The sequence below is a fragment of the Miscanthus floridulus genome, chromosome 4 (assembly GCF_019320115.1).
Source record: "Miscanthus floridulus cultivar M001 chromosome 4, ASM1932011v1, whole genome shotgun sequence".
Lineage (NCBI taxonomy): Eukaryota > Viridiplantae > Streptophyta > Magnoliopsida > Poales > Poaceae > Miscanthus > Miscanthus floridulus.
In genome coordinates this window covers 63,647,483-63,719,235 of record NC_089583.1, presented here as the reverse complement: position 1 = coordinate 63,719,235, position 71,753 = coordinate 63,647,483, and the positions used below count along the sequence as shown (strand labels likewise).

General features: G+C 46.5%; 3 protein-coding genes across 4 annotated transcripts; 1 reads left to right on the top strand and 2 right to left on the bottom strand.

Annotated features, from left to right (window-relative positions):
* Window positions 1–10,288: 10,288 nt before the first annotated feature.
* LOC136548566 (uncharacterized) lies at window positions 10,289–11,993 on the bottom strand. The gene is made up of 2 exons (XM_066540047.1): window positions 11,345–11,993; window positions 10,289–11,011 (listed from the first exon to the last, which is right to left on the bottom strand). Exons 1-2 carry the CDS (start codon window positions 11,903–11,905, stop codon window positions 10,289–10,291), a joined length of 1,284 nt encoding a protein of 427 aa, XP_066396144.1. The 5' UTR covers window positions 11,906–11,993.
* Window positions 11,994–38,985: 26,992 nt separating this feature from the next.
* LOC136551579 (uncharacterized) lies at window positions 38,986–60,058 on the top strand. Its single transcript, XM_066543127.1, has 7 exons — window positions 38,986–39,680; window positions 39,767–39,886; window positions 39,992–40,156; window positions 40,596–40,674; window positions 43,895–43,974; window positions 44,313–44,381; window positions 59,945–60,058. Exons 1-7 carry the CDS (start codon window positions 39,081–39,083, stop codon window positions 59,951–59,953), a joined length of 1,122 nt encoding a protein of 373 aa, XP_066399224.1. The 5' UTR covers window positions 38,986–39,080; the 3' UTR covers window positions 59,954–60,058.
* LOC136551580 (uncharacterized) lies at window positions 41,132–43,674 on the bottom strand. Of its 2 annotated transcripts, none has more exons than XM_066543128.1 (4): window positions 43,438–43,674; window positions 43,159–43,289; window positions 42,139–42,194; window positions 41,132–41,249 (listed from the first exon to the last, which is right to left on the bottom strand). In XM_066543128.1, exons 1-4 carry the CDS (start codon window positions 43,574–43,576, stop codon window positions 41,144–41,146), a joined length of 432 nt encoding a protein of 143 aa, XP_066399225.1. In that variant the 5' UTR covers window positions 43,577–43,674; the 3' UTR covers window positions 41,132–41,143. The 2 variants fall into 2 exon arrangements, with proteins under 2 accessions (XP_066399225.1, XP_066399226.1); XM_066543129.1 differs by having other exon boundaries at window positions 41,192–41,540.
* Window positions 60,059–71,753: the final 11,695 nt, after the last annotated feature.

Sequence of the window (71,753 nt, the reverse complement as noted above, 5' to 3'; positions counted from 1 at the left end):
CCATCTTGATTATCTCTTGTTGTGGAAGCTTCACCATGTTCATTGGATGAAACATGATGAATGGTTGGATCAAGATCATCATGCACAACATGGTCTTCATCTTTGTCTTCAACAGGCTTTACTTCACCAATAGCAAGCTTCTTGATTGCTTCGTGTGGAGCTTCTTCATTACCTACATTCTTAACATTGACTTGCTCTTTTTGAGAGCCGTCGGTTTCATCAAAAGTCATGTCTACCGTGATTTCAATCAAACCGGTGGTTTTATTGAAAACACGATATCCATGTTCGTTAGTACCATAACCAAGCATGAAACCTTCATGAACCTTTGGTGCAAACTTAGAGCTTTTGGATTTCTTGTTAAGTATGAAACACTTGGATCCAAAAACTCTAAAGTAGTGCACCTTAGGCTTTTTACTGGTTAGAAGTTCATAGGTGGTCTTTTCTCTTTTCTTGTGAAGATATAAGCGGTTGATAGCATGGCATGCCGTGTTGACCACTTCCGCCCAATAGTTGGTTGGAGTCTTGTACTCATCCAACATTGCTCTTGTGGCTTCTATGAGCGTTTGGTTCTTTCTTTCCACAGCACCATTTTGTTGTGGAGTGTATGGAACCAAAAACTCATGCTTGATTCCTTCTTCATCAAGAAACTCTTTAATGTTGGTGTTCTTGAACTCCATCCCATTGTCACTTCTAACTCTCTTGATTTTGACATCAAACTCATTTTGGGCTCTTCTTGTAAACTTCTTGAAGATACCTTGGACTTCACTCTTTTCATGCAAAAAGAATACCCAAGTGAAACGAGAATAATCATCAACAATTACAAAACCATATTTGTTACCACCAATGCTTATATAAGCGACGAGTCCAAATATGTCCATGTGAAGTAACTCCAATGGCCTTTCGGTTGTCACAACATTCTTGACGGAATGTTTAGCTCTAACTTGTTTTCCCGCTTGGCATGCGCTACAAATCCAATCTTTCTCAAAGGAAACATTTGTTAGTCCAAGGATGTGTTCGCCTTTTTGATGTTTGGCCAAGTTCCTCATCCCAACATGGGCAAGTCAGCAATGCCATAACCAACCCATGCTAGATTTTGCCATTAAACAAGTCTCAAGATTGACTCTATTTGATGTGAAATCAACTAGATAGAGTTTCCCCTTTAAATGACCCGTAAATGCAATAGAGGAATCCTTCCTTCTATCGACTTCCACACCCTTATCCATAAAGAGACAATTGTAACCCATTTCACAAAGTTGTGAGACGGACAACAAATTGTATCTCAACGAATTCACAAGTAAAACATTTGAAATGGAATTATCATTTAATATAGCAATTTTACCCAAACCGAGGACTTCTCCTTTTCCATTGTCACCAAACACAATATTTCCACTATGATCATGATTTGGTTGGAATGACGTGAACATGTCCTTCTCTCCGATCATATGATTTGTGCATCCACTATCCAAACCCAACTTGTTCCACCAGAGGAATATTCCTACAAAGACAAATTAAGCTTTTGTTTTAGGTACCCAAAAATATTTGGGTCCTAGGGGGTTAGTCACATAAAACTTGGGCACCCAAACACTCCTCATAATTTTCTTTCTCTTTTGGGCACCAACATACTTAACCACAATTTTGCCATCCTTGCCCCAACAACACATATAATCACTCGCATAGCACCATGGAAGTGGTGCTTGTGGCTTTGGGACATCGGATTACTTCTTCTTGATTGTCTTGTTACTCGCAGGTTGGATCTTTAGAATGTAGACCTTGTTGTTGGCCTTGCATATTAGCTCATCAAGAGCAACGCCCTTGTTGAACTTCACACAAGGCACACCATTGATCATGTTCCTTCCATTGGCTTTACCATCATACCTATTGTAGCCAATGCCTTCCTTGATTGATGGGTGCCTTGATGACTTGTATATAGTCTTGTTAGATTGCTCTTGACACTTGCACCCATTCTTCAAAATCATCTCCAACCTATGAATCTCCTTGTCTTTCTTCTCTAGCTCAACAAGATTAGTTGTATATGCATTCACATCAATTTTATAACATCTTTTACAACCATCACTAGTGGAGACATTAGAGTCTTCGGTTGCCTTAGGAGAAGTTGAAGTGCTAGCCCAAAGAGTACTATAGTTTAGCTCAAGATTTTGATATTTTTCTTCCAAGCTTGTGAGGCTTTCTTGAGCTATACTCTTTTCATTCTTAAGGCTAGCTATTTGATCATTAACCGAGGAATGTTCCTTAGTCAATTTCCCAATTGAGTCATTGGCTAAAGATAATTCAACAGTTAACTTCTCAACCTTCATCTTTTCCTCGGCAATAGATGCTTCAAGTGCAAGGTTTCTCTCTCTCTCTTGAGTAATTATATCTCCTTGCAACTCTAAGCATCTATCCCTCTTCTCTAATTTCTTCATTAGCATTTTTATTTTAGTGAAGGCCTTTTTACCAAATTTCTTTATCATGGTTGCTTCAATTTCTTCTATGTTATCATCACAACTATCATACTCATCACTAGAGGAAACAGGTGCAGTATGTACCTTCTCCCCTTTTGCCATGAGACAAGTTGGGATGTAGTAGTCGTTGTCAATGAGGTTGGAGAAGAGCCTCGGTGGTGAAGATAGGTTGGAGAAGAGTTTTGGTGGTGAAGTTGAGTCAGGGAAGATCATGGTCGGTGAAGAAGAGTGGTGGATGGCGATGTTTGCGGCTCCCTTCTTCTTCTTCTCATCATCACTTGAGTTACTATCACTTGACTCCCATTCTTCCCCAAGATGAGCTTCACCTCTCTTCTTGCCTTTGTTCTTCTTGTCATCATCCTTGTCATGCTTGTGCTTCTTTTTCTCATTAGGACAATTGGCTATGAAGTGACCAATTTGACCACATCCATAGCAAAATCTCTTATTGAACCTTCTCTTACCATCACCATAGGTCTTGCGGTTGCTTTTCTTCTTCATAAACTTTCTAAGATTTCTAATCACAAATGCAACCTCCGCATCAGAATCTTCTTCTCCACTTGAGGAATCATTCTTCACTTTCTTCTTCTTTTCTTAACTTGACCCTTCATGTTGTTGAGTTGCTTTAAGGACGGCACTCTTGTTGAATCCCATTGCATTAGGATTTTGATTGTGAGCATTGATTTCATCTTCATCTAGACACTCATGATGCTTGAGCTTTGAAAGAACTTCTTGAGGTGTCATCTCATCATAACCGGGCCTTTCCATGATCACGGACGCTAGCATGTTGTTCTTGGCTCTATAGGTTCTCAACATCTTTCTAGCAACTTTGTTGTCATCCTATTTGTTGCTACCAAGAGCCCTTATGCGGTTGACCAATGCCTATCAAACATGTATTGTGTTGTTTCATTTTGTAAGAATACAAATCTTTCCAATTCACCGTGAAGTAACTCTATGTTGCCTTTTCTCACACTTTTATCTCCTTCAAATGATACTTTCAAAGTATCCCAAATTTGCTTTGCACTTTCCATTCCATTCACTTTTCTAAACTCATCCAGAGCTAGGCTTGACACAAGCAATGCTATGGCTTGTGCATTTTGATGGAGGTTGTGCACTTCTTCCGGAGTTATCTCTCTATCTTCATCGGTAGGAATTATCACACCAACATCCACAACTTCCCAAAGTCTTGCGGCTATGAGATGCATCTTCATCTTCTAAGACCAATCAGTGTATCTTGTTCCATCAAAGTGAGGTGGCTTGCCAATATTGACGGATGGAGTATGTAGTGTTGAACCTTTCATGATTTGTCCATAGTCAAAACTCATGTGTGAATATATTCCTTTTCCATGAGCATGCTCACCGGCTCTAATATCACTAGCGGCATCTTTGTTTGCTTCATTCTTGTCACTAGTATCATTCTTGCCACTTATTGCATCATCAACCTTCTTGCTCAATTCTTCCTTCAACTTGCTCATCTCATCTTGCATCTTCTTCATTTCATCTTGAAAGAGCTTGGCTTGAGCACTCATCAACTCTTTAGCTATTTTCTTGGCCATTTTGACGGCAACAACTTGCATCTTGTTGGACTCCGACATTGTTTCTTCTCATGCGATGAAGCGCAAAGAGAAGACCTTGCTCTGATACCAATTGAAATAATCTAACAATGCCTAGAGGGGGGTGAATAGGCGTATCTAAAAATTTACTGCAAATGCTAAGTTCAAATCTGTCAGTCACTGTCAGAAATCCTAACGTTTGGGTCGGAACTCCCGACGTCGTCAGAAGTTCCAGCGCAAACGTCAGCAGTTCCGACGCCTACGTGAACTACAAAAGTAGTGCCAAATTTAACTTTGTGAATAAATAATCTTACAACCTCACTTTCTAGTGGTTTGGTGAAGATATTGAGTCACTCCCTTGACACCGTAATGCCTCCAAACCGTAGATCGAGACCAAACCCTAAAATAGAGATTTGGGAGACAAAGAGACAAACACATACAAGTAATCTCAAGCAATCACAACAACAACAACAACAAGCACGCTTGACACAAGAATTTATCTCAAGGTTTGGCAACCCCATAAAGGAGCTCCTACGTCCTCGTTGTTGAGGTGACCACCAAGGTCGGAGTCTATTCCACCTCCTTGCCTCTCTCAAAGCGACCACAAAGGTCACTTGAGCTTCCTACTAAGAAATCAAATGGTGATACAAACTTCTCAAGGCTCTTCCACAAGATGGAAGCTCTTGAGCAATGCCTAGCCGGCTAGGGGCAAAGCCCCAAGAGTAATAGACGCAAAAATCAACTGGCTTGACAAAGAAATCTAGTGCTCAAGCTTTCCAAAGTGATGCTCTCACTTAATCCACTCTCCTTTCACTCAAAACTCTAAGGGAATCGAAGATTGGAGCAAAGGGGGAAGGAGAGGGGAGCTTCAGTTGCTTGGGAGTTGTTGAGCATGAAGTGGGTCAGTAGTGAATGAGTGCGTGACGGTTAGAAGTGAAGAGAGGAGTATTTATACTCCAAGTGAAAATCCAACCGTTCAGATCTACGTCGGGAGTCCCAATGCAGATCTCGGGACTTCTGACATTAACAGAAAACACTGTTCACAATGGGTCAGAAGTCTGCCAGTGCAAGTCAGTGTCGGAACTCCTGGCAAACGTTAGGACTTTCGATGGTCAGAACTTTCGACGTTCGTCGGGACTTCCGACATGCACAGATAAACAAATAGCCAGCACCTCTGATGCTGGGACTCCTGGCTTGGGTCAAGTCAGTGTCGGAACTCCCAACAAACGTCGGGACTTTCGATGGTCGAAACTCCCGATGATCGTCGGGACTTCCGACGAGCGTAGACAGCCAGCCTGTTAGAAGCATAGGTGCCGGGACTCCCGGCTTAGGTCGGGACTTCCAACCATTGGGAGTTCTGACTTACATCAGGACTTTCGACGTCCATAGTCACCACGCAGGCTAAATAACTGGGAGTCAGAACTACCGGCAAAGGTCATGACTTCGACTATCGGGAGTTCCGGCTTACGTTGGGACTTCCAACACCGACAGTCATAGAAAATTATTCTATGTGTTCATGAAGTGCTAGAGTGTCTCCCTTTTGATTTTATTTTAATGCTTGAGCACTCTATCTTCCTCAGACCAACTAAATTTGCATCTTTCTTTATAGTGCGGCGGATCCTAAACTCAAAATCAAAATTAAAACCTTTGGAGATCGTTTTGAGTTCTTCCGCCCTTACAACTTCAAGAATTGAGGGATACCATTTCATCTTTATCAACTCTTTGATTCTTTCACGGGACTAATAGTTGCGACATATCTCATTTAGATCACATTAGTCCCTAATTTGGATGTCATCAATACACCAAAACCCACATAGGGGGCAAATGCACTTTCAGCGCGCCGCCCTCCCCCACGCCCATGCTGCAACCTGGGCCTAGGCCAGGAATTCGACCCACAGTGCACGCCCCGTGCCGCTCCACTTGGGCCAGCTGCCGGTCTAGCGAGCGCTGGCCATTGATCTCGAATCCGACGGTGGGGTGTTGATCATGGCCAAACAAACCCCCACGACACTGGCGTCTCCCAAAACCCTAATCATATTTCTTCCTCTCCCTTCTCTCTCGCGCACCGTGTCCTCTCTCTTGCACCGCACAAGCGTCAGCGGCGGCGGCCATGGTGGTCATCGGTGTCGATGAGGAAAGCAGCCACCGGAGCAAGTTCGGCTCCCCTTCCTCCTCTTCCTTTCTCTTCCTTTCCCCTTCTCTTCCTTAGCGCCACAGTCAGAAACGACCACGATGCGACGGCAGCCCATGGCGGTCAGAGAAAAGGAAGGTGGTGGCGCCACTACGGGGCCCCTCGCTGGCACGCGCGCTCGCCCAATGCTGAGCGCGTCGCCGTCGAGCGGCCTTGTGGCTACGCCCTAGATTCCGAGCCCGCACGTCGGCGTCTCGGTGGCAAGCGGTGGCTCGGCTACCCGCGCGGTGTTGGGTTTTCTTCCCGCGCAGCCGTGGTGCGATGATGGTGGAGAAGCCTTGGTAGGTCCTCCCCTTTCTGTCCTTGGTTTTCTAGGGTTAGGGTTTCGTATTCATGGATTCTTAGGGTTCATCCGAATCACCTCATTCTAAAAGCTTCTTGCTTTCTACCCTAAAGACTAGATCTATACTTAAACCTAGCTCTGGTACCATTGTTAGATTTATAGGATCATTAAAAGCATAGATCTAGCTAGCAGTATGGTTCGGGCATCAGAGGTAAAAGATGTAGTGCATCTTAGTACATATAGAACTATAGAGAAACAGAAAGGGAAGGGTGAGAGGTGAGACGTCACCGGGCATCGAAGGGTTTGGTGGTGGAGCTAGAGCCATCCATGGCAATGTCGGTGATGCTGTGAGGGCGGTGAAGTCTAGCGCAGCAGTGGCGATGGTGAAGTCGGTGGTGGCTTTCCATCGCTGGCAGCACGTTCTCTTTAGATCGGGTTATGGTTTCTCTGTAGGTGGGTTGCGGTGGCTCAGATCAACCTCGTAGCTCGTGCCCTGACCCCAACTACCATTTTATGGTGCTGTGCGACGTGAGCCCACCAACAATAGAGTGGTTGGACGCCCCCGATTAGGACATTGATCCAAGGGCCCAATTGGCCCTAATTAGTGGAGATCAAACTAAGATTTGCTACTACAAGTCTGAATGTCTGACAGGCAGCTGATGTAGAGCAATGGAAAATGTAGTACAGCACTTGACCTTTGATTTGGTTTGTCCAATGCAAGAAGCAACAAAAAAGTATAATAATACTTCTTGGAAGAGAGAAGAAAGATCAATTAACAAATATAGAAATTATTGTTGTAAAGTGATACGAACCTATACCTTCCCCTTGGTCGATCGGAGATTGTACGTGTGCGGGGAGGCCGGATGCAGGGCACAACGGCGGGGCGCCGTGATTGCAAGAAGGAGAAGAACAGGCGGCGGCTAGGGCAACTCCCGGCTCCCAAGGGAAGCCGAGTAAGTATATTACTCTTGCTTAATTATCCAAGTGTCTCACAATTGATATTTATAGCTAATGGAAATAATATAAATAATACTATGGGCCTTTAGGCCCCCCTAACCCATCTGGCTGCTATCAGCCATTAGCCACTAATGGGCCGGCGCCTTTGATACTGGACGCCGGTCACAACATCTCTCCCCGCGTCGACAAACAGCTCGTCCTCGAGCTATACATCGGGGTAGAGGGCTTTGAAGTCATCGAGAGCTTCCCATGTCGCAGCAGTAGTCGGAAGGCCGTGCCACTTGACCAACAGCTTCCAATGGCCATGGCGCAGCTTAGCGCGCACAACTTGCTCCGGGGCCGGTAGCAGACGCCCCTCGGAAACGGGTGGCACCACCGCCGACGTCGCCGAAGGATTACCCCGCCACTGCTTGAGCAACCTGACGTGGAAGACATCATGGAGGCGTGTAGTCTCGGGCAGCTGTAGACAATAGGCCACACGCCCAATGCGTTCTAGTACGCGGAACGGGCCAGCATAGCGAGGACAAAGCTTGCCCTTGGCCGGTGTCGTGAGCGTGTGGGTGGGGCGGTGAAGAAGTCGAAGCAGCACCCAATCGCCCACAGTGAAGTCCACAACCCGGTGGTGCTCGTCGTAGCGCTCCTTGGCGTGTTGTTGCGCCTGGAGGAGGTGCTCCCAGACCTCGACCAAGAACGCGTCGCGGTCCCGGAGCATGGTGTCCGCGTCCTCTGTCTCAGCCGCCCCCTCCTGGTGGGGCAGCAGGGAAGGCGGTGGGCGGCCGTAGACAATCTCAAACAGAGTCGCACAAAGCGTCGTGTGGTACGACGTGTTGTAGCAGTACTCCGCCCATGGTAGCCAGTCGACCTAGGAGCGCGGCCTGTCACCGGTCGCACAACGCAAGTACATGACGATCACTTTGTTGACGATCTCAGACTGGCCGTCCGTCTGAGGATGAAAGGCTGTGCTAAGCCGCTGCTGCACACCTGCAAGGCGAAACAAATCCCTCCACAAGTGGCTGGTGAAGACCGGATCGCGGTCGCTGATGATGGAAGTGGGGAAGCCATGAAGCCGCACGATCCTGTCGAAGAAGGCGCGAGCCACCGATGCGGCCGTGTAAGGGTGGCTGAGGGCGATGAAGTGCGCGTACTTGGAGAAGCGATCCACCACCGTTAGAATCACAAATTTACCATGGACCTTGGGAAGGGCATCGATGAAATCCATGGAGATGTTGGCCCACACTTGGGACGGCACATCCAAGGGCTGTAGGAGACCAGCTGGTTGTGTCGTGGGCGTTTTGTTGCGCTGACACACACCACACGTGCGGACATAGTCTTGTACAAGCTTGCGGTCACCGGGGACGTAGAAGTCGCTGCACAGACGCACGAGGGTCTTCTGGATGCCCTCATGGCCCGTGGAATGCGCCAAGGTCACCACCTGATGGCGCAAGTCCTGTAGGTCAGGAACGTAGACACGTTTGCCATGAAGGAGGAAGCCATCCGCAGTGGTCTAAGGCGCCTCCAGCGTCCCCGCGTCCTGCTGCTGCAAGAGGCCACGTGCCACTGGGTCCTCCCGGGTGGCTGCCCTGATGTCGTCGTAGATGGCGAAGGACGGCCCAGACAAGGGAAATGCTGCCACTGCGTCCTCGTCGCGGCGGAACAGTGCATCCGCCACCGAGTTGAGTCGTCCGGGGCGGTATTCCACCGCGAAGTCGAATCCGAGCAGCTTGCTAACCCACTGATGTTGCGGAAGAGTGGAAAGCCGTTGGTCGAGCAGGAACTTCAAACTGTAGTGGTCGGTGCGGACGAGGAAACGGCGTCCCCACAAGTACGGCCGCCAGTGCCGAACCGCCTGCACCAGTCCGATGAGCTCGCGCTCATAGGCCACGAGCTTGACATGGCACGCGACAAAGGGTCTGCTGAAGAACGCCAGGGGGCCCGACCCTTGGTGGAGGACGACGCCGAAGCCTGCACCTGAGGCATCACAGTCGACGACAAACTCGCTAGTGAAATCCAGCATCTGCAAAACAGGGGCGGATGACAAGGCCCTCTTGAGGGCGTTGAAGGCCTCCGCCGCCTCTGGCGTCTAGGCGAACGCCTCCTTGCGCAGGAGACGAGTGAGTGGAGCAGCGATGGAGTCGAAGTCGTGGATGAACTTGCGATAGTAGCCCGCAAGCCCGAGGAAGCCTCGGACGCCCTGGGGTGAACGCGGCGTCGGCCACGAGGAGACCACAGCCACCTTGTCGCTGTCCATAGCGACGCCATCGGCGGAGATGATGTGCTCGAGGTAGTTGATGGAGAGCGTCCCAAAGGAGCACTTGGACCTCTTTAAGTAGAGGTCGTGGGCCTTCAAGGCAGAGAAGACGAGGCCAACGTGCTGGAGGTGCTCGAACCACGAAGAGCTGTAGATCAAGATGTCATCGAAGAAGACCAGCACAAACCTGCGAAGAAAGGGCCGGAGGACGTCGTTCATCAGGGCTTAGAAAGTTGCCGGGGCGTTGGACAGCCCAAACGGCATCACCAAGAACTCGAAGTGGCCGTGGTGGGTGCGAAAAGCGGTCTTCTTGATGTCTGTCGGGTGCATGCACACTTGGTGATAGCCCGAGCGGAGGTCGAGCTTGGTGAAGAAGCGTGCCCCTCATAGCTCGTCGAGGAGCTCGTCGACCACCGGGATCGGGAACTTGTCCTTGGACGTCTTGTCGTTGAGCACGCGGTAGTCGATGCAGAACCGCCACGACCCATCCGACTTCTTGATGAGCAGCACAGGGGCAGAAAATGGTGACGAGCTCGGCCAAATGATGCCCTGCTCCAACATGGCGGCGCATTGCCGCTCCAGCTCATCCTTCTGGAGCTATGGGTACCGGTAGGGCCGCACCGCCACTGGCGCGGTCCCCGGTAGGAGGTGGATGCGGTGGTCGTAGGTGCGCCTGGGCGGAAGACCACATGGCTCGTCGAAGATGGCCCCATGTTGCTGCAGGAGCTGATCCAGCAGTGGCCGCTGCTGGTCAGGCGTGGTCGTGGCCAGGTGCTGCTGGTGTGTCGACGCACCCGGGGCGCCCATGCACTGCCACATGACGCGCTGGTCACCGCGCTGGAAGGAGACAGTGAGGCCCTCGAGGTCCCACAGGAGAGGCCCCAAAGCTCCCAGGAAGTCGACGCCGAGGATGAAGTCGAAGCAGCCGAGGGTGAGCCCCACACACGTGATGGGGAAGGACTCGCCACCGATGAGGACGGGCAGATCACGGGCGATTCCCTCGCACGACAAATGCTCCCCGTTCGCGACAGTGACACGGAGGTTGTTACCGCCATGCGGAACAATCCCTAGGCGTCGCATGACCGTACTCTGGAGGAAAGTGTGTGTGGAGCCGGTGTCCAGCAGGGCGAGGAGATGTTCCCTGTTGATGGTGACGGGCAACAGCATGGTGTGGTAGGTGCGGATCCCTGCAAGAGCATACACGGAGACCACCAGAGCATTAGCAGTAGCCCCATCTGGTGGTGTCGTGGGGTCCTCAGCCACGGTGTCTGTGGCAGCCTCTGCCCCGGTAAAGGTGTCGTCGTCGATGTAGTCAGAGGACTCCAGGTTGAAGACACGCAGGTAGATGTGGCCGCGCACGTACTGCTCATCGCAGTTGTAGCAAAGCCCTTGGCGACGGCGCTCGAGCATCTCTGCCGGTGTCAAGCGACGGAAGGTGCGGGCGGGTGTAGCGGGGCCGGTCGGGTTCGGCGTAGTAGGAGCGGGCGCACCGGCTGGAGTCCCTCCCCCAGCGGGCGAGCGAGCCGAAGGAGTCTGCCATTGGGGAGGGCGAGCGCCACGCTGTGCTGGTGCTGCGAGGGCCGTGGCCTTGCGTTCGAAAGTGCGCACCAGGTACATGGCCATCTGAAGGTCACCTGGGTCGTGCATCTCCACGTCCACGCGGAGGTGGTCAGGTAGGCCGCCCACGAAGAGTTCCGCTTTCTGGCGGGTGGAGATGTCCCGGGCGTGGGCCAGGACCGCTTGAAAACGGCCTGTGAACTCGTCCACCGTGGAGTGGAAGGGCAGCCGGCCCAGCTCTGCCAGGCGAGTGCCACGAATGGGCGGTCCGAAGCGAAGGCGACACAAGTCCTTGAACCGATCCCATGGCGGCTGGCCCTCGTCCTGCTCGAGGGCATAGTACCACGTCTGGGCGTCGCCCGTGAGGTGATAGGACGCCATCCAGGTGCGCTGCGATGCCAGCGTGAGTTGGCCGTGGAAGAATTGCTCACAGTGCGTGAGCCAGTGCAGCGGATCGACGGAGCCATCATACGTCGTGAACTCGATCTTGTGGAACTTGGGCGGCCTGTTGCCCTGCGCTGATTCCAGGGCACCCCCCCTAGCCGGGTGCGTGGTAGGATGGAGGCGATGGCGCCACGCTGCTGCCAAGGAGGAGGAGGCCGGCCGTGCCGCCGTAGAGGGTTCCCGACACCGTCGGTGCGCCATGATCGGGCACATGTGACCGGGGGGGCACCGACGTGTAGACCGGCCCGGATGAGTTCAGCGCCCATGGCGGAATCTAGGACGGCGACGGCGGAAAACGGAGCTGATGGATCGGAACAGAAGACGAAGTAGGCGACGGTGCCGTCGAGAGCCCTGCGTTGGAGGGCATCCCGTAGGGGTAGGAGGCCGGCTGCGCGTGCTGAAGGGCGACCGACGGGGGCGGCGGAGGCAGGAGCGGCTGAAGCGGCGGCGCGCCATACTGCAGCTGTGGTGTGCCAAACTGCGGCGGCGAGGTGTTGAAGAGCTGGAGCATGGTGTTCATCGTCAGTCGCAGCTCGGCCAAACCATGGCTGAGGTCGACGATCGCGTCTGTCGTCTGTTCGAGCGTGAAGACGGCGCGCGGCACCCTTGGCGCGCCCTGTGCCAGCGGCTGCGAGGAGGTCGGCACCAGGGCCGACGTTGATGCGGCCGCCTGGGGCAGGACGCCGGAGGCGGAAGGCGCCGGCGTGGATGAGGGCGGAACGGCGGCGGTGGAGGGTTGGATCGACATGGCTAATACCAGGTTGATACGAACCTGTACCTTCCCCTTGGTCGATCGGAGATTGTACGTGTGCGGGGAGGCCGGATGCAGGGCACGGCGGCGGGGCGCCGTGATTGCGAGGAGAAGGAGAAGAACAGGCGGCGGCTAGGGCAACTCCCGGCTCCCAAGGGAAGCCGAGTAAGTATATTACTCTTGCTTAATTATCCAAGTGTCTCACAATTGATATTTATAGCTAATGAAAATAATAGAAATAATACTATGGGCCTTTAGCCCCCCCTAACCCATCCGGCTGCTATTAGCCATTAGCCACTAATGGGCCGGCGCCTTTGATACTGGACGCCCTGGCCGGCCGGTAATAAGAACGTACCTTCAGTTGCGTTGCGCAGTCACCAGTCAGCAGCAAATTAAATTAGTACTAAGCAGAAAGAATTAACTCGGGTGCTCACGTGGTCCCAAGTGGGGAGTCCAGACTCCAGACTCCAGACCAAGAGAGCCTGTTCGGTTCATATTAAAGCTGACTGATAAATCGGCTGAAGTTATTTTATTGTAAGAAAAATTATTATAGATAAGCTGGCTGATAAGTTTAAACGGAGCCGAGGTCCATTTCCAATTGCGGAATTGCCTGGTGCTTGTTTTGACCAGACGTTTCTCCAAGGCAGGGAGAGAGATCAACTTACCCTTGTCTTCTTTAGATGCGTGAGTAGATCGAGCTAGTCGTATATCATCGTTCCCGTCCACTCCGCCGTTGTTGGGAAAGTCACTTCACTTGGAAGGTAGGGCGTTGGGGACCTAGCTATACCTTTTACTTTCATGGGTGTCCGGGTGCAGCTTTTTTATATTTTAATACAATTTTAAATGTGTTCGCAAAAAAAAAAACAATTTTAAATGCAAATTACAATAAACATATCCGTTCCTGCTAAATTGGGAAAATCCTCTTTTTCTTCTGTGGTCAAAAGACTTTAAAAAGTCGAACCACTGAAAACTATTTTCCCTTGATTTCGTTTACCTGTCAAAATAAAGTATGATTTTTATATTCAACAGAAGCACGACTTTTAGTATCAGTTCACCGTTGAACGAATTTTCCTTGCATGCCATTTTATCTTTCTGATTTTTTTTATCAAAACCAAGGGAACTAGAGTCCTCTAAAAATCCTGCAACTTTTTAGACATACATGCTAAAAAGTAAGCATAAAACTTTTTTGAGTGACAACGGACCGATCCCGGCGGCGGAGAAGATGTCGTCTCTGGCGATCCTCCCATGGCGGTTCCATGGATCGCCCTAAAGCTCCGGTGTCACCATGGATCTTCGAGGCCTTAATTTCTGGCCGGGAGAGTGCTTGAGGTAGAAATCTCTTGGCGTTTTAGGGCCCTGGTTCGTGTACATCCCTCCTCAACATCCAAAGGCTTCTTCGTTTGGTCATTGCAAATACAAATTGACGGAGGCATCAACCGCTGTCATTCTCCAAGCGGTCATTGGAGGCACAATTGAGCTCGATCAAGGTTCTTCGACTTGGTGATCAAGTTTTCAGATTCTCTGTTTCTTCGCAACAAGATGGATTTCATATTTACAGTTCCAGTGCACCAACTCCAAAGTTTACTTCAACCTATGGCATGGGGCGGCCCTAACCATGCCTTAGAATTCAAGGGTTGGAGTGCTCAGGAACAAGCATTATGGAATATCATCACAAGGAAGTCGTGGTTATGGCGTTGCATACCATTCCCCTCACCGGGGCGAACTCTATCCTTAGGGCGTTCAAGGGCATGTCCACGGTGTCTGTCCCATAATCACTCGTGGCCCAACTGTCCCAATAAGCTAGATCCATTTTGCACACTCTTCCAATAATTGCCCTCTCCCACCTCGATCGTCGCGCCCTTCCAAGGGACGTGCCCCTTCGCCTTCCGACAATTGTTGGACTCCAGGATCTATGGCTGTTGGGCCCGTACCCCCTTGAACAACACACCTTCTTATCTATCAGGGATTACTTTACCTTTTGTATTGGTAAACCTCCACCTACACCCATAGCCATACTGTGGAGGCGTCCTTGGCGTATTGCGGCCCCTGAGTTTCTCGTCGACGACGACGAGGATGAGGCGGCACTGCCATCCCTGCCAAGAGTCTCTGCTCCTTCTCTGGTCCGCTTCTTCAGAGTTTGCAACTTTGGTTCTTGGCATCCACTCTTCTGCCTCCACGGTTCATGTTTCTTGGGTTGAGAAAACCCCAACGATCAATGGTGTTCCGTCTCATCGACCCCACACCTTTCATGCCTCCTGGGATGCAGAGAGTTGTGGTTCATGGACGGTCTGTCATGCATAGGGTGGTAGTGGGGCATGCGGCCCAGAGGAACAATGATTTGGCGAGCGTGAGGCTTCACCTGGGGAAGCAGAACATGTCAACTTTTGGGACATCCAGAATATCATAGAAGATTTTCTTCGCAATCACATGCATGTTGGCTTCCGTTCAATGCAGCCATCCCCTTTTGGTTAGGCCTACATCTGCTTCAATTACATGCATGTGCGTGATCTGTTGATCTAGACTAGCCCCCACCCCTATGGAAATGTACCTCGCAACAGGGCTTGGAACAATCGAACTGCAGTGACGACACATGAAGTTTGGCTCATGATCTTGGGCCTCAATCTAGATACGTGGACTCAAGCTCAGTGGAAAAAGGCTATGTCCTCCTTTGGCTCATGATCTTGGGCCTCAATCTAGATATGTGGACTCGAGCTGTTGTGAAGGTTCGTGTTTCTAGTTTGGAGGAAATCCCGTGGTTCTTTGCCTTCACGGAGGGGGGTTAACTACAAATCTGATAGCTAGTATGTACAGTGTGAGTACTTGTAAGCTACTATGCTCGGAGCATGTGCCCAAGATGAAGACTTCCCGCCAGGAAATGATGACTTTGACCCCCCACCATTTCCTTTATCATGGTTATGGTCAAATGGGACACCTGCAGACAATTCCCCGGTGCCTCCTAATCCTGAACACTTGGATGCCTTGGGTTGGGGAGCATAGCTAGATCAAGACAACCAAGCACATAACTCTGCAACCAATGTGGAAGTTCTCAACCTTATCCCTCTCCAGTTAGAGTTGGAAACTGCAGCTGATCAGCCGGATTTGGGTCATCCAATTGATAAGGGGGGCATGTCGTATACCAAACCGGTCCGGTATTAGCACCTTAGAGTTTTGAGCTGAGATTTGGTGAGTTGCATTGCTTCCTTAAGGTGCTGTGAGCTGGTGTCTAAAATTTTATAATTTTTTGACACTGTTTGATAGGGGTTTCACTATTTCTCCTAAAGCGACACGTGCTATTAGGTTCATACCGGACCAGTCTGATAGGCACACCACACCGGTCCGTGTGAACTGTGAAATAGGGGCCTTTCACTAATTCTTGCTCGATTTGCTTCTGCACCGTCTCCAGCGTGTTTCTGCTACTGCCTAGGGTTCATCTAGTCACTAGTTGACTTGTGTGAGCTTTTCGAGCAGTTTATAAAAATTTGGGGTTGAATCTGGGACAACGGCCAAAATTGGAAGAAATTTGTATTTGGTTCCCATTCACTCCCCACATCTGGTCTTCTTTCTCGGTCCTTCACATAAACATACATTTGATTGCTATGTATACTCTTGTCGTATATGTATTTCATCATACATAATTGTTATTGATTTAAACTAATCCTCTTATATCTAAAATCCTATTCGCCCCTGAAGCCACTCACTTACGAAAAATGTGATTGTTGATTGTTGTTTTTCTCGATCTCATGGAGTTGCTGTAAGGCTTCCGATGGAGTACACGGATTATACATATATATAATATGGACAAAAAAGAACATGAAAATAATGTGTTGTGCATGCTCCGGCAGCGTTACGGTCTGAGTGATTGATGAGAACATGTGCCGACCCATGACTGTCGATAGCATCTCGATAGTCTTGCATTGGTCTGTCTTGCGTGAGCCCCGAGTCCAGGTGCAGCGCCGGACCTCCTCCGCCACTGATGACTGACGCCTGTAAATGGAAATTGCGCTCCGCGCGGCACGGCAGAGCAGACGGGAACACAAGACCGCCGACCGGATAAGCGGATAACCCGAGCAGTTAGTGCACTCTTGTTGCTGCTTCAATTCCTACCTTGTCGCTCGCACGCGTCCTCTTCCCATCACCAACTCAGCGATCCTCCCTCCCTCCTCACGCATGTCACCCACCAATGGAGTCCTCCATCGCCGCTGCCGCCACCTCGGTCGTCGTCAGGACAAGCGTTCCGGCCGCCGTCTTCTTGCCACCATTCTTCTCCTCGTCCTTTATTAGTCCCGCCCTCTGCACCGGTGGTCGACGCTTCCGCTGCAGGTGCAGCAGCAGCAGCGTCATGTACTGCAGGCTGGACGACAAGCTGTTCATGTCGGCGGAGGTGATCGAGTGGGAGAGCGGCAAGTCCATGAACGCCATCGCGTCCGCGCAGGGCATCCAGATCCGGCGCCGGTGCCGCGCCAGGTACCCCTCCTAGGGCAGTGGGCACGGGCGCCGAGCGCGCCGTCCCGCGCAACATCCTGGAGCAGATCATGTGGGACAAGGAGGTGGAGGTGTCCCAGAGAAAGGCCCGGACGCCGCTCGGCGACGTGAGCGCGGCCGCGGAGCTCGCGCCGCCACCGAGGGACTTTCTCCGGGCGCTGCGCGGGGCATGCCACCGTAACGGCGGCGTCCCCGCGCTCATCGCCGAGGTCAAGAAGGCGTCGCCCAGCAAGGGCCTGCTCAGGGACCACTTCGATCCCGTCAGTATTCCTTATATATGTCATTGTACTGGATCGTACGTACGTACTCCTTTCTCGAACGGAAGATGCATGATGCTGCATGGATTCTGAGAATTCTGCAAGTTGTTGGCAGGTGGAGATCGCGCAGGCCTACCAGAAGAACGGCGCGGCCTGCCTGAGCATCCTGACCGACGAGAAGCACTTGCACTTCCAGGGGAGCTTTGAGAATCCGGAGACCGTACGCAACTCTGGTGTGGATGTAAGCAAAGGCACCACGATGCAAGCATATGGTTGTACGTGTGGTCTCAAGCTCGAGTTGAATTTTTCGTTTGTCTCACTCGACTTTCCATGCTTTTGTACATGAACGCAGTGCCCTCTGCTCTGCAAGGAGTTCGTCATCGACGTCTGGCAAATCTACTACGCTCGTTCTAAAGGCGCCGACGCGATCCTCCTGATCGCGGCCGTGCTACCGGACATCGACATCACCTACTTTCTTCGCGTTTGCAAGAGTCTTGGAATGACAGCTCTTTGTTGAGGTTGGTTACCTTCTTCCTACGCTATCGTACTTTTTTACACGCACGTTTTTTATCATCCACTGTCAACTTATTATATACATCAATGACAATCGCTTCATTTACCGCTCATTATTGGTAATTTGCCATGTATACTAAACATTATCTGCGTGTATGTATGTATATATATAGGTTCATGATGAGAGGGAGTTGGATCGCGTCCTCAAGATAGACGGTGTTGAGCTTATCGGCATCAACAACTGCAGTCTAGGTATATTCTCCCTCCGTCAATTCCATACGTCCTTACATCAATTATATTAACTCCCTTCGTTCTCCATTCCCAAGAAGTCAAAACATATTTAACTTTGACTAAATATATAAAATAAAATATTAATATTTATAGTACATAAATAATTAATATCATTAAATAGATTGTTGAATTTATTTTTTTATAATAAATTTATTTGAAGATATAAATATTGCTAATATTTTCTACAAACTGTCAAATTTGGTATGAATCCCACGGGCCACGGTGACACTTAAATAGAGACAGAGGAAGTATTATATTTTGTTTAGAGCTAGCTATATATGGTCCTTTCTTGATCAATAATGCAACAACTAGCGGTCGGGCCGGGCTGAAAATTTGTTTATGCATGCATCGTCGTTGCAGGGACATTCGAAGTCGATACTGCCAACACAAACATGTTGTTGGAGAAACGTGGTGACATCATCAAGAAGAAGCAAATACAGGTAGGGCTTCGTTTCAAAACAACTTTTGGCAATCCCAACTTGACAGAGAATCCTTGTGTTCCAAAGGATTGTTTTTAATTCTCCATCAATCTCATGATATGCAATGTATGTTGTACTTGGTATAAGATGTACAAAATGACGCACTTATTAATTACAACTCGAGGGGACACAAAAAAAAAGGTTCAGGATAGAAACGGCCTTCTGTCGATGGTCAAAAAAATATTTAGTCCTGGTTTAAAAATTGCATCCGGGACTAAAGGGAGGACTGAGACCTTTAGTCTCGGTTATTGTAATGGTCACCAAGGTGTGTCAGTGTGGGAAGCTTTCGTCCTGGTCTGAGACACGAACCCGTACTAAAAATGTTGTCTTTTCTTTGTATAATTCCATATTAATTAAATAGTTTAGAATTTGGATATATTAAGTATTAAGTCTCAATGGATATGCATGTTTCCACAGGTTGTGAGTGTGGGGGTATGACCCCGGATACCCACGACAGACCACATGTGCTGTGCCCTCAGGGGCGGCCCAGCCCATAAGACGAAGTCTTGCGGGGCACGACTCTGGTCGGCGCCTGCCGCAAGACATCTAGAAGATATTCCAAAGATACTACGAGATCTGTTAGGATATGTATGATCCCAAGATTCCTATAATTAGTTATTACTTTCCGGTTCTCTCTCAGATCTAACCGACTTGTAACCCTGCTCCCCGGACTATATAAGACGGGCAGGGAGCCCTTCCAAACACACGCAATATCAGACGATAGCTAATACAAACCAACAGACCACAGGGATAGGGTATTACGTCATACTGACGGCCTGAACCTGTCTAACTCGTGTGTCTCTGTTGCCTTGTTGTTCTTGATCTCACGCTCCTCTGCCGATCAATCTACCTTTGTGGGATACCCCTCGGAGGACTGCCGATGATATTCTGTCGACAGTTGGCGCACCAGGTAGGGGCTGTGCGTGTTGTTTTCTTGTCGACCAAAATGGCTTTTTCCGCAGGCTCTTCGTCCCTTCCGCAGCCCGGCCAGATCTTCACGGTCAGATCCATCTCGTGGGTCATCAACGCTGACAGAGTCGGAGAGCTCCTCGAGCCGGTGCAGATCGTTTCTGCGCCGACCACCCCCGTGCTTGCAACTGCAGATCCAATCTTGGAACCACTTCTGAGGTCGCCTTTATCAATGACCCGCCGCCAGCTTTTTCGCTACCAGAGGAGGCAGATCAACAATGACGATCTGATCGTATCCATCGATCGGGTCGGTCTGAAGCTCGCTGATTGCCTCTCCGTTGCCGAATCGGCCTTGGACACTTTGGTTCAGCACCGACCACCCTCCGATCCAGATCTATCGGAGGCTTCTCGGAAAACTCCAGGAGTTGCGGCTCTGCCCTTCAGGTTCACCAACGTCGCCCTACTTACCAAGACGCCCTGAGGGGAAAATTCACCGACCAGGTGGGAGATGCCCATCCACTTGCCGACCAGCTCGTCGTCTAGCCTCCGCCAGCCATCAACATGCTACACATAGGCTAGTGCCTCGGAGCATCCCTCTAGACCATCCTAGAGGAAAATTCAGGCTCCGAGTCTCAGGGCTCTACGAAGACCCTCGCCGAAACCTTCACCGAGCAGCTCCTTTTCCCACCCTTCCGGGGTGGCGCGATCTTCAACGTCAGCATCGACAGCCCTCCTCGGAACGGCGAAATCGAGGAGGAACGTGTCGCTCGTGAGAACCAAAACGTCAACCGCGTGCAACGCCGAGAAAATGAGGCAACTATTGCGTGGGCCGAGGCTACTCGAAATAATCGGCTCGACTCACAAAGAAGGCCACTTCCACTACACCGCGACCTCGACGAAGAGTTTCTCCGTGTTGACGGCCACGACGTCTTCAAGACTCCAAGCGCCAATCTGGCAGTGGCCGCCAACGAGCTCGCCCGCCTCCCGCAGATGCTCGAGCTCGCCAAGGTCACTGCCATGCTTAAAGCAACACACTGTCAGGTTAATGAGATTCGCGAGGATCAGAGACCTTCGTGCTCCACGAGCATGATTCGTCGATCAGCTGCGCCAAGATCCAATCGCCGCCCTAGTCAAAGCCATTTCGTCGACCAGTCACTGCATCTCCAGGGGGAGTTGGGGGCCACCGTGCCGAACACCATCGCCAACACGACCAGAAGGTCGAACAGGACGCTCGAGTGCACCTCATCAACCTCCGGGATGCACGACGACGTATCAAGCAACGTCGCTTCGGTCGCCATGAAGACGAAGTACGCTGTCGCCAGGAGTACGAGCAGAAGTATGGAAACCCAGACTCAGCTCTCGAGCAGATCGACACCTGCAATGCTGCAGCCGACACCAACCACAACTCCGAAGGGCCTCCAGCGTTTATGAGGGCGCTCCAAACACTCTAATGGCCCTGTGGTTTCAAAATCAATGGGGTCGAGCCCTACGAGGGAAGGATGAATCCAACACAGTGGCTACAGGCTTACTCCACCACTGTCCACACCACCGGAGGAGACACCAGTGTCATGGCAAACTATCTCCCTGTCATGCTCGTGCCACCCGCCATGAGCTGGTTTACTAGCCTTGCCCTGGACTCCATCGGATCCTGTGAAGAGCTAAAAAAAGTCTTCACCAACAATTATATGGCTACGTGTACTCGGCCAGGCACCAAGCATGATCTCAACCGCATCAACCAGAAGCCATCCGAGCTCCCTCGCAGCTACATTCGACGTTTTTCTGAGATGAGGAATTCTATTCCCAACATCACGGAAGCTGAGGTCATCACCGCCTTCACCCGAGGACTCCACCATCGCGAGCTTCGCTCCAAGTTCAACCGCAAGCCACCCACAGGCATTGGCGAGCTAATCACTACTGCCAACTAGTACGCCGACGCCGAGGAAGCCAAGGTGCGCTTCAACAAGGATGCGGGCACCCATCGCCCGCCTCGCCGCCCCGACGACCGACGCCACAACGACCGCCGCTTCAACGACCGTAGTTACCGTCGTGACAGCGGTCATGATCGAACAGAAGGACCTAAGCCTAGCCAAAATCATCGCCGTCGTCAATCAACCTCGCGCCAAGCGCAACTACGATGAGTAGTACCAAAAGATCCTTGACGGCCCATGCCCTCTTCACAAGAACGCCAAACACATGATGAAGAACTGTCTCGGCTTGGCTAAGGAATTTCAGGACAAAAAGCTATAAGACGACGCCAACGATGGAGCTAGAGGCCGTCGACCACCTGGGGGCAACAACAATGACTTCCAGGACCACGACAAGGCGGTCGCCACCATCTTCAGGGGCCTCGCCTCCACCGAAAGCAGAAGAGAATGGAAGCTTGCCGCACGGCGGGTGCTCTCTGTCACTACGGAAGACGACACCGCCAACCCCAGTTATCGCCCATGGTCCGGGGTACCCATCACCTTCAGCAGGGCCGACCAGTGGGTGGACATCCCCTACACATGGCATTTTCCCCTCGTCCTCGATGCAACCATCCAGAAGGTGCTTTTCAAAAAGGTGCTCATGGACGGTGGGAGCGCCCTGAATCTCCTCTTTGCCGGAGCCCTAAAGGAGCTGGGTCTTGGGTTATCAGATCTCACACCCTCCGACTCCTCCTTTTGGGGTGTGGTACCTGGCAGGGCCTCCAAACCGCTTGGGGAGATCACCCTACCAGTACAGTTCGGCACGACAAATAACTACTGCATTGAACACATCAACTTCTACGTCGCCGACTTCAACACCACCTACCACGCCATACTTGGTCGACCAGCTCTGACCAAGTTCATGGTTGTACCGCACTACATATATCTGGTGCTGAAGATGCCTTTGCCTGTAGGAGTTCTAGCCCTATGGGCCATCCTCTCCATCGTCTACGCCTGTGAGATAGAGAGTCTCGCTCTTGCTGAAGCCACCAACCTCTCCATCCAGATGGCCAGCGTGGTCACCGAAGCTAAGACGTTGCCCACTGACGACATGGAGATCCCAGAGCTGGAGCCTCCTCGTGCCTCCACCAAGTCCAAGGAAATAAAGTTGGTTGGCCTCGTCCTCGATGACCCTTCCAAGACCATGAAGATTGGGGCTCACCTTGACCCCAAATAGGAAGGCGTGCTCGTCTCCTTCCTATGTGCCAACGCCGATGTGTTTGCTAGGAAACCTGTAGACATGCCAAGGGTACCATGGGAGAAGATCGAGCACTCCTTGAATGTCTCACCGACCGCCAAACTGATCAAGCAGAAACTCCACCGATTCGCGCCAAACAAGAAGGAGACTATTAGAGTAGAAATAAAATAGCTCTTAGCTGCCATATTTATAAAAGAAGTGTATCATTCTAAGTGGTTAGCAAACCCTATTCTCGTTCAAAAAAAGAATAAAGAATGAAGAATGTACGTTGATTATACTGATCTTAACAAACACTGCCCTAAAGACCCCTTCAGTTTGCCTCGGATAGACGAGGTTGTAGACTCCACTGCCGGCTGTGAACTGCTCTTCTTCCTTGATTGTTACTCCGACTATCACCAGATCTCCCTCAAGGAAGAAGACTAGATCAAGACGTCGTTCATGACGCCCTTCAGTGCATACTGCTACACCACCATGTCCTTTGGACTCAAGAACACCGAGGCGACCTATCAAAGGGCCATTCAGATGTGCCTCGATCAACAGATCATCCGCAACATCGAGGCTTACATCGATGATGTGGTCGTCAAGTCTAGGACCACCGACAATCTTATTGCCGACCTCAAAGAAACATTCGCCAACCTAAAAAAGTACCAATGGAAGTTGAACCCTTCAAAGTGCATCTTTGGAGTTCCATCTGGTATACTGCTGGGCTACATTGTCAGCGCTCGTGGCATCGAACCCAACCCTAACAAGGTCTCCGCCATCACTAACATGAAACAGCCAACATGCATCAAGGATATACAAAAACTTACAGGCTACATGGCTGCTTTAAGCTGCTTCATATCGTGCCTCCGTAAAAAAGGGCTACCGTTCTTCAAACTCCTTAAGGCCTTCGAGCGCTTTTACTGGTCGAAGAGGTAGATATAGCTTTCGAGCAACTCAAGGTATTCCTAACAAAGCCTCTGATCATGACGGCACAACGGCTAGACAAAACTCTCCTGATCTACATCGCTGCTACTTCCCACGTTGTTAGCACAACCATCATGGTCGAACATGAGGAGGTCGGGCATGCCTATAAGGTGCAATGTACGATATACTTTATCAACAAGGTCCTTAACAAGCCCAAAACTCATTATCCTTAGGTCCAAAAGCTGCTATACGCCATCTTGATTACATTGCGTAAGCTCCGCCACTACTTCGAGTATTACAAGGTCGCTGTGGTCTCTGAGTTCTCTCTAGGGGACATCCTCCATAACAAAGAGGCCAATGGCCATATCATCAAGTGGGTTGTCGAGCTCGGCACTTACTCCATTGAATTTAGAAGTAGGCCTACGATCAAATCTCAGGCGCTTGCTAATTTCGTCGCTGAGTGGACCGAGATCCAAGAGCCCATCGCCGCCACTTGCCCCGAGCACTGGGTGATATACTTCGACAGCACCCTTAACATCAATGGTGCTGGTGCGGGCATTCTGTTCACTATGCGAACAAAGGATAAGCTCTGATACATTCTCCGGATACACTTTCCAGCCTCCAACAACGCCGCCGAATATGAAGCATGTCTCCACGGACTCCGTATAGCCGTTGAGCTCGACGTCAAATGCCTCATGGTATATAGGGACTCCGCGCTAGTCATCAACCAGCTTAACAAAGACTGGTCTTGCTCCAGTGAGAAGATGGATGCATATTGTGCCGAAGTTAGGAAACTTGAAGGAAAATTCTATGGCATCGAGTACCACCACGTGGTACGCTACCAAAATCAGCTCGCCGACCATTTATCCAAGTTGGGCTCTTCTCATGCCACGAGTCCACTGGGGGTCTTCGTTCAAGATCTCCTAGCGTCGTCCATTAAGGAAGATAAGGAAGTACAGGAAGTTCCCCCCGGTGAGCAGCTGGTACTCTCGGTACCTTCGCCGGCCGCCGATTGGAAGAAACAATTCATCAAGTACCTCACTAGCGCCAAAGTACCTGCCAACAAGACTGAAACTGAATGCCTAATTCGTCAAAGCAAGCATTATGTGCTGGTAGACGGCAATTTGATGAGGAAAAGTGCCAAGGAAGGGATTCTGCAGAAATGCATCACCCAAGAAGAGGGAGTGAAGCTACTTCTCGAAATTCACTCTGGTTCCTGCGGCAATCACGCGGCCTCGAGAACACTGGTCGGCAAGGCTTTCTAAGTGAGTTTCTACTGGCCCATAGCCATCTCTGATGCAGAAGACCTTGTACGACATTGTGAAGGATGTCAATTTTTTGCCAAGCAAATACACATGCTGGCACAAGAGCTATAAACCATCCCAGCTTCCTGGCCCTTCGTATGCTGGGGACTGGATATGATTGGGCCTTTCAAGCCAGCGTTAGGTGGCTTCTGGTACGTATACGTCGCCATTGATAAGTTCTCCAAAGTGGATTGAGTATAAACCGCTCGTCTCGGCTACTGCAAAGAAAGCAGTCGAGCTCTTCGAAGATATCATCCACAGATTCGGTCTCTCGAATAGCATCATCACCGACCTCGGAACTACATTTATTGGCCATCACTTTTGGGACTTCTGCGAAGACCATTGCATCTCCATCAAATATGTCTCCGTTGCTCATCCTAGAGCCAACAGACAGGTTGAATGGGCGAACGGCATGATCCTTGATGCCCTCAAAAAGAGACTATATAAGAAAGAAGAAAAGCACCCGGACAGATGGCTCAAGGAGCTACCAGCTATAGTCTGGAGACTGCGTACTCAAGCTAGTCGCGGCACCGGTGTGTCTCCATACTTCTTGGTATATGGCTCAGAAGCCATCCTACCAGCAGACATTGCCTTCCGAGCACCTAGGGTGGAAAACTTTGATGAAGAGCAGGCCGCAGCTGTTCGAATAGAGGACGTCGACAGGGCCGAAGAGGAATGCCTAATCACCTACATCCGCATAGCCAAATATTAGGAAGGCTTACAGAGGTACTACAACCGCAATGTCAAAGGTCGTTCATTTGCTGTCGGCGACCTCGTTCTTCGCAGAAAACAAAAAACCGAAGGGATGCACAAGCTCTCTTCCCCTTGGAAAGGGCCTTACGTCATCAAAGAGGTCACCTGACCAGGGTCTTATCGCCTTTGTGACTTAGATGGAATTGATGTTCTCAACTCGTGGCACATTGTACACCTTATATGTTTCTATCCTTGAAATGCTCTAGATATGTACTCTCCACTTTATATTGAATAAAGTTTTGGTCTCCATAACCTATCTCCACTTTTTCTGCTTTGTGGTTTAACCCCCACTTATGGTCGCCGAGCTCTATGCTACTCCATAATGAACTCCAATACGAAATAGACATAACTGCGCCGACCATGTTTCTCCAAATCTCCAACGTTATTGCCAAAAACGGTTCTCTCCAATATCGCCGAACGGTTCTCTCCAATATTGCCGAACGGTTCTCTCCAATATCGCTGAACGGTTCTCTCCAAATCGCCGACACATTTTCGCCAAAAATCACCAAATAAGTCTTCTCCAAATCGCCGAACACTTTGCTCTAAATCTCCAAGATATTTCGTCGATTAGCGAGCAGCAAACTTTCTTTTCTGTTCTCTTCGGAGAAGACCTAGTTTCTAATCTCTCCCTACACATGCCACGGGCTCCGCGCTCTGTGTTGTGGGTGATCGGTTGTGGTTCCTTGGTCACGCCTGTTCATCCTACACGTCCACAGGCTCTGCGCTCGATGTTATGGACTTTGGGCTAGCCAAGGCCGAGAGCTCAGCACAGAACTAATTGCTCAGACGCCGCTTATACTACCTATATCTCCAAGTTATTTCAACAATCGCCGAGCAGCACATGTTTCGCTCTGTTCTCTATGGAGAAGACCTAGTCTCCGATCTCTCCCTACATGTGCTATGGGCTCCGTGCTCTGCGTTGTGGGTGTTCGGCTGTGGTTCCTTGGTCGCGCCTGTTCCTCCTACATGTGCACGGGCTCCACCCTCGACGTTATGCACTGTGGGCTGGCTGAGGCCATAGGGGTTAGTATCAAACTAACTGCTCGGACTCTACTTATACTCCATATAAATACGTCATGGTCAACACTACAAGGATTTTTTTCGCCGAAAATACAAGCAAATTGCGTACACATGCACCTTGTAACATTCCTCATATACATAATTATTTTTTGCGCTTTCACACGTTCTAACTACACTATTAAGATATTACAGATGACAATCTCTGAACAGATCACCAAGCTCCACCATCACCGTCCGTCTCACCGAATAGGTCTATATCGCCAGCTAGCTTCTTCGCTGCGTCCTCCACCTGATCCTTCAACTGCTGGGTCTCTGCATTGCTCAGTCCTTCGGTGAACCCACCCCCTATCGCCTAAAGGTCGATGGTTGGGTAATGGGACCGAACCACCGCAAGGGCGTGAGTAGCGACGGACACAACGGTGTCGCGGTTGAAGCTCTTGAAGTTCTCCCATGCTGCCTTGAACCTCTGGATGATGGTGTCCCAACGTTGCCGCCTGCCGTCGAGCTGAATACCCAGTTCTAGGTCGATGTAGTCAAGCACCGGTTTAATTGTGGCAACTACAGCGTCGAAGTTATTCCTTTGGGTCCTGGCCTCCTGCACTAGCACATCAAACTGTGCCTTGGCTTTATGACGGTAGCCTACAAGCGTTATGATGTTCTATCATACAAGGAAACTACTTCGACAGCAATTCCGACCAGGAAGTATTCACCTTTCAGCTCCTTGGCCAGTTTGTCTGCTCGCTCAGACTCCTTCGCCTCCTCTTGTCGAAGTTGTTCGACGGCCTAGCGCAGTTGGCCGAGCTCCGCATCTTGCTCTATAAGCGCAATAGTTGCCACAAAAAATATGGCCGTTCAGCAATACCAAGTGCATTCACCGATATACTGTACCTGCTTTCTGCTCGGATACGCTTATGAGCTCTTTGGATTTCTGTTCCAACTGCTCAGAGGCACTCCTCAGTTGTTTGGAGACAGCAGCCAACTGCTCGGACTGGCTCCGCAGCTGCTCGGACATAGCCGCCAGCTGCTCGGATAGGACCCCCCTCTGGTATTCTAGGTCTCGCGCATTGGACTCTGCAAGGTCTCGTTCGCGCCAGGCCTTCTAGATGTTTCTCTCTGAGACGTTCACCGCCTCTTTGAGTTTTTCGTTCTCCTCAGCAAGGGGCTCCATCCTCTTTATTAGCTAGCGGTGCTGCTCGGCAGTCCGAGTTATCTCCTGCAAATGCACAATGACAATGTTGAAATCCAATTCCCAATGTTAAAGAGGAGCATTCCAGACGTAGTACTAACCTTGATCTGCTTCGTCACCTGACAAGGGCGGTTTCCAGTCTCCTGAACTCCCTGGTGGTGTCCTCCTCTTCAATAATTACTATGTCATCGCCGTGCTTTTGGAGGATTCAGACAGCTTGGGGTTGAGGTTCCTCACGCTCGATCTCCTCCACCTCATCCTCTTCTGCTACAGCCGGAGGCACCACCTGGGGGCTCAGTGGCCGGATAGCGGGTCCAACCATGCCCTCCGAAGCCTCGGGGAGCACCGTCTACTCCTTCGGCAATGCAAGATTCTCCGCTCTAGATTATGGAGAGTTTGAAAAGATGATGGCTAATGAGTTTGAGATGTCCATGATTAAAGAGTTAAGTTACTTCCTTCGTCTTTAAATCATGCAATTGAAGAATGGTACATTTGTGAGTCAAGGCAAGTACATCAAAGACATGCTCAAGAAGTTTGGCATGAATGAAGCTAAGGCTATTAGCACACCAATGGGAACAAGTGGTAATTTGGATAGTGATGCAAGTGGCAACATGGTGGATCAAAAGTTGTATCGGTCTAAGATTGGAAGCCTACTCTATGTGACCGCATCAAGGCCAGATGTCATGTTTAGTGTGTGCATGTGTGCAAGATTTTAAGCCTCACCAAGAGAAAGTCATTTGAAGGCTACAAAGAGAATATTAAGGTATTGGAAGCATACACAAAATGTTGATTTTATGGTATCCCAAAGAAGCAAAGTTTGAGCTAATTGGTTACTCCGACTCGGATTATGCAAGATGCAAAGTTAAAAAAAAGAGCACCTCGAGCACTTGTCAATTGTTGGGAAGATCACTAGTTTTATGGTCATCAAAAAAGCAAAATAGTGTTGCATTATCAACTGCCGAAGCCGAATACATATCCGCCGGTAGTTATTGTGCACAAATTCTTTGGATGAAGGCCACCTTGAATGACTTTGGAATCAAATTCAAGAAAATGCCATTGCTATGTAACAATGAAAGTGCTATCAAGCTCACCAACAATCCGGTTCAATATGCAAGAACAAAGCACATTGATGTCCACCACCATTTCATTAGAGATCATCAACAAAAAGGGATATTTCAATTGATAGTGTGGGCACTGAAGATCAACTTGCCGACATATTCACTAAGCCACTAGACGAGAAAAGGTTTTGCAAGCTAAGGAATGAGTTGAACATATTAGATTTCTCAAATATGTGTTGATACACACCCCGCTTAAATGGCATGCCTCTCCTTCGAGCACCCAAGGTAAAAGTTGATTGGCATGCAAATATCCTTTGCTAAGGACTTGTTTAATGCATCCAGTCATTTCTCATGTTTTATAGGCTCATTCATGAAAATCAAATAAATTTGATGCTTGTATGGTACCACTATTGCTTCTATGCTTGACTTGATCTAGTAGTAGCATATGACATGTGTTGTGGGTTTGTGAACCTAGTGTTTGTTCTAGAAAATGAGCTATAAGTGTTTAACTCAACATGGTACAAGATAACCATTGAAATAAGGTGTGAAGAAGCTTGTCCTTGGATCAAACCGAGTTAAATATCTTTGGCAAGTGTTCTAGATTGAACCAAATTTGAAAAAATGATCCTCACCCCATTGATTGACTTTGATAATCTTAACCTATCTAAAATTTGAACCTTTGTGGTCATTGATGACAAAGGGGAAGAAATTGCACAAAGATAAGGTTGAATTATGAAAGGGGAGAACTTTGACATAGGGGAGATATAGCAAAGAAAGGGGATCAATTAAAATTTGAGCACACAAGTATGTGGAGCAAGCTCATAAACTTGTATATTGTATTTGAATGTGCATTTCATATGTTTGCTGGCATGGAACAAGTTTTAAAATTCAATATCCATGCTTGTGTGGTGTATGCTAGTTGTAGGATTGATTGATAAAATTAAAAACTAGCATGCATAGGTAGTAGTTAGATATGACTTGCTTTGTTTCCACAAGTGGTACTAGAACCTTGTTTCTAATGTTGATCTCACGAGGTATCTAGTTCTTGTTTTTGCAAGTGCTATCTAACTAACAATGGTGCTAAGGATGGTATATTTGATGCACTCCAATTGGTATCACACATCAAAGGTCCATCTCTTATAACTTAGCATCATTTGGTAGAAATTACTCTCCCACATTTTAAATCTATATATATGTGCAAGCTTTCAATCCAAACTTTTAGCACATATATAGGGGGAGCAAATACTACCGATGGGGGTTCATGAAACTTGTCCAAATCCTTTACACATGGTAAAAATGCTTGGGCAAGCAACATGGATTCAGATTTGAATTTATTTCATATCTTTGTGGAGGTTGTCATCAATTACCAAAAAGGGGGAGATTGAAAGCCCTAGTTTGGTTTTGGCTAATTGATGAAACCTATTTGGACTAATCCTTGCACCTAAGTGTGTGACTAGATAGGATGGTCCAATCCAAGTGGAGGAGCTAGGTGGCACTCATGGATGGAGATGGCCACTTGAAATGAAGTCCATGGTGGTAGTGTGGACATGTGATGATGATCAAGCTCTAGGACTTGAAAAGAAGAAAGAGAAAAACAAAATTGGCTCAAGGCAAAGGTGATATCTATAGGCCTATTTTGTTTTCAGTGATCGAGACACTATAGAGAGTGTGATCACACTTAGGATAGATAGTCGTACTATTAAGGGGGGAGCTCTTATCGGACAACTCGATCATCTAGTGCTACTTGGTGTTGGAAAATTTGCATATGCATTTTAGGCCTAGTGCACAATCGATGAGAAGTGATTAACCTTTGAAAATGATTGTGAAAATGCTAACACACTTGCACGTGATGGTGAAACACTTGGAGTGTTAGCACATTTGCAAAGGTGGTGAGGAAGGTGAAGAAAAGGAGGTGAAACTCGGCTTGGGGTGCTACCATGAGGGCACCGCCACCCCTTGTTCGGTGCACTGCCACCCCTGTGGCGGGGATCAGCTGGGAGGCGAGAGCAGCGGGTTGCCCTGGGGGCACTGCCACCCTGTCTGGTGGCACCACCACCCCTGGGGCGGTGCCCACCTAGACTTGGCTGAGAGCGAGTTGAGTGGGAGCTGGCACCACCACTGACGGTGTACACCGCCTCACGCGCGACGGTACACTACCGATGTGTGTACGGTGCCACCGCCCCATTCTTTTAGAGGCAAGGGAAAATGGGGGTGGGCACCGCCGCGGGCACCGCCACCCCTGGGCGGTGCACCGCCCTAATTTTCCATAGAGGAAGGTTTTTGGGGTGTTGGCCAGGGTGGCACCGCCACCACCTGTTTGGTGCCACTGCCGCCTATCAAGTGCCCCAACGGCTAGTGAAAACTAGCCGTTGGATGACCGTTGGAGGGTCACCGCCACCCCCTATCCAGTGACCGCACCACCATGTTCGGTGACCTCGCAGAAAGCTACTCCAAAGGGGTAACGGCTCTATTTGCTTGTAGGCTTATAAATAGAGCTAGTGGCCAGCCTTAGCCACTCTCTTGGCACTTTTAATAGCTACATACACCCTTTGAGAGCTGAGCACACCACTTCACTCACTTGCACACTTGATTCCATCATCTTGAGTGAGATTAGAGAGCCTCTAGTGCATTGCTTAGTGTTTTAGCATCTTGTGGCACTAGTTGGGTGATTTGCTAGTGGAGTTCTTGTTACTCTTAGTGTTTGCTGACACCTAGATGGTCTAGTGATCGGTGAATCATCGAGCAAAGAAAGGTGATTGTCTCTGACTCCGATTATTGCAATTGTGAGGGGTTCTTGTGCCTTCCCCGGCGGAGCGCCAAAAGCAACTCCAGTGGATTGCACGTGGCTTGTGGATCCTCATCTTGTGTTGGTTGTGCGGCACCCAATTGTAGGTTAGACGTGTGATGCCTATTAGCACGTAAACCTCCAAGTGAGTGAATCGCCACAACGGGAACTAGCTTGCCAGCAAGCAAGTGAACCTTGGAGGAAAAATTGATTATGTCATCATTGTCTCCTTAATATTCTTTGGTAATCATTGATTGATCACTTGTCACGGCGGTATGTCACTTCTACCTTGCTCCGCATTACTTTGTATTTACCTTGTGTAGTGCTTGTGGTAGTTGTAGCTAGTATAGCTCTTTAGTTGTAGTTCTCTTGCTAATTTTGTTCACCTAGGTGTAAATTAGTGACATAGCTCTTGTGTGATTTACTAGAGATCATAGAAATTAGAGTTGGGTAGGTGGCTTGCAACACAGGTGTAGTCCTAGCGCAAAACTCGCTTCGCCGTCTTACTTACTAATCACTTGTCTTAGTGTTGTTGTAGAATTTTTTAAATAGGCTATTCACCCTCCTTCTAGCCATTACGACCTTTTTCAGCTGCCTTGGAGGATAGGAATTCTTTGGCACAGTAGAAGTTATCTAGAGACATAAGCATCACTATAAAGAAGTTGGCCCATTCTGTAGGTATACTGACTTGAGTGGAGTTTGGGTTACCTGGACTAAAGAAAGAAGCCCAAACTCTAGTAGCCTCAGTAGCTTTCTTCCTTTCCCAGTCTGCATATGCAGGATCTGGCCCAACTTGATTAATTATCACCATTCCCACATTGAGTTGCATGTTCCCATTTTCAGGTTCATGTTGATTTGGTTGTGCATCTTGCTCACCTCCTAGTTCCTCAAGGTCAATGTCATCAAAGTCTACAAGCTAGTCTAGGGGTATTTCCTCATCAAGAAGTTTGAGAGGTTCCTCTAGCAAAAGTGGAACCTGCACCTGCATCTCTTCATCAGCCAGCTTCATTAGAGCCTGTTCTTTAGGATTCATTCCTAGAACATTCTGAGCCAGCATGATTTCTTCCACCACATTATTTCCCCCCAACAGATCATTTATCTCTAGAAACTCTCCTTGAGGTTGTTGCACTGGGTTCAAGATAACTCTTGAGGATTGTCATCCTGCTGAAGCCTAGGAAGGTTTAGGTCAATCTCCATGTGATGTTGTGGCTCAAGATTCAGGTCCTAAGCCAAAGGCTGCCCCAAGGCTGGCTAAACTTGCTGAGGCCATTGGTCCCATGGATCCCAAGCTCCATTGCCAGGCTACTAAATCTGCTGATCCTGTTCCTGCTCCTACTCTTGTTCCTAATCCAACTACAGTGGTCCAGCCCTAGTCTGACCAAGACCAAAGAAGGCAAAGGGGGCTCCATCCCTAATTAGAAGGTCTAGAACCAGATCCTCATCTTGGGGTCCACCTCCCAACAGATTGTGTTGCAGGATTTCACAATGGACAGTTCAGGAGTCACTTTCAAAACCCTCCAACTCAGAAAAAAACTATGAAGTGTGGTATTGACTACAAGTCAATCACCCGGGCTTTGATGATTACTCTGGTTAACCTACTCTCTTCTTCCTACCAGAGCAAGAACTTACCAAAGGACCTAATGGCATCCTGATAATACTGCTCTTCTTGATAATCTGGGGGGAAGCACATTAACATGATCCAGCACTCAGTATTGAAATGAACTCTCCTCCAGTTCCTGCCCTCATTATGCTTGACAAAGGTGAGGAAGACATTATCAAAGGGAATAACCCCCTACTGAATAAGAACATCTCTGTCTAAAGCTATGTCAAATCTCACGTAGGCTTGACCCAAACAACAAGACTGAATATCTGTGATCACTATCCTTCTAGCATTAAAGAACTCCCTCAGAACTTCATCAACAACATCGAAGTCAAGCACATTACCTAGCAAAGGCGCGATGTTAACGATGGCAAGGTCTTCATTCTTTCGCGTCGCCTTTCTTGATGCCACCACGCGCACCATTGTCGATTTGTTGATGACATCTTCCCAGACCAGAGTGCGTGGGACAAACGACTTGGGACCAGCACGCTCATATGCCATGGCAGCAGGCGATCCACCGATGGCCGGCGCAAAGTTGCACTGTAGCTCAAGGTTGTGGTTTTCCTTCTCGGTAAGCGTAGTGGCCGCTCCCGGCTTAAAGAGGAGGGGAGAGGAAGACGAAGGGGTGGCCAAGGACCAAGCAGTAGGCTCAATATTTAGAAGGGGGTTTGGCTGCTCTTGGCCCACTGGCAGCTTAGACGACGTCTCGGCCCAAGAGGGTCTTAAATCAGGCACAATTTTAGGATCAACCCAAGGAAGCGAAAGGGCCTTCGCCAGTTCTCCAAAAGAATTAAACACGAGTGGCCGTGAAGGGCCCGATTTGGCTGGAATTCGAAACCAGTCCACATGAGGGGCAGCCGCCGTCTTTCCTTTATTCTTGTCTGCTAACTAGGGATGAGAACGGATCGGATACGGACGGATATCACCGATATTACATTTGTTTTTATATTTCTATCCGGATTCGGATTTGAATATGGATAGTGTCAACTATGTCGGATAGGATACGATTGGATATCGACATCATAAATATGCGATTTGAGTATTCGGATACGGATACGGTATCAGATGTTAGATATCCAGACTCGGATACGGACAGATCTCAACCCCTCTAAACGGATTCAGTTTTGAATACGGTCAGAAAATATCCGTACCGTTTTCATCCCTACTGCTAACTGTCCCCTCTTGATGGCAGCTCTAGGACACAAAGCAGAGACGTGGCCCAAGGAGCAACAAGCGCGACACCTAATAGGCCAACGACAGGGACGCCTTGCATGCCCCGGCAGTAGGGATGAAAACGGTATGGATATTTTCCGATCGTATTCGAAACCAAATCCATTTAGAGGGGTTGAGATCTGTCCGTATCCGAGTCCGGATATCCAACATCCGATACCGTATCCGTATCTGAATACTCAAATCGCATATTTATGATGTCGATATCCAATCGTATCCTATCCGACATAGTTGACACTATCCGTATTCGAATCCGAATCCGGACAGAAATATGAAAACAAATGTAATATCAGTGATATCCGTCCGTATCTGATCCGTTTTCATCCCTACCCAGCAGGAGGCACCTCGAGCACGGAGGGGAAATTTTCATGGCATCACTGCCGCGCCGGAACTGAAGAGGATGAGGCCTAGGAGCGATACGTTCAAAGACAGAAATTCTCAAAAACGTAATACACTGAAAAACAGAGGTTCTAGGAATGACCATGGTCGGTGATGAGGACATCACTCCTTCAGATGTACTCGCCGATCCTCCAACCGTCATGCATGGTCCAATGACCCGGACTCGAATGCGTCAACTCAATTTAGAGGTGAGCTCGTTCCTAAATGATCCTTTTCATACTTTTGAAAATAGACTACTATCTAATGATGTTATCTTGCTTAGGAATATTGGAGAGGGTCATGAGGGACTTAGAGGACGTGGTGGAGGCGATGATGACCAGCAAGGACGTCTAACAGAAACCGGAGGCCTGATCCAACATGATTTTGAGTCTGTCTCGGCCTTCAGGACTAGTTTTCTTAAACTGGTCACCCAGAACGCATCCGGACTCCGTTTTCGACGATCCACATATGGTTGGAAAGCTAATTTAATAAGGAAGCTAATCCAAGTGGTCTCATATCAAAAGCCCTTCAGAATCAACGGGAATCGTCGAAACAAGTCAGCATCTAGAATCTGCCAGGGTGCTGCAATACCGTCTTTTGGTCCGTTGGACCGTGTATCGTGTTTGGGCCCATTAGGGGGCGCGTCCAGGGTAGGCGATGACCCTAAGACCTTTATAATCATATGCTGCCACCGCTATTAGGTTTTAGGCTTTGCTTAGATTATTCTGTCAAGAACAGTTTCGTCGTTCATTGGTCTATGAGACCCCAACTTCGTGAGATTAATCATTCATCTGCAATTTGGTTGTATTCTTTCTTATTTTTGCTTGTGTTCTTCGTTGCGCAGGCAGGAATTAGCCTTCTTGGCGAGGTCAACCTGGTCCGTAACTTGGTTGATAACCAGAGGAGCTGTGGTGCTAAGATTGCAGGGTTCGATCTTTCGATCTGAAGGCGGATCGGTGTGTCATTCTCCGTCATAACGATAGTTACCTCTACCTGACGGAAGATCGGGATCCCCGTCCCCATTAGTCGAGGCATGACACAGAGGGATTGCATTGGACCCAGAAAGGGGTGGATTAGCCGCAGGCTTACGAACAACATCCGCAAAAAGGAAAGGTTGCGCAAATGCGAGGAAGGAGCATCATGCCAAGAGTTTCTTTCCTCCTCTAAGAAAAGCTTGAATTCACGGCGCCAGTCTGGGCCGCCACCACCCCAAAGATAAAAGAAAATCTTGAAAAGGTCGCACTCGAATGAAATCAGACGACGAATGATCAAGCCAACCTCCTTAGAGGTGACCGAGAACTTGAAAACGCGATCACTAAGAGGAGAAACTTTGAAGAAGGAGGTGCATCCCCCGATGGTTGCCTGAAGGATCAAGCCAACCAAAGCCAACGAAAGCCTAAACTTACAATGGCCAAAGGAGACAACGAGATGAAAGGAGTCGGCGATGGAAAGGGACACCAGTAGTCCTAGGGTGGCCCTAAGCTCATCCTGGAACCTCAACCCAATGACGAAGGAAAGGCCAGGGAGCTCCATCAACCAAGGAAGGGGAGGAGAAAGAAAGTAGGCAGCTTACTTGGAAAGAGCAGGGGTGTCCATCACCGACGGCGGATCAAAGCCACCAGCGGGGGAGCACGCAAACGTCTTCATCTCATCGCAACAACATCTTCAGGAGAAGTAGGGCGATGCAGAGAGCTTCGCAACAACATCTTCAGTTCACCGTATAATGACTTTTCCTTGCATGCCATTTTATCTTTTTGATTTTTTTATTCAAAACAAAGGATCTAGAGTCCTCTAAAATCGTAGGAAAACATGATCAATTTTAATTGTATCTACCATCATAGCTTTTGTGGTTTCGAAATTAAAATTCTTCACAGAATTATATTTTGTCATATATTTCTCAGCCTTGGTATTTCAGATCTCGAGAAATTTGCTAGAGCACTTCGGCTAAGATGAATGTGGTTCAGATGGAAGAATAATATATAAAGAAAGAGCTTGGACAGGGAGATACGGACCTTTTTCGTGCATCAACGGTAGTCACCATTTGCAAATTAAGGTGACATCACTGAATTTTGGGCGTCAAGTTGGGTACACGGAGAAGCAGCAAGGAACATTGCACCATCTCTATTCAAAAAAAAAAAAAAAAAAACAAGAAGAAAAAATATCCTTGCCCAGGAGGCCTTAAATCACCACAACTGGGTTAAGCACATTTCCCTGATCAACTCTACAATAGAATTTAAGGATAAAAAAATCAATAGAAATGTAGAGCAAGAGGACCAAATTTGTTGGCCATCAAGGATCAGATATTTACTTACATTTCCCTGATCCTTAAATATTTGCTGGACTCTCTATTAATTACATATCTACCTCCCATTTCCATTCCACAGGCTAATGTAGCCGCAGCTGCTGCAGCCGAATGGAAAAAAAATTTGGGTACAGGACTCTCGTACGTGGCACCGTGCGGCTGTCCAATGAACCCGCGACACATGGATCTTCAGTTGCGATTCCCCTTCACCCTCCACCACCGTCGTCACTTGAGTGGGCAGCCGCACAGTGCCGCGTGCGGGAGTTCCGTACCCAATTTTTTTTTCCAGCCGAACAGCCCTTAGTTTCCTTGAGGGCCAGCAACTTCCAAAAAAACATCCATATTCCTTGGCAGTTGGCTTCAACCTTCAAAAAATACATATTTCCTTAGAGATCTATGTCCATAGCCAAGGAAACTATATTTCCCTTGGTGATTTCATTTTGGCACTCAAGAAAATTCTTACCCCTCAAGTTAATTTAGAATTCTGGTAGTGTACAAACATAATCTGATCGAATTTGTATTATAATAGTGAAAAACTTATGGGCTAAATTATTGATCAAAGACTGTAAATTTTAAATCTTAATATATGTATGCGTCTTATAAACTGAAATGGAGGTAGCGGTTGATATTAAAAATAAAAAGAACTACTAGTACGCATGAAAAAGAAAAGAAAAGGCCATCATCCTTTCTAATCTTGTCTGACCTTCGGCAAGACAAAGAAAAGCTACTCAGTGGCAGAGGGAAGGGCGTCTGAGGGGCCAAGCACCCCCCCCCCCCCCCCCCCCCCCCCGACATTTCTATATCCTCTATAATACACTTACTTAATTAGCTACTTAATAATCTAACTAGGTAGTTAAGGATATTATTTATGTTTTGGTTCCATGTTCTTCGTTCATATTAACCTAGCATCTTACTATATAAAAAAGTTTTAGGTCTTCCTTCATCTACCGCACAATACATCCTCTAATTAGCTAGCTTTAGTGCTATGTTTGTTTGCTCTCTCCAAATTGATCTCCAATGACATCTATATTATTTATAATTAGTCTTCTTGTTATGATATCCTTATCTCCTTGCCTATGTTATGATTCTTTTTCTAGCCTAAGAATTAGATTCATCGGGTAAATGTTAGAGACCTGTTAATTAATTTTGTTCTCTTTTTCTTTATAATATTTATTGTTCTTCTTTTTTAGTTGTCAGTTTTCTTTTGTATTATATAAAATTATTTGATTGCTTTGATACTCTTGTCATTTATATTTTGTTATACATAATTCTTATTGATTTAAAAGGTCCCTTATGTCTAAATCATGGCTCTGACCCTGAAGCCACTCATGAATCAATATTACCACTCATGAAACAATGATATTGTCGCATGCGTGCAACTAGTTCTTCATATTACATGAAAATGTGTTCATGCAGATACTCACTTATTATACACGTGAACAAAGAACATGATAAATAATGTGTTATGCATCATAATGTTATGCATGCTAATAATGTGTATCTGCATAATATTGTGTTATGCATGCTCCGGCAGCGTTACGGTCTCGTGATTGATGAGAACATGTGCCGACCCATGACTGTCGACAGCGGCTGCGTTCGGCTGGTTCCCAAAAAAAACACTGTTCCTAGCTGATTTTTACTGTTCCCGTCGGATTCCTGTCACAAATACCTCCAAATTCCTCCAAGCGACCAAATTCCTCCAAGCGAACAGGGCCGCCATGATAGTCTTGCATTGGTCTGTCTTGCGTGAGCCCAGAGCCCTGAGCCCTGAGCCCCGAGTCCAGGTGCAGCGCCGGACCTCCTCCGCCACTGATGACTGACGCCTATAAATGGAAAATGCGCTCCGCGCAGCACGGCAGAGCAGACGGGAACACAAGACAAGACCGACCGGATAAGCGGATAACCCGAGCAGTTAGTGCACTTCAATTCCTACCTTGTCGCTCGCATGCGTCCTCGATCCGGTTCGCCTCTTCGATCCCGATCGCTCCCTCCCTCCTCACGCACGTAACCCACCAACCAGCAATGGAGTCCTCCATCGCCGCTACTACCGCCACATCGGTCGTCGTCAGGACATGTGTTCCGGCCGCCGTCTTCTTGCCATCATTCTCCTCCTCGTCCTTTATTAGTCCCGCCCCACGCAACGGTCAAGCCTTCCGCTGCAGGTGCAGCAGCAGCAGCAGCAGCGCCACCAAGCAGGACTGGGTGTCAACGTTGTCGTCGGCGGTGTTGTACACGCTGGACGACGCGCCGCTGTTCAGCATGCCGGAGGTGATCCAGTGGGAGAGCGGCATGTCCATGAACGCCATCGCGGCCGCGCAGGGCATCCAGATCCGGCGCCGGTTCCGCGCCAGGTACCCCTCCGAGGGCACGGGCGCCGACCGCGCCATCCCGCGCCACATCCTCGAGCAGATCATCTGGGACAAGGAGGTGGAGGTGATCCAGAGGAAGGCTCGGACGCCGCTCAGCGACGTGAACGCGGCCGCGGAGCTCGCGCCGCCACCGAGGGACTTTCTCCGGGCGCTGCGCGGGGCATGCCACCGTAACGGCGGCGTCCCCGCGCTCATCGCCGAGGTCAAGAAGGCGTCGCCCAGCAAGGGCCTGCTCAGGGACCACTTCGATCCGGTCAGTATTCCTTATATATGTCACTGTACGACTGTACGTACGTACGATGCATGCTGCATGGATTCTGAGCTGCCAGTTCTTGGCAGGTGGAGATCGCGCATGCCTACGAGAAGAACGGCGCGGCCTGCCTGAGCATCCTCACCGACGAGAAGCACTTTCAAGGGAGCTTTGAGAACCTGGAGACCGTCCGCAACTCTGGTGTGAATGTAAGCAGACATGCTTGTACGTGTGGTCGTCTCAAGATCCGAGTTGAATTTTTTCGTTTGTCTCACCTGACTTTGCATGCCTTTCTGTGCGGATAATGCATGCAGCGCCCTCTGCTGTGCAAGGAGTTCGTCATCGACGTCTGGCAAATCTACTACGCGCGTTCTAAAGGCGCCGACGCGATCCTCCTGATGGCGGCCGTGCTTCCGAACATAGACATCACCTACTTTGTTCGCATTTGCAAGAGTCTTGGAATGACAGCTCTTGTTGAGGTTACCTTCTTCTACGCTATCGTTTCTTTTTTTTTTTTACACGCACGTTTTTCATCATCCACTGTTCAACTTATTATATACGTACATCAATGACAATCGCTTCATTTCAAAACAGATCAGGATGTCGTGGGATTTTATATTATACAAAGTCTAACATCGCAAACATTATTAACCATATATCATCATTGATACTAGTCAGATGTTGGTTTGTAATAACGTATATAATATAATTATTAATGAGAGATCAATGGTCATAGTATGTCTTTAAAACAATCAAATTCGAATACACCTTATAAAAATAAATAGAGGGACAATAATATGTTTACCACAATATATATATAGTTTATCTTTTACGGGCCATACCACCTTAACGATGCGATCTAATTTGCGATATATACTAAACATTACTCTACCTGCATGTTTGTATATATGTATTTAGGTTCATAATGAGAGGGAGTTGGATCGCGTCCTCAAGATAGATGGTGTTGAGCTTATCGGCATCAACAACCGCAGTCTAGGTATATATATTCTATTCTGGCTCCGTCAATTCCATTGTTACATCAATTATATATTGTATTATACTAGTTGAGTGCCTGTGCGTTGCTACGGGTATTATTTAGAATTCTATGATATATATCACACGGGTAAAACATATATAGAATCTTATGACGGACTCATGACATACAATACAATCTCTGGACATTCACTCCACTACATCCATCTACTGTACGTCCTGACCCGTTTCAAGAGGCCACGACCGGTCTGCGTTAATAGTGGGATCAAGAGTCAACCGCCCCATCCCTTAGCTCTCCTCTCCCATTACATCTCCTAGCTTCCATTCCACTGCCATCACCACCTTCATCAAGCGCCATGCCGATACCAAACCCCGCCATCAGCCTCCTCCAAACCGTTCCAAGGTCAGCAACTACCACCTCTGCCCCTCACTACCACACACCCACCCCAGCCGCTCCGCTCGCACCCCAATTATCATCTCATACCTCGATCAAGTAGGCACTGATGCAGTGATATGATGCTAGGTGTGCCCTTCCTTGAATGATCGTTATGCCACCATCCACTTTCATCCAGGTGCCTTCTATGCCAAATAGACAAGCAATACGGACATGTAAGAACTGGGGATTATTCACAAACTATAAGTACCCTATGGTAAATCAACATTTTGGTACACCATGTGTGTAGTGCTATAGCCGATCAGTGATATGGCAATTGCCTCCTGTGTGAGTTATATTGAGTTTATAAATACATGTATGAGTTGGGACTCATTCATCAAGAAAAAACTATTGGCAGACACAGCCATTTGATAACACCAATTCGAGATCTTCCTTTGTTGCCCTCTTCTCTTTGTCCTCATGGCCTCATGCATTAGCTTTTACCATCCCGAAAGGAAGAAGAGATAAAGGAAAATTATTGATAGCAATTTAACAATTTGTAAGTAACAATCGTGTCAAGAACTGGCAGTTATCATATCCCACAAACCAAGGAATATTGTAATGCGGCATGTAAATTTTCAGGAAGCTGCCATGACAGTCTAAGACTAATATATGAGAAGAGTAGTAATAAGTCCATATACATATCTAAAAAATAAATATTAAGCACTCGATAAAATCTTAAAGGCAGTAACCAACATGTCAATGTTCTATTGGTCCTACGCTTAGATAAGGTAGTGAACGATCTTTGATGTAACAGTGATCTCAACTATTGAAATTTCAAGTTTTGAGATGCCACATTACCAATCAGATAAGCAATGAAGGATTTGCCCTAGCCAAGTAGCCATCAACAATGATTTGATACAGTATATTTATGTGTCAAAATTCTTGATGAAACTATGGAGAACTAATAGTGATACTAGGTTTTGAGTGCAGCTAGTCCAAGCCAAGTATGAAATGGCAATTCATCTTACCAGTCAGTTGGCCCTCCTGCAAAAGTCCGAGTGACAGAAACAAAGTATCAGGTAGACACTTTACCTTAAAGATGGTTGGGGATCGCTGACCACCAGACTTCTTGAAGGATTGAAGAGCACCTACAAGAAGGATGATGTTTGATTAGATCCATATATGTGTTATCCCAGCTGAAAACCGCTGTGAAGAACAGCAGGAAAGAACAGGCAACAGCTGAGGAAAAGAAAAGGCAAACTTGGATCAAAAGTATGATCTGCTAATTTATCATAGTAACACACTGGTAGACAAGGACAAAAAACAAATAGTTTGTCAAATCAGAGGAACATACACAACTGCATAAAAAGGAACAGGTGTAGAACCTAATCATCCCAAGACATTATACACAACTAAATTGGTAAGAAAGGGACAAAAAATTTTATAATAAGAATGTTGTCCCTCAAATCCTCAATCACCTTACTTCAATTCTCTCGTGAAATTGATATGAAGAGAAGATCGTATTGGAGACTTGTTTACCAATTTAACTTAAACCTGCATGGCACTTGACAAAATCTACCAAATATGCTCGTGAAATTGATATCAAGAGAAGATCGTATTGGAGATAAATAATCAGTATCAATTTTGGATAAATATAGGCAGCCACCTGATCTAAGTACGGTTTCATTCAAAGACAGTATGAAATGCAGAACCCTATACCAGGGAGACAGTGAATCAAGCAATAAATGGCAAGGCAAATATATACACAAATTGATGCTTCGAGAATGGAGGAAGAATTCCATTCAGTTTTGAAAAACAGTAACTACCAAAGGAATCGAAGAATGGCATCTACACTATATGGTCAGACAGGTAAATCAGTAAAATGAGCTGAAGTTAAAGAAAAAGACAACTTTTAAGCTGTTTCAATGATTCAAAGAGACAAAGAACCATTAAGCTGTTTCGATGATTCACAGAACCATAACCGGCTCACCATGACCACAATAATTCATTGATTCCCACCTAGGCGGTAGGGTAATGGTTCTTTTAGTGAAGAGCAGCACACAGGGCTGGCAGCAAAAATTAAACGGGGAACAAAAATCACACGCCGCCTACCTCTCTCATGCGGTGTAGCAGCTGTATTCGCCGCAACCTCACACCCGTGTTTGCGCCTGCCCTTGTTGCCCTTACAGTGACCCGGCAGTGGCAGTCCAAAGCGCAGCACGCGTGGGAGCAGCTCTGATTTGCTGGGGATGGTAAGACCAACCACGGTCAGCCATAAACCAACAATATGAAAAAAAAATTGTGGCTGCCTACCGCTGATAACTTTCAGTGATTTGAACAAGTGAATTGGGATAAAAGACATTATACCACATCCTCAGGCACGGTTCATACCTTCTGTCGGGCAAGGGGCCGACGGCGTCGTGCCACCAGGAGCCATGGCGTCGTACCTGATCTGGATTGGGGCGGGCGGGCTTGGCGGCCGGACCAGAGGGCGTTGGAGCGTCTGCGGAGATTGGGGAACCAATCGCATTCAACCGTCTACACCGAGCCGTGTACGGGGTGGCGTCGTGGTGTCCGGCTTCGTCGACGAGCGCCTGGCGTGACAGGGACGGGGCGGGGGCGAGTCGGGTATTGCGAGGAGCGTGCGAATCGTGGGGAGCGAGGATGCAAGGTTCGACGTGAGGGGGACTACCGTATGGGTCGGAGGGAAATTGCCTCGTGCGGGCGATTAGCGCGGCTAAGCGGTGATTAGCGGGACAAAAACGATAACATTTAGGTCTTTTTAGTTGTAGAGATTTTGTTTAGAGCTAGCTATCGTCCTTTCTTCACCAAGGCATCGTCGTTGCAGGGACATTCGAAGTCGATACTGCCAACACAAACATGTTGTTGGAGAAACGTGGTGACATCATCAAGAAGAAGCGAATACAGGTACTCTAGGTCTTCGCTTCAAAACAACGTAACTTTCGGCAATCCCAACTTGACAGGATCCTTGTGTTCCAACGGTTTGTTTTTAATTCTCAATCACTCTCATGATGCAATGTAGTATGTTGTACTTGGTATAAGATCTAGAAAATGACGCACTTCTTAATTACAACTCGAAGGTACACAAAGAGGTTCAGGATCATAATGCATATCTGATACAACTGGTTTCCTTCAGTACATAATATATCTGATACAACTGTTTGTATAATTCTGTATTAATTAAATAGTTCAGAATTGGATATTAAGTATTAAGTCTCAATGGATATGCGTGTTTCTACATACAGGTTGTGAGCGAGTCTGGGCTGTTCACTCCTGATGACGTGGCATATGTGCAGAATGCTGGCGTTTTCGCGGTAAATTCTCTAAGTCATTCATTTTGATAGAAGGTATAGTAATTAAGTGTCAAAATATGCTCTTCATATTTAGGCATATGGATGATTTTAAAAGTTTTTGTATAAGTAATAAGAACCCAAAGCATCACTACCGGAAACCGGCACTTTGCCGAGTGCCGGAGGCTTTGCCGAGTGTATTTTATCGGGCACTTGGCAAAGACGGTCTTTGCCGAGTGCCAAATAAAATACACTTGGCAAAAAAAAAACACTCGACAAAATTCGTCTTTGCCGAGTACATTTTTTCTGGCACTCGGCAAAGATGGAGTTTGCCGAGTGCCTTTGTTGTGGCACTCGGCAAAGAGGCATTTTGCCGTGTGCACTTTTTTTTGGCCCTCGGCAAATTAGTTTTTCGAATCAATTTTTGAGGCCCTAAATGAATTCAAATGAAAAACTTTTCAACTACAAAGTTGTATAACTTCTCAAGATCTACAAAGTTTATTTTAGTCATTTCTTCATTTGACAAAGCGACAATAATGTTGTTCATAAAATCTACATCTCTCATGTTAGTTTCATGAAAGTAGAAGAGAGATATATAAGATTTATGAACAATGTTAGTACCACTATGTCGGATGAACAAATGAACAAATTAAACTTTGTAGATTTTGATAAGTTATGAAATTTTGTAGTTGGCAACATTTTGATTTGAAATCATATTGTCATGCAAAAACGACGTGTGAATTTGAAAATTTTAAAATTTGAATTTTTCAAAAGACCTTGGATGGAAAAACTTCCTAAATAAAAATTGTAGATCTCCAAAAGTTATGAAACTATGTAGTTGACAACTTTTTGATTTGAAATCATCTTATCATGCAAAACTACGTTTGAATCTCTCAAATTTGAAATTCAAAATTTTCAAACGACCTCCGATGGAAAAACTTACTAAATGAAAATTGTAGATCTCAAAAAGTTATGAAACTTTGTAGTTGACCACTTTTTTATTTGAATTCATTTAGGGCCTCAAATAAGCAATTTACTCTTAGTTTGCCGAGTGTCTTTTTTCTGGCACTCGGCAAAGATGGAGTTTGCCGAGTGCCTTGTTTTGGCACTCGGCAAAGAGGCATTTTGCTGTGTGCATTTTTTTTGGCCCTCGACAAATCAGTTTTTCAAATTAATTTTTAAGGCCCTAAATGAATTCAAATGAAAAACTTTTCAACTATAAATTGTATAACTTCTCAAGATCTACAAAGTTTATTTTGGTCATTTCTTCATTTGACAAAGCGACAATAACGTTGTTCATAAAATCTATATCTCTCATATCTCTCATATTAGTTTCATCAAAGTAGAAGAGAGATATATAAGATTTGTGAACAATGTTACTACCACTATGTCGGATGAACAAATGACCAAAATAAACTTTGTAGATCTTGAGAAGTTATGAAATTTTATAGTTGGCAACATTTTGATTTGAAATCATTTTGTCATGCAAAAACAACATTTGAATTTGAAAATTTGAAAATTTGAATTTTTTAAAAGACATCGGATGAAAAAACTTCCTAAATGAAAATTGTAGATCTCCAAAAGTTATGAAACTATGTAGTTGATAACTTTTTGATTTGAAATCATCTTATCATGCAAAACTACGTTTGAATCTCTCAAATTTGAAATTCAAATTTTTCAAACGACCTCGGATGGAAAAACTTCCTAAATGAAAATTGTAGATCTCAAAAAGTTATGAAACTTTGTAGTTGACCACTTTTTGATTTGAATTCGTTTAGGGCCTTAAACAAGCAATTTACTCTCGGTTTAGTATAATATATGAGGATAGATAACGAAATCTAGACACAGGTGATAGTGTAGTGCAGTAGTAGAGCAGTAGATGCGCTAGGAAGAGGTCGTGAGTTCGAATCCCGCTAGCCGCATTAGCCGCGAATTTTGCGCAAAAAATGCAGCGACTTCAATGGAGGCGGGTGCGCGCTGGCCGGTGGTGGCCTCCCCCGAAAAAAAAATTTGGGGTTTTTTGCTATTATTTTTAGGTTTTTTCGCATTTTTATTTTGTCGAGTGTAAATCTTTGCTGAGTGTTTTTTCGGTACTCGGCGAAGTCTTTGCCGAGTACCCGATAAAAAACACTCGGCAAAGTCTGTTTGCCGACTAAAATTCGCCGAGTGTCGTTTGCCGAGTGTCGACACTTGGCAAACCCTTTGCCGAGGGTTTTTTAGGCTTTGCCGAGGGTTTTATGGTGTATTTCCACATATAATGTGTCAATGTGGTGTCTTAGAGTGGTTTGTATTGAAAGCATCTAGGCCCCTAGTTGGATTTCGGTGATTAATGTCAATACAAAATTACTATGACTAACGTGTGTTTTGCAGAGGCAATTAAGTTAGGTCATGGTAATGGAGATCGATTGGGCAATCGAGGTTGTCATGCCCCTACGATGGAAATCGTTTCGGTTTTCAAAGGATGAACGACAAGGTTAAGGATAACTAGTTCTAAGTGTCGATTGAAGTTGGAGAGACACTTAGAGTAGTTTAGGACTTTGTTTTTTCCTTTGGCCGTACTATGAAGGGGGGTATGAACGGGTAGCTTGACCTAGTTGAGTCTAGTGAGTTAGGTGTGGTGCACACTTGTTAAAACTAGCTCTAGGTAGCTCCTATGAATGCCTAAGATCCTTTGGAGCAAGCTTCATTCACATATGTTCGGAAGTTGGAAGTGAATGGAGGGTCAAATACTGACCGGACGCTGGCTCCGGTGCGACCGGACGCTGGCCGCAGGGTCCGGTCAGTTCATTTGACCGAGAAGATCAAGTTTGGTGTGACCGGACGCTGGGAGGTCATGTGACCGGACGCTGAGGGCCAGCGTCCGGTCAACTCCAGTAAGGGTCCAGACTTGGAAAAGTGTGACCGGACGCGTCCGGTCAGTGTGACCGGACCCTGAGTATCCAGCGTCCGGTCGTTTACAGTAAGCATCCAAGAGCGACCGGACGCGTCCGGTCGGTACTGACCGGACCCTGACAGCGTCCGGTCATCACTTGAATGCTGGTTCGCGGGTTGAACTGACCGAAGCGTCCGGTCATCACGACCGGAGCGTCCGGTCATCCCGCAGAAGCTCATAACGGTTAGTTTTTCAGGCTGGCTTATAAATAGAAGCTCCACTCGTGAGTGGAGCATCTTTTGCTCATTCCAACAGCTGAGAAACACGTTTGTGAGTGCCAAGAAGAGCAAGATCCTAGTGAGGTGTTTGTGATTTGAGAATCCAAGAGAGTAGCCTCACTAGCAAATCAAGAGTAGCAAAGTGTGCATCCATCTTCTCATTAGGCTTCGCGTGGTCAAGTGAGAGTTCGTGCTTGTTACTCTTAGTGATCGCCATCACCTAGACGGCTTGGTGGTGATTGGGAGTTTGGTGTTCACCCGGCGGAGCTTGTGGGTGACCCAACTCAAGTTGTGAGCGGTTTTGGGTGATTCGCCGCGACGGAGTGTCGAAGAATCAACCCGTAGAGAGCACTTGATCCTTGCGCGGATCAAGGGGGAGCTACACCCTTGCGCGGGTGCTCCAACGAGGACTAGTGGGGAGTGGCGACTCTCCGATACCTCGGCAAAACATCGCCGCGTTCCTTTCTCTCTCTACTTACTTTGAGCACTTACTTTGAGTATTTACTTTGAGCAATTCAATACTTGTTTTACATCCATAGAATTGCTTGCTAGAGTAAGTTTGGAACATAGGTTGAGAGGTTGTTGTGCATTAGTTTGATATAAACACTTTTCTAGGCACAAGGGGTTAATTGGGCTATCCGTAGGATTTGATTATTGCAAGAGAATTTAGAATTAGCCCAATTCACCCCCCCTCTTGGGCATCTTGATCCTTTCAATTGGTATCAGAGCCTCGTGCTCACTTTTTAAGCTTAATCGCTTAGAGCAAGATGTCTCACGGGGATGGACCTCCTCCTATCTTTGAGGGAGATGATTTTCCATATTGGAAAATCCGCATGGAGGCATACTTAGAAGCTCTAGATGTTGGAATTCTTAGAGCCGCCTCTCAAGGGTTCCCCGCACCTAGGAATGCCGCACAACTTCAAGGCGATAAAGTGAATTATGAGAAATGGAATGCAAAGGCTCGCAACACCATTTTTAGAGGCCTTTGCAAAGAGGTGTTCAATCGTGTAAGGAACCACAAAGACGCCCATGCTCTATGGTCGGACGTTTGTGCACTCCATGAGGGAACCAAGAGTGAGCGTGAGGAATGCTATCATCTTGTGATTAAAAAGCTAAATTCTTTTGAGATGTTTCCCAAAGAAAGTGCTAATGAGATGTATTCTCGATTAAATGTTCTTGTAGAGGAAGTCAATGGGCTTGGACTTACTCAAATGTCACCATCCGATGTTGTGAGAAAAATCTTGAGTGTCCTCCCTATTGATAAATATGGGCACATTGTGACCGTGCTACATCAAGGTGATCTTTCCACCGCTACACCGACACAAATCTTGGGAAAGATCAATGCTCATGAGATGTACATGCACATCACACCACAAGATGGCTCATCCTCTACAAAGAAGAAAGAGAAGGACTTGGCATTCAAAGCTAGCCAAGACAAGGGCAAAGCAAGACTTGAGTATGAGAGCTCAAGTGATGAAGATGATGAAGAAAGCCTTGCCCTCATGGTGAAGAAGACCACCAAGATGCTAAAAAGGCTAAACAAGAGTGGCATCAAGTTTGATGGCAAGAAGAAGAAGTTCTTCACTAGCTCAAGAAGAAAGCCAATCTCCAAGATGGATTGCTACAATTGTGGCGAACTTGGTCATCTAGCTCATCAATGCACAAAGCCCAAGAAAGACAAGCTCAAGAACAAGGGCAAGAAAGATGATTCAAGTGATGAAGATGAAAAGAAGAAGAACAAGCCATACAAGAAGAGAGATGGCAAAAAGAGGGAATTCTACAAGAAGAAGAAGAGTGGCAAGGCCTATATTGTCGGTGATCGGCTCACAGACATTGATTCATCAAGTGGATCATCCGATGATGATAGTGACGATGAAAAGGTGGCCGCCATTGCTATTGATCTTGCATCTTCACCACCACCATCGCCATCATCCTCTACACACCTATGTCTTATGGCCAAAGGTGAACGCAAGGTAACTAAGAGTGATGATAGTAGTGATGATGAACATGCTAGTGATGATAATAGTGATAGCGATGATGATGACTCACCTACCTATGATGATCTTGTCAAAATACTAAGAAAATATACTAAGATCATTAGAAAGAGTAGAGCTACAAATGAAAAACTTGATGCTAAAAATGACTCACTCTTAGCTAAATGTGACACATTAGAAAAGGCTAATGATGAGCTCAAAGAAACAAATGATTCTATATCATCCAAACTCAAGGAGCTCAAATCTTCTAAGAAAGAGCTTAAAGATAAAAATGATAAACTTGAGTGGGTGCACAATGAGCTTATCACTAGTCACAATAAGCTAAAAGATGAATATGCAACTCTAAAGATCAATTATGATACCCTTATTATTGCACAAGAATTCTTACCAAATGAGCCACATGATGCTACTAACCATGTTGTTAAGATTGATATAGCTACCTCATGTGATGATTTAATTGATGAAAGCATTGAGCATGGATCTAGTAGCAAGGGCAAGCAAGTGGTTGAGTGCAATGACTATGATGAGTATGTCAAGCTCAAGAGTAACAATGAGAAGCTCATGAAAGATCTTGAAGAAATGAAAAGTCACAACACCATTGTGCTAGAAACTCTTGATCATGACAAAGAGGTGATCCTTGAAAATGAGAAGTTAAAAGAAGAAGTCAAGAAACTCAAGGAGGAGAAGAACAATGATCTTCTCAAGGAAGAGAACAAGAAGCTCAAGATGGAGAAAAAGCATCTCAAGGTGGGATTGAGCAAGTTTGCTAGGGGCAAGCATCTCCAAAGTGAGCTACTCATGAATACCATCATGAAGATGGATAGAAGTGGCATTGGATATATGGCAAGTGTAGAGAAGAAGGCTCAAGCTCAACACCAACAATCAAAGCCAAAGCCAAAGCCAAAGAGATGTTTTGAATGTGGACAAGAAGGCCATTTTGCTCATGAGTGTCAAACTCCACCGCCACAACCCTTGCCCAAGCATGCTAGACCCTTTGCTTTCAATGCTCACTACATGCTTAGAAAAGATTCGAGTGGAAAGATGAAAGTCATGTTCTTGGGTCCCCCCAACAAGAGTAGGCCTAAGAAAATTTGGGTGGCTAAGTCACTTGTTGAGAAGGTGAAGGGCCCTCAACAAGCTTGGATCCCTAAAGCTTGAATCTCTTGTGTGTAGGTGAACTACAAGACCGGTGGAAGTCATTGGGTTATTGATAGTGGTTGCACTCAACATATGACCGGTGATCCTCGTATGTTCACCTCACTAGATGAAGAGGTAGATGGACAAGAGAAAATAATATTTGGAGATAATTCAAAGGGCAAGGTTAAAGGATTGGGCAAAGTGGCAATATCAAATGATCATTCCATCTCCAATGTGCTCTATGTTGCTTCATTGAGCTTCAACTTGCTATCCGTTGGGCAATTGTGTGATCTTGGCTTTCAATGCTTATTCACCGAGAAGGAGGTGGTTGTATCCAAGGTAGATGACAATCAAGTGATATTCAATGGATTTAGATACAACAACTTATATCTAGTTGACTTCACCTCCGAAGATGCAAACTTGAAGACTTGCCTATTCACCAAAACAACACTTGGGTGGCTATGGCATAGAAGACTTGCTCATGTTGGGATGAGCTCACTCAAGAAGCTTATGAAGAATGATTTGGTGAGAGGGTTGAAGGATGTGAAGTTTGAGAAGGACAAGCTTTGTAGTGCATGTCAAGCCAGCAAGCAAGTTGCAAACACTCATCCAACCAAAGCTTTCATGTCAACCACAAGAGTGCTAGAACTCCTACACATGGATTTATTTGGACCAACAACATACAAGAGTTTGGGAGGAAATCTCTATTGTCTTGTGATTGTGGATGACTATTCAAGATATACATGGGTGTTCTTCCTTCATGATAAATCCGAAGTTGCATCTTGTTTCAAGAAGTTTGCCAAGAGAGCTCAAAATGAATTTGAAGTGAAGCTCAAGAAGATAAGAAGTGACAATGGCAAAGAGTTTGACAACACAAATATAGAAGCTTATTGTGATGAAGTTGGAATCAAACATGAAGTCTCCGCAACCTATACTCCTCAACAAAATGGTGTAGTTGAGAGGAAGAACCGGACTTTGATCACTCTTGCAAGGACAATGCTAGATGAGTACAACACCCCGAAGCTCTATGGGCGGAAGCAATCAACACCGCATGTTATGCATCAAATCGCCTATTTCTTCAAAAGTTCCTTGTCAAGACTCCATATGAGTTGCTCAATGGGAAGAAGCCGGACGTCTCCTTCTTTAGGGTGTTTGGTTGCAAGTGCTACATCTACAAGAAGCGGCAACACCTAGGGAAGTTTCAAAGGCGTTGCGATATAGGCTTTCTTGTTGGTTACTCATTGAAGTCCAAAGCATATAGAGTATTTAATCATGCCACCAGCTTGGTTGAAGAAACATATGATGTGGAATTTGATGAATCTAACGGCTCCCAAGGAGCACATGAGAATCTTGATGATGTAGGTGATGAACCATTGAGGGAGGCTATGAAGAATATTCCGGTGGGAGACATCAAGCCAAAAGATGATGAAGATGATGTACAAGTCATTAACCAACCTTCTTCATCAAATGTACCACAAGATGGTGAAAAAGTTGGGAGAGTAGAAAATGAAGATACTCATATCTCCCATGAGCAAATGGTGGTACAAGCACAAGATGTTGATGCTCCACAACCTCCTCCTCAAGTGGTCAATAGAAGAAATACACCTCTCCTACAAGATCATCCACAAGATCTCATCATAGGGAGTCCAACAAAGGGGATGATGACTCGATCTCAAAAGCTTACTTCATTTATTGCTCATCACTCTTTTGTCTCTTGCTATGAGCCTACCAAGGTAGAAGATGCTCTTAAAGATCTGGATTGGATCAATGCCATGCATGAAGAGTTGAACAACTTCACTCGCAATGAAGTTTGGAATCTTGAAGAGCGACCAAAAGATGCAAGAGTCATTGGAACAAAGTGGGTGTTCCACAACAAGCAAGATGATCAAGGTGTTGATTGTGAGGAACAAGGCAAGACTAGTGGCAAAGGGGTTCTCTCAAGTTGAAGGTCTAGATTTTGGAGAAACTTTTGCACCGGTTGCAAGATTAGAAGCCATCCGTATCCTTCTTGCATATGCATCACATCATGAAATGAAACTATATCAAATGGATGTGAAAAGTGCATTCTTAAATGGCTTTATTAATGAACTAGTCTATGTTGATCAACCTCCCGGGTTTGAAGACCCTAGATATCCTAATCATGTTTATAGGTTGTCCAAGGCACTATATGGGCTTAAGCAAGCCCCAAGAGCTTGGTATGAGCGCCTTCGGGACTTCCTTATTGAGAAGGGCTTCACCATTGGGAAGGTCGACACCACACTATTCACCAAGAAGCTTGATGGGCATATCTTCATTTGTCAAGTATATGTTGATGATATCATCTTTGGATCATCAAATGAAGACTCATGCAAAGAATTTGGTGAATTGATGTCTAAGGAGTTCGAGATGTCAATGATTGGTGAGCTTACATTCTTTCTTGGTTTTCAAGTCAAGCAAATGAAAGAAGGCATCTTCATCTCTCAAGAGAAATACACAAAAGATCTTCTCAAGAGATTCAAGATGGATGAATGTAAGCCAATCAAGACCCCAATGCCTACCAATGGACATCTCGACCTAGATGAGGGAGGTAACTCGGATGATCAAACTCTCTACCGTTCCATGATTGGTAGCTTGTTATATTTAACCGCATCTAGGCCCGACATCATGTTTAGTGTGTGTATGTGTGCTAGATTTCAAGCTAGTCCTAAGGAAACTCATTTAATTGCCGTAAAAAGAATCCTTAGGTATCTTAAGCACACACCAAGCATTGGCCTTTGGTATCCCAAAGGAGCTTTATTTGAATTAATTGGCTATTCCAATTCGGATTACGCCGGATGCAAAGTTGATAGAAAGAGCACATCCGGAGGGTGCCATTTGCTTGGTAGATCACTTGTGTCTTGGTCCTCCAAGAAACAAAATAGTGTGGCTTTGTCCACCGCCGAAGCGGAATACATTGCCGCGGGTGCTTGTTGTGCACAAATATTATACATAAAACAAACTTTACTAGACTATGGAATAGCTCTAGAGAAAGTACCTCTTTTGTGTGACAATGAAAGTGCGGTAAAACTTGCAAATAATCCGGTTCAACACTCTCGCACCAAGCATATAGATATCCGCCATCACTTTCTAAGAGATCATGTAGCTAAAAATGATATATCACTAGAAGGTGTAAGATCCGAAGATCAATTAGCGGATATCTTCACTAAACCGCTAGATGAGGCTACATTTTATAGATTGCGGAACGAGCTCAATGTACTTGATTTTAGTAACTTCACTAAAAATTGAGCTTGTGTTGTCCCTTGCATTCATTGTAATATACAACATGTTTAATTTGTAGCAATGCATATAGGGCTTGTCTAACATGGTTAAGATAACCGCCGAAAAGCGTGTGAAGAAGCTTAACCTTGGATCAAACTTGACAAGCAACTAGATTTACTTACAAGCATTACATATGCATGAATGTTGTTTTGTCGTTTTGTTCCATTTGCCCTCTTGTTGCCTATTTTCTTAAAAAGAATTATAGCCTAAGGCAAAATACTTTGAAAAATATGAGGGTTTGAGAGAGGTCACTCACATCAGTCCCAATTGGTGTTTATTTGGATCTTATTCAAGTTGGGACTTGATTGGGAACAGGCAGTGCGAAGGAAGGATGAAGGATTGCTGGAAATGGTGCACCGGACGCTGCACCGGACGCTGCTGTTCAGCGTCCAGTCAGTTCACAGGAGGTGAACTGCTGTTGAAGGAGTGACCGGACGCTGCGTCTGTGCGTCTGGTCAGAAAGGGCTCAGCGTCCGGTCGATCGGAGGATGACAAAGTTAAACTGACCGAACCCTGCCTGCGTCCGGTCATGGACCACCGGACGCGTCCGGTCGCAATTTTAGAGGATTCGGACCTCTCTGGAATCGACCGGACGCTGGGTGGTAGCATCCGGTCGCTACCACCGGAGCGTCCGGTCAGTGGATCTCGCGCGTCAAGGACTCTTTTCCCCTTTCCTTTTCTGTCGTGTTTTGGGGGTTATTTATCCGAACCTTCATTCTTCTTCCTTGACCTAACCCGAGCCACCGTGAGCCCGCAGCCAAGCCGCCACCTCTTGCCTAGCCACGCCGCCGCAGCCACCAGCCCAAGCGCCGGGTCGCCGCCGTCCCTCGCGCCGACCGTCGCGCCACCTCGCCCGGCCCCCGTGTCAGCCTCGTGCCGCGCGTCTCCATGCCCCTGCCCCGCGCCACCGCCGGCCAGTCGCAGCCACACGTCGCCGTCTCGCAAGCCACCGCCTGCTCAGCTCCTCGCCGGCCTTCTCGCACCCAAGCTCGTTGTTCCATCGGTGCCAAGGCTGAAAATCCTCGCCAAGTGATCTTGCCCTATCTTCCCATTGTTTGGTAAGGCAAATCTTGTGGTTCAATCTTGATCTCCAACTGTGACCTAGATCAAATTCTAATTACATTGATTCCCCATTGCATTCAGGGCGTTTGACCTAACCCTAACCGGTTCCGAGATCCCCCACGTGACATCTTATCTATTCTCGGTTCGCTGATCGTCAGGTAGAAAGCCATTCGATTCAATTTCGCATCTACATTGCTTTCTCTGCTAGGTTTTCGCATCTATTAGACATATGGTATTTATTTGTATATCCATCTATTCTATCGTGCAGCGAGTCGGTTCCGTTGTGGTTCAATTGGCAGTTGGCAGTAAACTCGGAGCCAAGCTCGCGAGTAAGGATCGAGGCCAAGCCTCAAAAGCAGCAGTTTGACAGTCGATCTTCATCAGCGACAGTTCACCATCTTGTCAGTTCAGATGGCTCGCACCAAGAATGTTGGTGGTGGCCTAGGTGAAGATGATCGGAGGCCCCCGCCTCGTCAGCCAGCCGGATCCAAGGGCAAATCAACCAAGCAAGTAACATCCAAGAAGCGGAAGTACCCCGACGCAGAGATAGCCAGAGCAGCAGCTGTTGCAGAGGCCGCAGAGCGTGCCGAGAGAGGTGGCACCCGCAGCGGAGTTATCATTGCAGATCAGCCAGTTTCACCCGCAGTCAGAGCTGCGATTGAGGAGGTTGAGCGTCGTCATGGTAGTCCAGCAGGGACTGCCACGTTTGCAGGACGACGGGTTGCCATTGAGGAGGGTCCGTCAGCACAGCAGCAGCCTCCACCAGCAGAGCCTCAGCTAGCCTAGGAGACTCAGGAGAGTCAGGAGACCAAGCCGGCACCTCAGCTACGCCGCTCGAGTCATACCAGTGCTGCAGTTCCACCGAGGCCAGCTACACGGCGCAGGGGTTCACACCCTCCGCCCAGACCACAGGGTCCGCCTCCAGTGGTTCACCTCGACTTGAGGGCCGCTATAGCCAAGCAAGTTCAGCAGCTGCGGTTTGTTGAGTTTGAGGTTTGGTTCCCTCCGAGGAGGGATGAGAGAGCAGCTGAGGGGTTCTACATGCCACTGCAGGAGGATTTCTACAATGCATATCTAAACAGTGGGGCAGTGTTCAGATCACAGAGGGTCTGTCCGATAGAGTCCATTGTGGCAGCAGCCGGAGAGGGCATTCGGCAATACTTGTCATATTTGCCAGGACTGTCAGATCTGATTGGACGGACAGGGATATATGTACCTTCTTGGGTTCGTCAGTTTTATGCCTCGCTCTACATCGATCCTCATCATAGATTCATTCACTTTGCCTTCAACGGCAAAGACTATAGAGTGATGAGTAGCAGGGCCAGAGAGATACTGAGACTACAGGAGCAGCCTGTAAGGATGCATGAGGTTTGCTATGGACATCAGGAGCCTCCCAGGCGTCCTCATGGAGGGTTGGTGCCCCCTACAGACTTAGTGCGCCATTGCTTCAAGGAGCCATTTGGTGAGGGGTCGAGCAGGAACCCCAGTGACTTGACTCCTACAGCGAGGATACTAGAGGCCATCATCAGGAGGACACTGCTTCCCAGGTTGGGATACAGGGAGGGCCTGACTCGCTTATAGCTCTGGCTTCTCAATGCCATCATGCAGATGACAGTGTTTGACATCTGGGACCTCCTTCTTTCAGAGATGGAGGATACTATTGCTGAGGGATTCAAGGGTCACAGGCAGCTTCCCTATGCTCACTGGATCACGTTCCTCATCCGCAGAGTTGTGATTGATAAGCCCCCTGGCATGATGGATGAGTATACAGGTGCCACTACAGAGTTCCTAGCTTACAACCTGTCACAGAGGATCAGACACGCCACTCCTCAGGCACCCAGTCAGCCTAGCCGTCGCCCCGATGTGCCAGAGTCTGCAGCTCAGCAGGACGAGATCATCAGAGGGATTGCAGCCACTGAGGAGGCGGAGCTAGAGGCACAGCAGGAGGTGAGTGAGTACAGTGATAGCTCCGACGACGACTACCAGCCTATACCTTAGATGCCTCCACGCAGACATGATGCAGAGGCAGGTAGCTCCAGTTCTGCTCCACCAGCTCCACAGACAGACCCCGCTCTCATTGCTATTCTTGAGCGGATGCAGCAGGATCAGACACGACAGGCACAGGAGACAGCTACAAACTTCGCTCAGTTTCAGGCTCGTCAGGACGAGTTTCAGCAGCAGCAGCAGCTCCTTCAGCACCAGCAGTTACTTATGCAGCAGCAGCTCATGGGATTCATGCAGCATGTAGTGACAGCCATTGGGATTCCACTGCCACAGACTTCGCCCCAGCTTGCACAGCCTCCTACCACTTCAACGACTCTAGCAGTACAGCCCATCGGGCTTCAGAGTCAGGGACAGCCTCCAGCTCAGTTTACTTCACCTCCTGTACAGGTGTCCCAGTGGTTAGCTTCACCTAGTGTAGCCCCGCAGTTCACTCCTTATCACACGGGTTTCTCACCAGAGCAGACTTCCTCGCTATTCGTGCCTGAGTCGTCAGTCTCCAGGAGTCTTGGAGCATCATTCAGCGAGTTGACTGGCATGCCTACTCTGCCTCACATGCATACTGCCGGTCCGTCTACAGCAGCTCCAGCTATCATGACCACTCAGAGGCTCCCCTCGTCTGTCGCCTTGTCAGATCCTACGACAGACATACTTGCAGCTTCACAGGCAGCACCAGCACCAGCTCAGACCCAGACCGCTTCAGCGACTCTTCCTGTTTCAGAGGGTCAGTCAGTTCAGAGCTCAGGGTCAGATGATGATGGCGCCCAGTTCCATCTTGCTCCACGTACTTCAGCGCCCGACTCGTCCGCTGCAGCCCCGCCGACTGACCCTTAGGTTTTGGTGTTTGACGCCAAAGGGGGAGAGGGTTTGAGTATGTAGACATAGGGGGAGCGAGTTTTAGGGGGAGCTAGTTATCTAGTATTAGTTTATTATATACATTTAGAGTTTTATTTGTGTGATACACTATTACTTATGCATTTGTGTGTTTTCTTTCATGCATACTATTATATATACATGTGATAGTACTATCTACATGATTGTGATATTTGACATGTGTGATTTCTACTTTGCTTTATCTATATGTCATATCACTTGTGGAATGCTCATTTGCTTTTGCTTCCGCGTTTTTACTTCGAAGCAAATGAGCTTTGTTATTTGTACTCATGCTTAATTCATATCCTTTGAGTACATTGTGTTGGCTTGGGTCATATAAGCTTGACTAACTCTTTTGTTCTTATTGACAAAAGCTTATATGAACCAAGCCCATCAAAAACCTCACTCCATAACATACTCGAGGTGGTATTGTCATCAATCACCAAAAAGGGGGAGATTGAAAGCATCTAGGCCCCTAGTTGGATTTCGGTGATTAATGTCAATACAAGATTACTATGACTAACGTGTGTTTTGCAGAGGCAATTAAGTTAGGTCATGGTAATGGAGATCAATTGGGCAATCGAGGTTGTCATGCCCCTACGATGGAAATCGTTTCGGTTTTCAAAGGATGGACGACAAGGTTAAGGATAACTAGTTCTAAGTGTCGATTGAAGTTGGAGAGACACTTAGAGTAGTTTAGGACTTTGTTTTTTCCTTTGGCCGTACTATGAAGGGGGGTATGAACGGGTAGCTTGACCTAGTTGAGTCTAGTGAGTTAGGTGTGGTGCACACTTGTTAAAACTAGCTCTAGGTAGCTCCTATGAATGCCTAAGATCCTTTGGAGCAAGCTTCATTCACATATGTTCGGAAGTTGGAAGTGAATGGAGGGTCAAATACTGACCGGACGCTGGCTCCGGTGCGACCGGACGCTGGCCGCAGGGTCCGGTCAGTTCATTTGACCGAGAAGATCAAGTCTGGTGTGACCGGACGCTGGGAGGTCATGTGACTGGACGCTGAGGGCCAGCGTCCGGTCAACTCCAGTAAGGGTCTAGACTTGGAAAAGTGTGACCGAACGCGTCCGGTCAGTGTGACCGGACCCTGAGTATCCAGCGTCCGGTCATTTACAGTAAGCATCCAAGAGCGACCGAACGCGTCCGGTCGGTACTGACTGGACCCTGACAGCGTCCGGTCATCACTTGAATGCTGGTTCGCGGGTTGAACTGACCGGAGCGTCCGGTCATCACGACCGGAGCGTCCGGTCATCCCACAGAAGCTCATAACGGTTAGTTTTTCAGGCTGGCTTATAAATAGAAGCTCCACTCGTGAGTGGAGCATCTTTTGCTCATTCCAACAGCTGAGAAACACGTTTGTGAGTGCCAAGAAGAGCAAGATCCTAGTGAGGTGTTTGTGATTTGAGAATCCAAGAGAGTAGCCTCACTAGCAAATCAAGAGTAGCAAAGTGTGCATCCATCTTCTCATTAGGCTTCGCGTGGTCAAGTGAGAGTTCGTGCTTGTTACTCTTAGTGATCGCCATCACCTAGACGGCTTGGTGGTGATTGGGAGTTTGGTGTTCACCCGGCGGAGCTTGTGGGTGACCCAACTCAAGTTGTGAGCGGTTTTGGGTGATTCGCCGCGACGGAGTGTCGAAGAATCAACCCGTAGAGAGCACTTGATCCTTGCGCGGATCAAGGGGGAGCTACACCCTTGCGTGGGTGCTCCAACGAGGACTAGTGGGGAGTGGCGACTCTCCGATACCTCGGCAAAACATCGCCGCGTTCCTTTCTCTCTCTACTTACTTTGAGCACTTACTTTGAGTATTTACTTTGAGCAATTCAATACTTGTTTTACATCCATAGAATTGCTTGCTAGAGTAAGTTTGGAACATAGGTTGAGAGGTTGTTGTGCATTAGTTTGATATAAACACTTTTCTAGGCACAAGGGGTTAATTGGGCTATCCGTAGGATTTGATTATTGCAAGAGAATTTAGAATTAGCCCAATTCACCCCCCCTCTTGGGCATCTTGATCCTTTCATGTACATACATTTCTAATTGGTTGTCATTCGTGTTTTCAAGTTTTGGTAGGAGAATCCCTACTGACGCAGGAAGATCCTGGCCGAGCAATTGCTGGGTTGTTCGGGAAGGAGCTCTTACATTAATCTATTCCCATTCCGCTTTAGCTAATTATTGTACGTAGCAATCATGGGCTGCAAAGTGAAGACTCCAAAGCATAGAGATTGCACAAGATGTAACTATGGACAAAGTGCTATATTTATATATAAGAGCTATTTGTTAGTTTTTTCACTTCTTTGCATAATCCTAAATGTGCGATGATTTGTTTAAGGCACTGTTGACACCAATTAGGGTCACCAGCTAGGGTTACCAAGCCCGAGGTCATACACGACCTAGCACATAGCGGAGATAGGTCAAGACAATAAGGCCGACCAACAAAATGACCATGCCAATTTGACACTTCTTCGCCCAAAAAGCTCGCAAACACCTCCTAAGAAAACCTGACAGAGAGGGGCATGGCGAGGTTGTAGGGTCGGCGAAGCCACCTAGAACACCGATGAACCTCGTCGAGAGAGACACCGGACAACAGGGGGATTGGAAGAGTAAAAGGTAGGAGAATGTAGTAGATTGATTTTTTGTCGATTGTGTGTGGTTGTACCTCAATCGGCCATGATCCTCTGATATATATAGAGGGGGTGGTCTTATCCCAATAGTAAACCTTTCCAAAACAAATTTGCAAGTTTCCCACAGGATCAGAGGAGTTTGGATCTGAATTGGGAAGGGCTAGATTTGGACAGGGGACATCGGAAGTTTCGACAATCGCCAGAAGTTTCGACAAATACTAGAATTTCTACCAAATGGTAGTTCTGCCAAACGTAGGTACTCTCGATGGCCAACTCCCGATACCTAGGAACATTGGAAGTTCCATAAACTTTGGTACTTCCAACACCCAACTCCCAAGACCAGAGAGCCTCATAGGTCAAAACTTCTGACATCTATCAAACCTTCTGACATCTCAATCTCTCAAACAAATTCTTACCCTTTTTGTTGTCAACATATATATGCACCCTATTTTTAAAGTGAAGCACATGCAAGTTTTAAAAACACATGATAGCAAGCAACAATATCAAGCCATCGACTTTTGTTCTAAGGGCGATGCATGCATCAAACATATTTGTTCTAAAGGCGATATTGTATATAGGCCATTGTTTGCACAACACTTAAGCTTCTTGCCAAACACTTGAGAAATATTTTTTTCAGGTACCTCCCATTAATTGCTCTTGGAAGATGCTCACCTTTCAACGTCTCCAACATATATGAATTTCCAAATATTGCTTTGATCACCATGTATGGATCTTCCTAGCTCAGAGACCACTTGCCAAACCTGTTGCTTCACAATCAACATAATAGTTTTTGATAATAATTCTCTAACTTGGAAAGATTTGTTGTTTAATTTCTTGTTATAAGACAGGCAACTCAAGCTTTGACCCTCTTGATATCCTTCAGAGCATTTATTCTTTTATTGTCGCCACGTTGATGCTATCCATCATCATATCATGATACATAACAACAGATAGATCATTTTGTTTATCCAATATTTATACATCCAAATTCACTTCAAGAAGCAACACAACTTCATGTCCATATACTATCTCAAAAGGAGTAACCTGGTAGCACCATGTCTAGTTATGCGATGAGCCCACTAAAAGTCCAGGTTTAGTTTTGGTAATTTAGTTACCACTACTACAGATTGATTTTTCACTATCGCCACTTTTACTGCCGTAGCGATAGAAGCGACGGTGTGATACTTCCACCGCCGGTTAGACCGATAGGGAGACCTCATAGGGAAGGAAACTAGCCGTTGAAACTTCTACCCACCACGGGTTAACAATAGATGCGACAGTGGTATTTTCTCCATCGCATGAAAAGCCAAGCCGATTAGGATTGGTGTTTTGGCCGCCGGCCCTACACGACCGTTTGGTCTACTGACGGTAGTAAATTCAGCATAAGTTATTTCTCTATTTCCTAAGTACCCACAACACAGTTGCATCACCGTTACTTCCACTTCTCCATCTTCAAGGTTGGTGCATTGTTCCTCTCTCCCAGTTTATGTGAACCATTGCACGTCTTGTGCCTTGCCGTTGCCACCTCCTGCACAGCCGGCACATTGTTCCTCTCGCAATTTGTATGAACCATTGCATGCCTTGCACCGCGCCGCCGTCAGATCCAAAGGCAAGGGTATGTTTTCGCACTTCACCGATGGATCTTTGTCAGATTATTTTCCCCTTTAGATCTCGTTAGTAAGGAATGGATCTTTGTTGTAGGCTCTTTGAAATGGAGGCGGCCCCCACCAGAGGAACACATTGGCCAGCCTCATAGAGGATCTCCTTCTTGACATTCTCCGCCACCTCCTGGCCCACTCCTTGTGCTCCTACAAATGTGTCTATCACTCCTAGAAGTGCCTCATCTCTGACAACCGTTAGGTGCTACCCCAGACTGTGGTTGGCTTCTTCTACGACACCGAGAACGGCAAGCAAAACTTCACCAGCATCATCGGTGAATGCCCCCCTAACTTGTCCATCTTGCCCTTCCTCATGGATAATGTAGCTGTCTCATATTGCTGTAACGGCCCTGTCCTATGTTGGTGCCTTGGGGCTGCTGGATACTGCTATGTCATCTGCAATCCAATAAGCCAAAAGTTTAATATGCTACCGCCTAGCACCCATAATGTTGGCCATTCTATTGGTGAGGCTCGCTTGGGGTTTGATCTGATAGCCTCCTCGCACTTCCATATGATTCAATATGTGGATGTCGACGGTTTGTGCACATGAGTGGAGATCTACTTATCTAAAACTACAACTTAGATCTATAAAAAATCTGAATGGGGCAAAGTGACTGATGTGACATTTTCAAGATCACCAAGTGTGTTTCTCAACGGTTGTTTGCACATTATGGGGGACTCTAGGGGGTACTCTAAGATACTTGTTGTGGATATAGAGGAAAATTGATAGGCCTAGTGGTCTTCAACACTCCATGCATCAAGCTCAGGGTCACTTGTGTGTATATACTGTTGGTGGTCCCAATGATTCCAAGCTTTTAATCTGGATCCTTGAAGACTATAATACTAATAATTAGACATTGAAGCATACAGTCAGCACAGGAATCCTGTTTGGAAGCATTAATATTAAATTTGGTTTCATGGATTGTGTTGACGACTATACGGTGATTACAGTTCACCCAGAATGGAATTTGATTTTCATTGCTAGGGAGAATAGAACAATCATCACATATGATATGGACCACATAAAAGTTTGTGTCATCTCTACCCAGGTCTTTTGGTATGGTATTCGTAGCGTTAAAAAAGAGTTAATCTGTAGACCATATTATCTTCCTTATGTTCTCTTGTTCTTGGATTCATTAGCAGAGCAGTAAATAAAGTTGCATTTGATGTATCTCTCTGTCATGCATTTTAAATGGACCAATGTTGTTTGCTTGTCTATGGACAATGATGGATGTTGTCATTATTTGAGCTAAACTAGTGTGCCATCTTTATTTTGTTTTTAAATTAAATTATTTATTTTGTGCACACATGCATTATGGTGGTGTTACAATAACATTTCAACACCAATGTCTCATCTGCTTGGCTTTTAATAGAGGGACATGGTCACGTGTACTGTCTTTCTGCTTGTCTTTTAATTTAATTTCTCACAAAAAATGTAACGCGAGACTTGATCGGATGAACTCTATTATGCGATGAATCTGGAATTAGACATCAATTCTCGGTGATGTGACAGCTCCCGCCAATGTTTCATACGATGATTCAACATAAGTAGCGCGAAGAGTACTGTAGTAGAACACTTATATTGAATTACAGAGTAGTGTTCTATTAAATTACAGAGTAGTTTCCTATTCACTCTCGCAATAGAAAATCAAAACCTAACTAATTTATTCTCGCATATAAAGAGTGAATTAGTTTCCTATTTCAATTGCCTTTTCGAACAAAATAATTTCACGGCGAAGCCTATGGTCCTCGCTGCAAAATAGAGACCTTTGTTCCCATCCTTTGGAATGCCGCAGTCGTAGCCTACGCATGGAAGTTTGCCGCATACCTATGCCAGTAGCGGAGGCAGCCACTTGTTGCGCCACCACGTCGTTTCGTGGATCACTTTTGTGGCCGCCTCGCGGCACATCCAACACTCCTTGTTGCTTAGCTGCCTACTCATTGGTTTGCCACCACCGCCCGTGATTCTTCCTCACCCTCGACTCATCTTATGTACTGCCTCATAGTGTTTTCATCGTCGGCATCGCCATTGTGCCTATAGAGGAATATGGCGACCAGATAGGCCGCCACATTGTGCCCGCCATTGGCGGCGTAGCTAAGATAGTCGAGGCATGGCCGGGGGCTATGGTTTTCCATGAATACGGTTTGTATCTCGATGAGCAAGCAAGCCTCCAGGTTGTTAACTTGGGTCAGCCTAGCAAGGAGGGTGAAGTAGTTGATGAGGTCATTCGATGACCTCGCCCCACGTATGCACCAATCCACTACCATGCGCTGACCGACGGTGAGGTCGCTGCAGATGTGGCGCATGGACGAGCACATCGCCCATAGGCTATGGAGGTGATCCATGGGCTGTTCCGAGGTTGCAGCAAGGTGGCCGACAATCTCAATTTGCATCTCGATAGGGAGCGCCGTCAGCGATGTGGGGTGTTGCCTCGCCGCCATGATTGCCGGCGTGGATGGAGCTACAGCGTGTGGACGACAGTGGGCCAGAGGGCTAGAGAGGCACAGCGGTGGGACATACAATGATTGAGGAGGAGTTTTTTGTGGAATTTAATTTGATTGATTAAGGAGGAGTTATTGTGACGAACTTGTTTCCCAGTTATTTAAAGAGTATCGTCCGGCCACGCAGTACACCGTGCCACTTGATCTTGGACGTTGGACACGATCTTGATGGCGTAGCCCACAACATCGCAGTTGGGTACGTGCGTGTTCTTACTGTGAATCGCACTTCTAATTGATGACCATTGTGGCAGTTGTGTTTCTAATGGTTTTAAACGTTTTGGGTACGCTGCTAGGCCAAGCGACGTGAAATACGCGCCTTGGGAACTCAACACTACCAAGTGAATGGTCACCATTGAATGGACGCGTGGGTACACAATGAGGTGAATCAATAGGAAATATGTGCCTAGGGAAGTCGACGTTGCCATTCAAATCGTCGCCATTGCTTCGTATAAGAAGGGGTGTGGTGTGTTGCTTTCTCCACTCTAAACTTGCAAAATTTGGCAGTTGATCTTTCTCTTTCTTTATTCAACATTCTCCGCAAGCATGGCAGGCCATAGTGACTCTGAGATCGAAAACTCATATTCAGATGAGGCTGAATTCGAAGAGGAGAGCGAGATCCTACTCGGCCTCTCTAATGGAAGCGTTAGGTTTTGTGGTCGTGGCGAGGGCATCTTTGTGTGTCCTTTTTGTCGTGGCAAGAAAGTGCCATCATGGAGCCTTCATGAGTTGCTGCAGCACGCGAATGGGATGTCTCACAGAGGCGATGGGATCTTTGGGCCAGAGCATAGTGCTTTGGCCATGTATATCCTGAGCAACGATGCCATGGCCTGTGGCCGTGAGCTTGGTAGAGTTGGGGACTGCGGTGGCAATCAGGCAGTGAAGGCACACAGGGACAAGTGCCATGTGCCCAATAGGGCTAACAAGGAAGCACGCAAGGAGAAGGTACTGAAGAAATAATAACTCTGTGTGATGATGTTTTTTGTGATCAACCTTCTTTCAATTTTTTAAGTTACTACATAGTTTCTATCACCCATTGAAACAAACTATATTTTAATTAACACAGCGGACCAAGCGTCGCATGAGAAAGGGCCCCTACTACAAGCGTAGCATAAGGCCCGACAGAGGGTCATCCGCATCTCGCTGAAGCTAGTCTTGTAGTAGGATTTTTATTTTAGCATAGAATACGTATGTTTTATTTACATGATATATGAAATGTTCTTAACTTATGTATTTTTTGGGATCTTCCTTATCTTTGCTGCGATATTTATTTTGTGTGATGGGGAAGCGGTCTTCTACACCCGGTAGTGTGATGGTAGCCCCCGAGCACATTAGATTTCATGACCGTATGTCACGTCCGTCGTTAGGTGATATTCATAAAACGCAACCACCACCACTGATAGCCTTCACCGCTGCTTCCAGACAGTCAGGATGGCACTGCTATCATCAATTTCCAAGACCGCCCAAGTCTCCCACGCATATTTACAAAGTTTCGCTCAAATTTGCATTCCAGTGCCTCCTAGTTTAGCTTAAAAGACTGCTTCCCCACCCTATCCATCTCCTCCTTAGTGCTACTATTCCCCATCACTACCACTCACCGTCGACAATCTAGTGCTCCATGCCGTGGCGTCGGTACACCTCACCGGCTAGCACAGATCGACCCGGTGACCAAGGTGGTACTCACCGCCGTGCCCTCTCGAGCTCACTGCTACAAGATCCAAATGCAAGGTTAATGCTTTTGCACTTCCCTTATCCATATTTCTTGGATTTTTATTCCCCTCTTCACTCATGTAAGTAGGAAGCAAGCTTCCATCTGATTAGTGTGTGTTTGCCACTCTAGCAGATCCTTGTCAAGATAGAGGAGGCAGTCCCCAACAAGATGAAGGGAGTGTGCATCCTCATAGACCATGTCTTGGTCCTCATCCTCCACCACCTCACCGCCCACTCCTTGTGCAGCTGCAAGTGTGTCTGCCGCTCCTAGTACCACCTCATCTCGAACACCGAGTACCGAAAGGAGCTATCCTAGATTGTTGCTAGATTCTTCTATCGTACCTGGAAAGGCAAACGCCACTTCACCAGCGTCATCGGGTGAACACCCCTCCTTGTCCTTCTTACCCTTCCCCATTCATGATGTTGTCGTCTCAGATTGTTGCAGCGGTCTCATCCACAGCTGGTGTTTTGGGTGTCGCTATGTTGTCTGTAATCCGGTGACTAACAAATGGTTTCTACTGTCGGATAACCTCCATTCTTGTGGTGAGGCTCGCTTGGGGTTTGATCCGACAGTCTTCTTGCACTCCCATGTGTTTGAATATGGGAAGATGAGGAAGGGTGAGTCCATAGGTGTGAGCATCTACTCATCTAAAAGTGTAGCTTGGATCTTTAAAGAGTCTGAATGGGGCAATGATATTATAGTATCCACATATGCGAGAAGTGTGTTTCTTAATGGTTTTTAGCACTAGCTCAAGTTCTCCTAGATCATTGCTGTTGATATGGACGAAAAGACATGGACAAAAATACAAAAGCCATGTGGTGATGTAATATCCATCCATGAAGTATAGGGTCAGTTGTGTTTATGTACTGCTAATATTTACACTATGACTCAGCTTTCAATCTAGATCCTTGAAGACTATGGTAGTACTAGATGGACATTAAAGCATATGATGACCACGCTGGAGATATTTGGATAGAACAATATTGAATTTGGTTATGAGGTTTGTGATGCAGAGTACAGAGTGATTGCAGTTCACCTTGAATGGAATTTGATTTTCCTTGTTGGGGAGGATAGAACACTGCTTGCATATAAAATGAACCACAAAAAAGTTCATGTCCTCCCTACATGGGTCATCTGTTGTCCTAGCTAGACCTACCTAGAGTCTATGTATCAATGGACCTCACTATCTTCCTTATGTTCCCTTGTTCATGCAATCATGAGTAGAGCAGTAAAGGTGTATTTGCTGTATTTTGTTTGTTTAAGTAGGTAGTTGTTTTGATTCTATATATAGGCCAAGTTGGGCTTGGTAACTAAAGGAATAGTGTGTTTAATATCATTAATTCTGCTACTTTGTGTAGGTTGAGTCTGAGTGCTTTTGAATATTTTTCATGCATTGGCAAAGGGAGAAAGAAGAGGGGTTCCATAGTGCATTGGCTACCAATCCAAAGGATACACTATAATTATATTCATTTTTGCCAAGCAAGTAGGAGTGCCACATGGGAGGAGCACAGCTAAGGTTTATGTAAGTCTGTAGAGATTAGTACCTTTAGTTTGCAATCTATATACCGCTTGTGTTAGGACATTAGTTGAGATGGTAAGCGTCCATTGTTATTGTATGAACATAGTTTATGGATGCAATAATTATATCTATATGCTTTGTGTTCAGTAAGCTATTAAGGGTTATTTATTGTTTTGTTATCACTACCGCCATTGGTGGTTGTTGACAGTCGTTAACATCAATTATAAATCGTCAATATAACCTGCATATATACTTAATTCCATCACCAAACATAGGTATAGGGGTTTAAACTGACAAATTCCATAAGTTTTGGTAAATCTATGTTTTCAGTAGGGTATATCTAGAAAACCATCAAGGGGGACCTAAACGTCAGAATTAATCATGCTTATCTGTGACGAAACCCAGACTAGAAGGTTCCATAAGACACTAGAGGGCAACCCACCATGGAAGAGGCCAAGGGGCTGCCAGGTGGGGGCGGGTGGCCTATGGGCCCCCCTGGTCAGCCTCCCCTTCGAATGTCGGTTCTCCACCGCCTCTTAGATTACATCTACGCCATCCTTTTAAGTCGGTTTGATCCGATGGTCTAGAATTGATGCTATCCCTTATATATACAACCATGTACCCTCTCTAGGAGTGCCATCCTAAAACCCTAATTCATATCCTTAGGATCAGAGGTAGCAATCAAGAAAAAATTAGTTCTCCATAGGATCTAGTCTTATAAATAGAAATAGTGAGATAGAGAGTGAGGGAAGAGTTTGGAGGATGTGCTAGCTTGTCGGTGCTCTCTCTACGGCTAGTACCTTGGTGGTTCCAAGTTCTATTTGAGCTTCCTTCTGAGATTTCTTTGGTAATCAACTTCTGATTCAAGTAAGCATCTTGTTTATATTGTTCATTAGGATTGTGATTCTTTTGAGTGCTTTATTCGCTTCCTAAGTATGTGTAACACCCAAAAATTTGCTCTTTTGAAATAGAGCTAAAATGATTTAATTTTGAATTTATGTGCTCATGAAATATACGAAAAAGAATATTTTTCATTATATTAAAATTTAATATAAGGCTTAGCAACATTTTTTTGCATTCATGCTATTGCATTTTGTTTATTGTGATGAGTGGTTTGACCTAAATTCAAATTTATTTAAAATGTTTTTGAAAATGGATTTGAAAATAGAATTCAGAAAAAGAAAAGAAAACTCTCTCCTCTCCTTCCCTGGCTTTGGCCCACCTAGCCTGCTCCAGCCCAATCTCTCTCCATTCCCTCAGCTCCTTCCCGCATAGGCCTAGTGGCTATGGCAGAACCTCCTAAGAAATCAGGCCCATGTGCACCTATCGTTGTCTTAACAGACCTCGAATAGCGTTCACGAGTTCCCAACAACTCAACAGGTTTGTCGGGTGTCCTCGGGAAACCTGAATCATCCACGATTCTCTTTTCAAATAGGATCCCAATCACAGACATTGCAGATTACAACAGTTTATTCAAATATATACATCAGAGTAAAAGATAGCGAAAGTCTTAAGATAACATAGTTTACAAACCAGTTGTTTTTAAACTTACAATACCATAAGTGTCATACAACCATAGTAGCAGGATAATATTACATTAACTTTATTTATCATACAAACTAGTGCCTTGTCCAAAGTCCATTCATCACTCCTCATCGTCATTGACTTCGAACACAGACATGCAGCAGGGACCAAAACAAGCCTACGCATGCGACTCACCTGCAACAAGGGTTAACAAACCCTAAGTACAAAAGTACTCAACAAGACTAACCCGACATAAAGGGGTGTAAGACTTTTAAAGATGCAAGGGTTGGGGCAAGGTAAGGATGTAGCAAGATTCAAAAGTTCATTGCCAAAAGCTTACTATTCTTCATCCTATTTTCATGTTTTGCCCCTAAGTCCTTTTTGTTCGTTATCTCAACTAAGTGTACATTTCCCATATTCCATTCCTTCATTCCATTCTTTTCTCATATTTTAGTAATTCACCAGTCCTGCATTGCTTCTGTAATGAATCGAGTCTCCATATCCGTGGAGCCCTAGCAATTTGAATTGATTCAAGTCCCAACTGGGGATTCCTTATCACACGACATATGTAGAACTTAATCTTGCATATATCAACCTCGCTATCGGATCCTCCTATACTAAGCCATCTCCACGCCACCCGAGAGCACAGCACACCTCAAATTCAGCCACATTCTAGCCACGAGGGTACATGCTACTCCCACCATCTCTCCACTCCTAGTGCGTGGGCATTCGTCTTAGTATCGGATTAGCCGAAGTAGGCTTACCGGAGTATGTGACTAGTACTACAAAGTGTCTCGTTCAGAAGATCCACAATGAGTGGCCTTTAAGCGACATAGTCGGCAACATTACCCAACATTCAAGATAAGTTACCCGACTAGTCTCTAGTTCATTCTATCTTCTTTCTTTCTTTGGCCAGTATGCCATCTTTGATTGTATCGAAACTTTTACTTTGAAAGCCTATTATAAAGCATACTAAGCATTCTATGCCTTTGTAAATGAAATCATCTTCAAGGATGGTAAACAATTAACAAGGTAGGCAATGCATCAAGTAGGTAACATTTGAACTTAATCAACTTAATGCAATAAGTAACATAGGTGATAAACTTTTCAAAGTAAACAAGGTAATGGTTTAATGCATAAACCAAGGCTTGCCTTCGTTGATGATCTCAGGTTTCGGATCAGTACCACAATTATCGAATCCCGTGACAACCGAGGATTCTTCTAGAACTTGTTCAACTAGAATCATTTCACTCTCAAATTCTACACAAAATTATAACATATGCTTTAACATGATGATAATGTAAACATGATGCCGTCATGGTACATGAAATATAACAACACTTCGAATACAACTGTTCTTCACGGTACAGTTGCAAGCCAACAAACCAACTTGCAAATCTACCATCAAGGATCACACATGTAAATTGACCAAACTAAGCTTGAAACCCTACTAGTCACAAAACATGACCAAAACAAGATCAAACACTAATCAACACTTAGGGTTTGCTTTTATTTATTTTTGAATTAATTTGGAAATAAGCTCAAAAATGAACTTGTTCCAAATGACCTCAAAATTTTATATAAGCTTCCTCATGACAAATTAGTGTACCAAAACAAATTTCATAATTTTTGGAATTATACAGTGGCCTACAAAAATCATGGAAATTGCAATTATCAATTAATGGACTGAATATTTGAACATTAAAAATTTATTCAAATTTCAAGTTTTAAAATTTTGAACCATACTAGAACATGTACAGAAGCTACACACAAATTTTTAGAATTTTTAGAGCTATGATTATTTTTCTACAAATTTCCAAAGATTCAGCACTATTCAAAAACAGAAAATACCAAAATACACTATTCTCTCTCTCTCTCTCTCACTGACAGCTGGCCCCCACCTGTCATCCCCAACCTCGGGCATTGACTGTGGCTTCAACGGCGCTGACCAACGCTAACTCACCGATGGTGAGCCCAACAGCGACGGCCAAAGTACCAACATGTTCACAAGAGCTAGGCGCATCGATCTGTGGCACTATGGAGGTTGATTACGACACGGAACAAGGTTGACACCGGCCATGGCGGACGTGGTGGCATGGTAGTGTTACGCCAGTGAAACAAGGCCGGTAACGGTGAAATAGAGAGTTCAGGAAGAATCAGTGGCTCACCCCGATCGTGTTGAAGCAACAAGCGAGACCGGAGAAGCTATGTTGACGCGTTTCGACGGTGACCAGGATCGCGGCGGAGCGGACCTCGTCGACGACAACGTTCCGGCGACTACAGTGGGCAAAATGAGCAGGCAAGAGTGGAATAAGCACTATAGTACCGAGATGAAGCT

Bases quoted from the DNA above. Each gene is read 5' to 3' on its own strand.
- LOC136548566 (XM_066540047.1), bottom strand. From the start codon at position 11,905: ATGTGCCCGATCATGGCGCACCGACGGTGTCGGGAACCCTCTACGGCG. The intron at 11,012-11,344 runs GTGGAGATGCAC...TTCAACCTGGAG, and splicing joins CTGACCACCTCCGCGTGGAC to TCCTCTGACTACATCGACGA.
- LOC136551579 (XM_066543127.1), top strand. From the start codon at position 39,081: ATGGAGTCCTCCATCGCCGCTACTACCGCCACATCGGTCGTCGTCAGG. The intron at 39,887-39,991 runs GTAAGCAGACAT...TAATGCATGCAG, and splicing joins TCCGCAACTCTGGTGTGAAT to CGCCCTCTGCTGTGCAAGGA. The intron at 43,975-44,312 runs GTACTCTAGGTC...TTCTACATACAG, and splicing joins TCAAGAAGAAGCGAATACAG to GTTGTGAGCGAGTCTGGGCT.
- LOC136551580 (XM_066543128.1), bottom strand. From the start codon at position 43,576: ATGCGATTGGTTCCCCAATCTCCGCAGACGCTCCAACGCCCTCTGGTC. The intron at 43,290-43,437 runs GTATGAACCGTG...TACCATCCCCAG, and splicing joins GGCCCCTTGCCCGACAGAAG to CAAATCAGAGCTGCTCCCAC. The intron at 41,250-42,138 runs GTAAAGTGTCTA...TATTTGGCATAG, and splicing joins GATCCCCAACCATCTTTAAG to AAGGCACCTGGATGAAAGTG.